The sequence below is a fragment of the Physcomitrium patens genome, chromosome 25 (genome assembly GCF_059467195.1).
Source record: "Physcomitrium patens ecotype Gransden chromosome 25, ASM5946719v1, whole genome shotgun sequence".
Taxonomy (NCBI): Eukaryota; Viridiplantae; Streptophyta; class Bryopsida; order Funariales; family Funariaceae; genus Physcomitrium; species Physcomitrium patens.
Genome location: NC_143434.1, coordinates 1,189,138 through 1,261,226, shown reverse-complemented (window position 1 = coordinate 1,261,226; position 72,089 = coordinate 1,189,138). Strand labels below are relative to the sequence as shown.

Here is a 72,089-nt window from a genome sequence, read left to right as displayed (position 1 = left end):
TTCATCAAGAATTATTCTCAAGTTGCTGCCCCCCTCACTCGGTTAACGTGTAAGGACAAGCTTGAATGGGGACCTATCGCAGAAAAAGCATTTCAAGATTTAAAGATGGTATTTACTACAACTCCAATCTTGGTACATTCGGACTTTACAAAGGCCTTTTATTTGGAGACAGATGCTTCGGATTTTACTTTGGGAGCTGTACTTTCACAGATGGGCATAGATGAGAAGCTCCATCCAGTTGCGTTCTATTCTCGAAAATTCTCTGCTGCTGAGATCAACTATGAGATCCACGATAAGGAATTCCTTGCTATAGTAGATTCTTTCCAAGAGTGGCACCACTTTCTCGAAGGAACTGCACATCCAGTGACCGTATATACGGATCACAAGAATTTGGAGTATTTTATGTCGGCTCGGGTTTTGAATCGACGTCAAGCTCGATGGAGTATGTCGCTATCCAGGTTCGACTTTGTTATTATTTATCGGCTTGGGAAGCAACAAGGGTTGTCCGATGCATTATCAAGGAGATCATATCTCGCACCAAAGGCTGGAGATGCAGCATTTGATCAACAGTGCACGACATTGTTGAAGCCACAGAAATTTCGGCTCAACGCAGCTATTGTACCAATTGATGCTGACTTCCTCGACCAGGTACGGGCCGCAACCATTGAAGATTCTCTAGCCCTTGATATCAAGCAACATGCTAGTGATGATAAATTCAAGATGGAAGGAGATCTAGTATATTTCGAAGAGCGGTTGTATATCCCAAAAGAGCCAACACGACTCCGAGTTCTTTAATCTCGTCATGACTTTTCAGCTGCAGGACATTTTGGATTCAGTAAGACCTTGGAACTTATTTCCCGCGATTTCTGGTGGCCTCAAATGTGGAAGGATGTGAAAGATTTTGTTGTATCTTGTGACATTTGTTCAAGATCCAAAAACCCTCGACATCGGCCTTATAGACTTCTATAGCCATTGCCTATTCCGCGCCGACCATGGTCTTCGGTTTCCATGGACTTTATTACGGATCTACCACCATCAAATTTATTTGATAGCATTTTTGTTGTCGTAGACCGGCTTACAAAGATGGCGCATTTTGTCCCTTGCAAGAAGACATCGTCAAGCAAAGACACAGCAAGACTCTTTCTTGATAATGTGTATCGATATCATGGTCTACCAGATGATATCGTATCGGATCGAGGAACCCAGTTTGTGTCAAAGTTTTGGAAATCTCTTTTTGAAATATTGAAGGTGGATATCAAGATTTCTTCGGCATTTCATCCTCAAACGGACGGCCAAACAGAACGGGTGAATCAAGTTTTAGAGCAATATTTACGTTGCACCATCAACTATCAACAAGATGATTGGGTCGCATATCTACCGCTAGCCGAGTTCGCATATAACAACACCCTTCATGCGTCAACTCAACAAATGCCATTCTTTTCCAATTATGGATACCATCCGAAGCTTGACTTATGGAGTTCGTCAACGATTAACAATCCGGCAGCTGAAGGATTGGTGAAGGAGCTTTCGCAGCTTCAAATTACATTGAAGCTTGAATTGTAAACTGCCCAAGAATCTTACAAGGCGTCCGTGGACAAATTTCAGAATCAGGCACCTAAATTCACGATTGGAGACAAAGTTTAGCTGCTTCGACGAAATATTAAGACCAAGCGGCCATGTGACAAATTGGGCTATCGGAGATTGGGACCATTTGTTATCCAGAAGCAGATCAATCCTGTAGCGTATCGTCTGGAGTTACCAGCTACTATGAAGGTACATCCTGTCTTTCATGTTTCTTTGTTGGAGCCTTATCGAGAATCGTCTTTTCCTGGAAGAGTACAATGTCCACCACCTAGCATAGAAATAGAGAATCACGAAGAATACGAGGTGGAAAAGGTCCTCGATTCACGGCAAAGACGAGGTAAATTAGAATACTTTGTGCATTGGAGCGGTTACGATATTAATGAACGAACATGGGAGCCGACCGAAAATCTCGCGAATGCATCGCAAAAGGTACAGGAGTTTCATCGACGATATCCTGAGAAACCCAAGCCGGTTTGACGATAGCTTCTTACTGAAGCTTGCTCATCCAGAAAACAGAAAAGATGAGAGAGCACCACCAAAATCCATAGTTGATGTAGTCATTCTCTCCAAGATAGCGTAGAACTTTGTTAGTAGCCCAAGTTTGTTCTTATTGTTTTAGCCTTTGAATATGGATAGCCAAGATACTACACTTGTCATGTCATCTCAAGCAACTAGCTCACGAAGACGATCGCGAGATGAAGAACCGCTTGCACCACGACGACGTCGAAGGATTTCGAGCAACAGATCGCTGGTGATTGTATTTGAGGTCGAGCCTGCCTACAATGGTCAGCCAGAAGGAGTGTTTGCAAGAAAATTTCACAATGAAGACACGGAGGTTCATGCTTGGTCAGAAGTTGAAGGCGTGGGCCACTACCATTGGCTTCAAGGACCATTGAATCACTTGCCTCGTGAACAACAATTGGAGTTCATAGCAGAGGTTATGCGACAGATCTTCATTTTCTTGCGTTGGTATTGACTGACGATAACATTGCTTCTCGGAGACCTCGAAGCTAAAGGAGGAGGTGATGTTAGGGACATAGTCCTTAGACCTTTCTAGAGACAAGTTTCTAGAACCTTCTAGAAAGAAGTCTCTAGAAACTTCCAGAAGATTCTTTGAATATTCTTTTAGAATATTCTTCAAAGATTTCCTAAAGATTCTTTGAAGATTCCCTAAAGTTTCTCTTAGAAGGCTCTAGAAGATTCTTAGAATATTCTAGTAGATTCTAGGAAGTTACTTGAGAAGCTTCCTAGCTCTTGGGTAGTTGCTCGAGAAGCTTCATAGTTCTTGGGAAGCTTCTTAATGCGCTTCCTTAGAACCATAGGCCAGTAGTATATATAGGAGTCGAGGCTGAAGAGTTCTTCAGTCTCGACAATACATCTCTTGAAGCTCTAGCTCAATTCTCTTGGCGTTGCTCTTGTACTCATCTGATAATCTAGTTCTTGTCATTTCTTCTTGAACTTCTTGTTTAGATTTCTTGTTTGTATTTTGGTCCGTGACAACAACCTTAAAAGAGACTTTTGATGTTTGGTGATTTTATTAGAAGTAGAAATGATTCTTAACAATGTTCCAAATGTTTTATTTGAAGGGAGTTATGAAGTTTTCAACAACAAATAAATACAGGGTGGTCTTCTCTCATTGGTATAAGATACTACTGATGGCTGAAAGGACCTATCAACCATCTTTGAAGAGAACAAGGATCAGAGTATGTGGCAAATATAATTTACTACATCTTGAATTTTTTCAACATAAGATGATTATTCCTTATAAAACCTATCCCTAGAATGAAGAAATAATGTTATGGATATACATATTTATTATAATTTTTACCTACATGATTAAGTAGAAGTAGATAAAAGTAGATTTATTTTATAATATTTTTTAAAAAAGCTTCTTAAAAACTTCTTGAATGTTGCTTTGACTTTACATGCATTTGTAGTTGATTGGTAGGTTAGAAACTTGATCAACAAACTAATCATATATTGGTAGCTTGTGGAACAAGCTTACTATATGGCTTACATATAAAAAATTTGCCTTGGAAGTTAAGATATGTATCTTGCAAAGTCTACATATTTTGGAGGTTATAGGATATCGCTTTGTAATTCCTAATTAAAAATATATATGGAGGCAAGAGTGAGCCCTTCTTCACTATTGTCAATGCCTTTCTAGTCCTTAGTCTTGTTTCAAGACTTTCTAATCTTCTCATTTTTGGCAATAGCCATTCTAGTTCTATACTATATCATCTTTGAGTGGCTTTCTTGTTTTTTTGAGTGACACAAGAATATATTGAGGATTTCTTTCTTTGAGATTCATGTCCTTGACAAGTATGCATGTTCTACATGGATTGTAGCGCCTTGGATGTATATAGGAAGATAAGACTATTGCCTTGTGAGCCTAGATGATGTTCAAATCTTTAATCTCTTAAAAAAATTATCCTTGATATAAAATATATTTATTTAATTTTTTTATTACTTATTTTTTATCTTTAAATTTTTATAAATCACTCATAGTAACTTGGATTTTATTTTTTATAAAAATAAAAAGATAAAAAATGATATGTCTAAATTTTTAAATTTTTCTTACTTTTTTTAATCCAATAAATTAATTTTAATTTATTTTAAAAAGTATAATTATTTAATTGTATTTCTTTTAATTATTTTTTATTTTTTCTTATTTCTATTTTATTTCTTTTTCTATATTAGACTATCAATTATAAGAAATTCTTAATTAATGTCATTTTATAATTTTGATATAGAAATAAATTTTATACTAATAAATATTTAAATTTTAGAATTTAGGACTTTGAATTCTAAACTAAGAATTAAGGCTTTAAAAATTTTAGGATTTAGGAATTTTAGAATTCGTAATTTGGAAGTTTAGAGATTTAGGATTAATGATTTAGGATTTAAAATATAAGATTATCAAAATGTTCCTATTTTTTTGATCTAATTTTTTTTTTAATTTTGACTTGATTTATCTTTCTATTTTTATTTTCTAAAATTCTAATGGTTTTAATAACTTATTCTATAAATTCTTAGTTTAGAAGATATATATACCTTGACTTAAACATTAGGATTTTGACTTTTAATTATATAAAGATTTTTTAAAATTTTGAAAATATAATAAGTATATTTATGGATTTTTATTCTAAATATATCATTGAATTATTCAAAAATTATTTAAATTTATGATATTGAAGATTTATTCATTTTAAAATTTAAATTAATGTTATAAATAGGTATAATTTAAAATTTTTTAATTTGATCTATTATCTTATTTTCGAATATTATAAATCTATTAGTAGACTTAAAATGCTTTATAAGTTTTTTAATTTTTAGATATAAGATCTTTGATTAGATACTTTATTCACTTGATTTTTTTTAAAAAAATAAAAATAATAATAAAAATAAAAATAAAAATAAACTTTAAAATAAAAATACAATCATCTATTTCCATGTTTGTTGTCCCTTCTAGTAGTAAAATTTCTTCCAATTGTCATTGTATTGCTTGATTTTTTTTATTCATATATCTTCATCTTGCTTCAAGTTTGGTTTTTAAACCTTACTTTCTTCATCAAGTATATCTAGCATGTATCTAATTATGCTAAAGTATAGTTTAAGTAGATCATATATGAAGAAGGCTAGTTTTTTTTTGCAAACTTGAAAATTTAGACCTACTTCTTAGTTTATAATTAAGTAAAAGTAGTATTGATAGTTAATATAATTTTTTTATTAGATCTAAGTCTTTAATAACTAATTAGCCTTATATTAGGAATTAGGTTAGGAGTTGCTTCAGAATCTACTTAAATCAAATTGAAGTAGAATTTTGATAAGTATTGTATACTAATACTACTATATGTTAGATTTCTTCAAGGTAGTTAAGTCAAATAAGATCTAGATGATTAAAGTAGTGACAACCAAATTATAATTTAAAGAAAAATCATTACTCAATTTGGATTAATATGTGACCTATGACTATAGCCTCAATTTCAATAGAATCTTTTGAACTTAGCCATGTTTATTATAGATATCAAGGTACTAAACAATGCAATGTACTATTGATATAAGACTCAAAAAAGATTGGTGAAAATTCTACAACCAAGGAAGAAATTGACTAATATTGATTGCAAGATCTTTGTTGAAGTACTTGTTACTTAATAAAGTGTCACTTTCCTTATATGACCTTTGGCAACAAGATGTGAAAAGTAAAAAAAAATTATCTTTCAAAAATTAGCAATTATTAAAGATTTTTCAAATTCCTATACAATTTGAGATGATTTCTATAAAAACAAAAAACCAAAATTAATTCAACTTGTATTTCAATATTTGGAGTCAATTAAAATATATATATATATATATATATATATATTAAAGAAAAAAATATAAACTTATGAAATAAGAATTTGATAAAATTATTAAAAATTGTAGATCAATACTTTTTAAAAAGATAATAAAACTTGATGTAAAAGTAGTTTTAAGAAAGATTAAATGTAGAAATCCATTAAACAAGAAAAAAAAATGCAATCTTGAAGAAATATTTGATAAGTATATATATATTAAAGAAAAAAATATAAACTTATGAAATAAGAATTTGATAAAATTATTAAAAATTGTAGATCAATACTTTTTAAAAAGATAATAAAACTTGATGTAAAAGTAGTTTTAAGAAAGATTAAATGTAGAAATCCATTAAACAAGAAAAAAAAAATGCAATCTTGAAGAAATATTTGATAAGTATTGAATGGAGGTTGTTGCTTGATTTCTTGTGGAATTTGTATGCTATTGAAATGACTTAATTACAGTCCTAGAAAAAAAAATGCACTTATAGTGCCAAAAATCACAATTTTGAATAAGTTGTTACAATAAATCTTAAATAAGTAGAAAAATTATATCCAATAGTAGGAATATAATTCTTTGTAGGAATTCTTATAAAAATTTCTATAGTAATTAAATTTTCTTAGTGTAGGACTATTTTTTTATTACTAATTATATTATTAATTAGTAAATTGGTGATCAATCAATTAAAGAAATAAAACTTGAAATTATTGAGAAATCATGTGTATTAAAAGATAAGTATTATTTTTATTTATTAATTGAAAAAAATAGTCCAAAAATTCAAATAGTAAAGTGTATTAATCAGCTCTTGAAATTTTGGCACTAATGTTGTTTAAGCAACCAAGAAGATGATAAGAAGATGCATATAATATCTTTGCAGAGATTGTAGTTAATTGACAAAAATGGCATCAAAGTAGGAAAGTAGATATAATTAATGATATAACAATTAACAAAATTCAATATATTATTTTCATTGAATTTTGTTAATTGATGATCATCTGACTTAAATGGAACTTCTGATTTTTTTTAGATTTTCTAGACTATTTTTATTTCTAAAAGAAATCTTTGGAGGTTAAGATTGGAAATGTAAAAAAGTAGTAGAGTTCTATATTTTTTTATCTTCAATTTTTTTTTCTTTTATAAAATAAAAAAAATTTATATCCTTCAAAAGCATAAAAACAACCACTTATCTTTTAATTCTTCAAAAAAAATGAACTGTTGTCTTAAATACTATCTTTAGCCCAAGCACATCTCTTTGATCTTAAACCTTTAAAATCTATATCTACAACCAAATCTAATTCTTTTTATTTATAGTTTTTTCTTGGTTTTGATTTTTGAGCTTAGCATTTTTGGATATCCTATAGTATTATTTCAATACCAATTTCTTATTTTGTTTGATTCTTTTTTATTATTGTTATTATTTTGTAGTAGCATTGCACATCATCTTATTTGTGTTGTGGTTGGATATTATAAAATTTATCTATTTTTTTTAAAAAAAATTGGCTCCTCATGTTTATGTTGTGGATTACAACAATATGCTTATATTATAGTGCTACTGTCATATTACATATTTTCTTGTTTGAGAATGGATTGGACACTTAATTATAGAAGATAATTTAAAATTATAACAATAAAGATCTTAACATCTCTAATAAAATATTATATAAATCATAATCAAATTTCTATAATTATTTTAAAATCTCAATAAATTTTAATTAAATTATTGATTTTGAGTACAATTATTTTTTATATTTTAGACTTTAAGTATAAAACAAACATAAAATTAAAAAAAAATTAAACTTAAAAATTAAAAAAAGAAATCCTAATACTCTTGGGTGTTTGATGTCATATTTTTCTAATTTAAATGTTGATCTACTAGTAGCAATTAATTCTTACTAAACTATTCAATTATTCTCTAAATGGACAAAATTGTAGCTATCTAAGTCCACTATGCTTTTACAAAATTTTCATGCAATAAAATCAATAGATATGTCATATTCACAAAAAATCTCACTGATCCTAAAATTTAAATATCTCAAATTCTAATCCAATCAAATTCTTATATTCTTAAATTTAACTATTTATATGATTTCAAATTTATAAAATATATTTAAATTAAGAATGCTGAAAAATCTATAAAATTTTATCTAATCATATTCTATAATATTTACAAATTTTTCAAATTTGTAAGCTTTTCTTTATTTGTAAACTCTTAAATCATTGAAAACATCTCTAACTTTGAAAAGATCTTTGAAACTCAATCTCCATCCAAATTACTTGAAATCAATGCTAAAAAAATCCTTTAAAGTCATCTCTTCAATTTTATTCTTCAATTTGCAAAAGAAGTCGAAAATTATGGTCAATGTATAAATTTGTGTCTTGGGATTTGATTTTGATCCTAGTTTATAATTGATCCTCTCTAAGTATCAATTTTTGATTTTTTAAGATAATTTCTATCACAAAATATTCTTAATTTTCTTCTAAAAATATCTATGTTATATAATTTTTTGATCTACTTTATGTTACTTTATTTATAGTCATAAAAAATAGATAAAAGTATTTTTTTAAATAAAAAGTAATATTAATATTTATTACAGACATGCATATTTATTTCTATAAGAAAAGCTAGGTAGAAGATAAATGTAGATAGATTTGATATTATCTTGTAGTAAAGCTTCCTAAAAGCTTAATAGATGTGTATTTGATTTTATACATGTTTATAGTTGATTTATAGGTTATAAATTTAGCCAACAAGTTAATCATATATCGCACATATTCATAGCTTGTGGTACATGTTAATAATGTAGTATGCATATAGAAAAGTTGTCTTCCAAGTTTAGACACATGTCTTGCAAATTGAACATGTATTTGAGGTTATATAGAATATTGCTACATAGCTCTTAGTTAGATAGTATATATGGAGGCAAGTGTGAAGCCTTCTTTATACTTGTCAATACTTTTTTAGTCTTTAGTCTTATTTTAAGATATTCTAATTATTTTTTTTAGAAATTTCCATTCTAATTTAATATTATACCATCTTTGAGTGATTTATTAATCATTTAAAAAACACGAGAATATATTAATTTTTTAATTTTCTAAGATTCACATCTTTAACAATATTAAAAGTTTTTTATTATCTTCTTATCTTTTACTTATGTTTTGATATTAAAAAAAATTTAATTAGATTTTTTTATAATAAAATCTATATATATATATATATATATATATATACATATTATCATATAATTATATTATAATATAACACTAATAATATTATTTTATCTATTTTTTATTTAAAGGTAGTCAATTATTGTTGGAGCTTTTATCAAAAATATTCTCTTATATGTTTTTTTTTTTTTTTTTTTTTTTTTTTTCCGCTTGTGGTTTCTCTCACTTGCATCTTTGCATTTAAAGTGATTTATTTCCATAATACACAAGGTGTGTGTATTAGAGGTATGAATTTCAAAAAAAATAAAAATTCAATATATTTATGTATTACTCAAAGAGAGTAGATATTCATTAAAAGTTAATATAATATTATAACTAAAATGGTTATTATTAAAGACAAAAAAATTAGAAAGTTTGAAAAATAAAATTAGGGACTAAAAAGGCATTGGCAAGAATAAAGAAGACTTCACTCTTGCCTCTATGTATACCATCAAAATAAGAGCTATGTGGTGATATTCTATAGAACTTTTAATACATGTTCAACTTCCAAAATACATGTTTAAACTTATAAGGCGAGTTTTTCTATGTATGTGTCATATAATTAGCTTGTATCATAAGCTACGAATATGTGCAATACATGACTAATTTATTGGCCAAGTTTCTAATCTATCAATCAATTATAAACATATATAAAGTCAAAGTTGTATCTATAAAGCTTCTAGAAAGCTTTTCTAAAAGGTATTATAAAATTAGTCTATTTTTACTTACTTATTTTTAATTATATAGATAATTATTGAAATAAATATGTATATTTGTGAAATTATCTCACTTTTTAAGAACAAGTTTTACAATGTCATATTACGTGTTGTCTTGCTCGGGAATGCATGAGGTACCTAGCTGTGGAAGGTGAGGATGTGTTTCACAAGTATTCAAAAAACCCTAATAGGTTTCATCTATACGAGAAGAATATAATCTGAATTTCAATTCAAAAGTACTAAAAATACTCTTCTTAGTAGCCTTAACCATACAAAAAACCCAATTACCTTGTTACTTTCATATTTAAGTAATTTAGATTTTTTTTTATAAGTCCCAATCCTAATTAGTAAGCTTTAACAAGTTGTAACATCCAATCTAACTATCTACTTGATGTAAAATCTTGCATACAATTGTCAATATAAGTCTTCTATATGCACAAGAATTTTTAGTCTAATCCAATTTATAAATTGTAAAAAAACCTCCAAAAATTGCACTGATGTCACTCGGCCACTAACTTGAAAAGTGAAGTAGAAATTCCAGTAGTGATTTCTCTGATTCCAACCATTAACTTAAACTCAAAATTGGTGTGCAGCTTGATCTTCAAGTCCTTTAATACCATGCCAAATTTCTCCTTGATCTGATTAATAAATCTTTAGATATCACAGAAATCCTATTCAACCTCAAACTGCCAACTTTCGCAACCCTCTTGTGCTAAAAACCAGATATCTCTAAACCACACTATTAGATTATTGAAAAAAAAATTAAATACTTAGCACACCCAATAATCCAAACAGTATTAAATTTTCAATTGTAGATGTTATACCAATTGTATGAACTAGTTAAAATTACTAGCCTTAATTATATTATATAAAATCCAAATCACCAATACAATCCCCAACTTTGAACAACAATTTCTAAGTCTTCAAAAACCTTTCAAAAACCACCTTTATGCCTCTAGAAAGAACTTCAAGCTAACTCTCAAATCCTAACCTCCGATCTTCAAAGAATCCCTATTTTGCCCTAGGTCGTCGTTTTAGTGGCCAAAGGTCTGATTTCGATCCTATCTCACAAATGGTTGACCCCTAGCTATCAATCTAACCTATATTAAGGATTTTTTAGCCCAATCCTACTCTCAACTTAATCCTAGTACTAACTATACTAATTATTTACCTCTTCTAACTTGATTTTATCAATTTATGGTCTTTCTAAGGTAGTAGAAGAGTCTCTACAACTTAGAAGGTAAAATTACTAACTAATCTTCAACCTATTAACTATTAAGATAAGAAAATAATCTAAGAGGCTTTTATTAAAGTCATATTTAGATACTTAAAATTCGAATTGAACTAAGATAATTAGATATTAATTAGAAATTCAATTTTGATTATAATTTCACTATATAGTCATATTACATCACGACAACGAGGAGCAGTGATCACATGCTAATAAAATCTAAGATGTAACAAATTATATTTGTTACATATTGTGATCTTTGTTTTCTTTTGAAGTTATTTGATAGATCTTCTTAGCCATTGATAATGTCTTATTCCAAGGCAAAATGACTATCCTATTATTTGATCATTTTTGAAGCCTTTATTACTTCTTTCAAACAAAATATTTGTAATACCATCACAAGTCGTACCTACCTCTATTAAAATCACCAAATATCAAGAGCTTCTTCCAAGGTAGTGATATCAAATATGTTGTTTCTTACCATTTATTCAAGAAAGAACATGTTGATGTTTAAAATCTTCATCTCTATTACATCATTTTGAAAGTTGTAACAATTGTGATGTCTAATAAGTAAATAAACAATAGCTCTTAAATTGAATCTATTGGTTATTAGTTTTTCATCTTCTTAGTACCAAAAATACACAAAAATTACAAACAAAGATAGGAGATAGAATGTAATCTTTCCTAAATAAGATTTCTTTTACAAAAAAAATTTGCAAAAAAATTTTTGATAGATGTCATTGATGAAAAGCATCAACTTTCTTTGCTGCATATGTAAGATTCTTAGTAGATTTCTATGTGTGTTCACTAATATCATATCTATACTAATGAATAAGATATTCTAATCTATTTCAATATTGCATTGAGTCTAAGACTTCTTCCATATTAAATTCTTAATTATTATTCACTTCTATAAAAAGAAGTAGTATTTATCTACTTCCTAAGATATTTGTTGTCTTATATGACTCAAAAATAGAGACATGGAACATAAGATGGATCTTCATAGATTTTGATAGATGTAATTGATAAGCAATTGGATATTTGTTCACAAATAGGAAATGATTAAAACATATAATAATTCAACTTGTTACAAGAGCGGCTAATCTTTATATTATAATAAATAATTATACCTTATCACCAATATAGAATTAAGATTATTCATTGCAATAGGCATCCAAGTTGGTCTTTTGTTATTTTTGAGCATCTTTTAATTATGCCTTTATTATTATACATAGCTGAAATAAATAATTTGTCAAATCTTCTGTTGCATGATTAGTAATTTTTGAAAAATCAAAATATCAAATTATAGATGATAATCATAATTAATAAATAAAAAAATAAATAATTATTGTATAAAAAATATACCATATTATTATAAGTAATTTTTATCAATGATAAAAGAGATATCCAATCATCTTGTTGGTGGTTGATGGTATACCTCAAATACTGCTCCAAAACTTGGTTTTCTTGCTCCATTTGTTCATTGATTTGAAGATAAAAAGTTGAAGAAAATTTTATATCTACCTTTAGAATCTTGAAAATAATTTTCTAAAAGCTTAATGCAAATTGAGTCCCTCTATTTGATATAATATCTTTGAGCAATCCATGATAACAGTAGATGTTGTCATTAAAAATCTTAGTTGTATTTTTTTACTTATAATAAATTTTTTATATGATACAAAATTTTCCATTTTAGTAAAATGATCTATTATTATAAACATAGAATCATAAGAACTTAAGATTGAAAGATCCATGATAAAATCCATAGAAATAAAAAAACCAAGATTTTTTTAGAATAGGTAATGGTTGAAGAAGTCTATAAGATTGATGATGAAAATTTTTTAATTTTAAAAAAATATCATATGGTTGTACAAAGTCTTTAATTGCATTCCACATTTGAAGCCACTAAAAATCTTTGAATATTAGGTTCAAAGCCTTGGTATATCAAAAATATCCAATTGTTGGAAAGTCATGACAAGCTTAAAGAATATATAATCATGTTTTGTCTTTTGAAATATATAATCTTATCCTTCAAAATATAATAGATTATTTTTAATATTAAATTCAAAAGTATCATCAAATTTAAAAGAATTATTCTTAATATTATAAATAAAAGAATGAAAAGATATATTTAATTAAATTTACTTTAAAAAAGATTGAATCAATAGTCAATGTTGATTTCATTGTTTAAAAATAAAAATTCTCCAACTTCAAAAATATATATATATATATATATATATATATTAATAAAAAGTTACATCTTGTTCTTAAAATTTAAGATAAGAATTTTTTAAAAAAGCATCTGATAAATCTTATTTTTTTAGGTTAATAAGTAATTTTGAAATCAAATCTTGATAAAGACATGTTCAATCAGACTTGGCAATAATTCAAAATATATGTTGCTATAAAATACTCAAGATTCTTCTTATTCATATATACAATGATAAGATTGAAAGCATCTTTTAGATAATGATGCCATTCTTGAAATAAATCCACAATTGTAGGAAGCTCTTTGATGTTGATCTTGTAGTTAATCTTAGGTACTAAACATTTCTTAGAATAGAAAGCTACCAAATAAAGCTTGTCATTTGCTCCCATTTATAACAACACCATACTCATAGTAAAATTTGATGCATCTATTTCTATGAAAAAATACCTTAAAAAAATTGATACAATACAAGATTGATGCAAAAATAAATGTTGTTTTTAAGGCTTTATAAAGATGCTTCACCTTTTTTACCTTGTTTAAGTTTTTCTTTACAAGTCAAATATGTAAAAAAAACCACAACTTGAAAAAAATTCTTAATGAAGATTTAGTAATAATTAAAAAATCTCAAAATACATTCTATATTTTTTATTATTTTTAAAATCTTTCAATCCATGATAGTCTGAATTTTTTCAAGATCCATCATAAAGACATTATTTGAAATGATATATTCTAAGAAGTTAACATGAATATACTTTTTTATCTTTAAATATTATCTTACATCTCTTAATTTTTGTAATATACAACAAACATAAAATTTATGTTCTTTTGCATTCTTAGAGTAGATTAAGATGTCATTTAAATAAAAAATAAAAAAAATCATTAAAAAATTTATAAAATATATTATTTATTAGATGTTAAAAAATAATTAATAGATTTGAGAATCTAAAAGGGATGATGTTATATTAAAAATGTCTATACTTATTTCAAAATATAGATTTTCATTCATCTCCTTATTTAATATATTTTAAATTATATACTTCTTATAGATCTATTTTTGTATAGATCTTTATTTGATTAAGTTAATCCAATAGTCTTGAAATTAAAGATAGAAGATATCTATTTTTAATAGTGATCTTCTTGAATCTTTGATAGTTTATATATATCCACAAAGATCTATCTTTTTTTCACGATTAAGATAGGAGCTCTTGTTGGATATTTAGAATGGTATAGGAAGTTTTAAGAAATTTTTTTTTCAATGTATTCCTTAAGTGCAGCCAACTCATTTTGTGATAAAATATAGATTGGTTCAAATGGTAATTAAGTTTTTTCTTGAAAATTAATAAAATAATCATAGAAATGATGCTTTAAAAGAATATCTATATTTTTCTTTCAAAAAATATCTTAATATTCTTAATAATAGCTTAAAATATTATTGAAAGTCTTTTCTATAAAAAATAGATATTGTGTATATAGTAAAAATTAACTTTTTTTTTGTAGCATGCATGCATGCATGATAGCTCTTGCACCTATCAATAAGGATTTGGTTATATTGAACTTATGTATTTCTACTTGATTAATAGAATCTTGGATTAAACTACAAGAAAAATCAAGATAATAAGAAATCCAATCTATTTGAATGTTATACTTCTTTAAACATGATAACATTTAAATAATTACATTGAAAGAAGATCTAATCATATTAAATATTACTAAACTATTATAATTATTAGTTTTTATATCTAAAGGAAAAATTTCATAGATAACATGCTTAAAAGATAACAAACAACTATCTATTCCTTCTACATGTACAGATTTGATTTTCTTGATAAAAAAATATTTCTTATTTTTTTATAAAGTCTTTATTTATAAAACATGCTGAGGCTCTTGAATCTAACAAGACAAAGACTATGATTTTTTGGTCTCAAAAAAACTTCTATTGTAAAACAAGGTAATAGATCTTAAGAGAGAATATGACTTTTACTAGATATTGTACAAGTTTCTAGCTGCTTAGTTCTTATCGTAGCTAGAAAATCTTATTTTTTGATACATTGTTTTCTTTGGCAATCATGCTATTTATTTTGTGGTTACATTGTTTCTTTGAATAAGATTGAGCAGTATACTTAGATTCTCCATAATATAAGCATAAATCTTTTTAATGGCATTGTCGTATTATATGAAGCCTTGCTTGAAAATGCACCAAGTATTTGGCTATGGAAGGTAGAAGGAGTATTATAACAATAAGATTCTAATTCTAATAGAATCTTAAATAACTCCAATTAAAAATTAAAAATGCTAATCAAGCTTTAATAAAATCCAAAAAATCTCAAAGAAATTACAAAAGAAACATGAAGAAATTCTAAAGAATTTTAAAAGAAGTATTAAAATAAAATCTAAAATATATTTTAAATAAATTTTTTTTAAAAAATAATTTAATCCTACTTAAATTCCTAATAGTTCTTATTTAAATCCTAATTCAAATCCTAATTAAATCCTAAATAAATCCCAAATTCTAACCAATTTCTAAATTCTAAATCAAATCTAATCAAATTAATCTAACCTTGGGGTAGTTTAGAACCTCAATATCTATTGATCATACCATTGATCTTACTTAAGATTTTATACACCTTTCAAAAACTAAGTTGGCAAAAAGTATACAAAATTTGAAGAAGATCGAACTTACCAAATAGAAGATCAAATCTCAATTCTGCTCACGTATTAGTTAGCCATTTATTCCAATCTAAATATTAAACTTCTAGTCTCAATGTCTTCTTCTACGACCATTGAATTACCTCCAAAATATATTTAAATTGTAGGCAATCAAGTCTAGTCTCTATACAAAAATAATTCACTTCAATTTAATCAACAGATTGCTAAAGATCTTAAAAATATTCACTAACCTTCAAATTCTAATATCTAAGACCTCAACTTGCAAAAACCTTCATACACTTTGATCTAATTATTTGATTGACCTCAAAATTTTTACACACTAATAATTAGAACACCAACACATTGCCCAAAATTTATCCGTATAAATACCACAAAACTCAAGAAACCTTCAATTTTTTAAACATAATTTTATTTTTCAAAATCTAATCCGACCAAAAATATCACTAATTTTGAAAATCTCCCAAAAATTGAATATTAACTTGATTGACATAAAACTAATACTCAAAAATATATTTCTACATTTTTTCTCAAATTCCACTCTTTGACCTTCCAAAAAAACCTTAGAATTGCCATAAGTATGCAATTTTGTGCCTCAAGATTTGATTTTGATCCTAATTGACAAGTAGTACTCTTCAAGTATCATTATTTGATAATTTGAGGTAATTTTTGCTTGAATCTATTAATAACTTCCTTTTAAACATATCTACATTAATTAATAATTTAACTTACTTTGATTTGAGGCATTTATACTCCTACAAAGCAAATAGAAGTCTCTTCTCTAAAAAGCAGCATTGAGACTAAAACATTTATTATCTTCCTATCATTTATCCTTGTTTTTCTACCACATCTTTGTACTAGGCTCTTCTATAACAACACCCATTTTTTTATTTTTTACTATATAGTTGTATTATTATACAATAGCATGAAGTCTTTTCTTACTCAATAAGAGATTTAAAATGTACTCTATCAATTTGCATAGGTTTTAGTCTTGATGAATAAGCTTGTGTAAACTTAGAAGCTATTACCATGACTTGATTTATACCTCTCCAATCAAATCTTTGTTCTTAACATCTTTCAAAGAGTCAATTATTGCATGCAATAATTTGAGTAATAAATTATTCCAATAAATCTACTCTTTGTATTATCAATAGTTTGATCTCTACTATCTTTTTTGATTATTTTCTCTAAAAATAGCTATAAATACTTCTAATAATGAATTTATATGATAAAAAAGATAAGAATCTTTTTCTATCAAAGATAAAATTAAGAAAAGTTACTCCTAGAAAGAAGTATACCTATGAATTGAACTTGAATAAATCTATTAGGATATTAAGAAAAACACAACTTTAGATAGAGCTTTATTTGTTATAGAAATCCTTGAAACTTTGATCTTATTCTATCAAACTTCTTCAGTATACTTATCCTTGCTTTTTTCATACTTGTAGTAATAAGACTTTTCAAAATTAATTCTGAACTTAATCTACTTGCTTCTCTCAATTGCACAATTTTTTAGTATAGACTTTAAATTTCATTATTGATCTCTTCCATAGGTGTTAAAATACTACTTCCATAGTTGACATTAGATATATATGAGATTTCCATCTTAAGAGTGTTAACAAGCTTATGAAGATTTGCAATAGTTCCAAATTTATTCTCCCTTCTCTCAAGAATAGCATCCATGATTTTTCCTTCTATAGACAACTCAAATAAATCTATAAATCAAATTAAAAGAAGATAATCTACAGCCTCTAATATCAAATAAAAATTTCTACAAAGAGAGGTAGTTCACTTTTTTTAACAAAAATAATTAGTATTATAAAATTAAAAGTTAGTTTAAAGGCAGATAGTTTGCAATCTTCAAAATACAACAATAAAAGTGAGATAATTCACTCACTTCTATAAAAAAAATAATAAATAAATAAATAAAAAATAAGATCAACAAGTTAAAAATCTTATCAAATTATCATAAATATGAATCTTAAACAGTTAAAAATTCAATACATTCTTATATTACTTAAAAAAATAGATATTCATTCAAAATTGATATAATATTATAAATAAAATAGCAATTATCAAAGACAAAAAGACTATAAAGTTTTAAAATAAGATTAAAGATTAAAAAAGAATTGATAAGAGTAAAGAAGGCTTTACTCTTGCTTTTATTCAAACTATCTAATTATAAGTTATGTAGTGATATTCTATAGGACCTCTGATACATATCCAACTTGCAAGATATATGTCTTAACTTGCAAGGCAAGTTTTTCTATATAAAAGCCATATAATTAGCTTATACCATAAGCTATAAATACATGTAATATGTAACTAATTTGTTAGTCAAATTTCTAACCTACCAAACAACTTAAAAAATGTATAAAATTAAATCTACATCTATGGAGCTTCTAAAAAGCTTTTCTATAAGATATAATCAAATTTATTTATTTTAATCTATTTATACCTATTCGACCTATCTAAATAATTATTGGAATAAATATGTATGTCCATGATAATGTGAAATTGTGTACAATCCAACTTAGATTCAATTGATCAATCCAAACTAATGGAGTTGGATCTATCAAAAATTCTTAATGTTTCAAGATAAGTGTAACTTTAGCTCCTAACTCTTGTTTGGTGTTAATTCTTTTTTAGTTCTTTTCTAAATCTTTTTTGATATTTTATATTTTTCTTGTAGTCTAATAAATGAATTTTAAAGAAATCCTAATCAAATCATTACCAAATCTTAAAGAAAATTGTAACTAAATTCTTATCAAATCCTAATAAATCCTATAAATATTACAATCAAATCCTAATTAAATTCTAAATAATTTCTAAATAAAGCATATAAAAATTCTATCTAAATTCTAAATAATTTTAAGTAAAGCCAATAAAAAATTTAAAATCCTTGTATTTTCTTAATAAACCATTTATTTTAAATAAATCTATGGTAATTTTTAAAACCATAATTAAAAACATAAAGAAGAAATTTGACAAGAATATCACTTACAAATTCAAAAAAAAGTCAAAAAAGTTGCTTAGAATTCAAGCAATATACTTTTTTTAATCATGATGTTGAATTTTTAGTCTTAAGATTTTTTTCTTAAACTATTGATTTATGCCTAAATTCTTATTGATATTTTTATTTAAATTAAAGATTAATTTATCAATTTTTACTTTAATTCAACTACTAAATTTTTATAAATAGTAGAAACCTTACGACTCCTCAAATCTCTAATTTTATATTTTTTTTTTATTTTGAATTCTAATAATTTTTAATCTAACCATCTAATTGAGACCAATGTCATAATAGACATCAAATACAATTATTTTTAGAAATATATAAATTTTATTTATAGATTTACTAAAAATATATATTATTTTTAAAAATATAAATTATCTTTATTTCTTAAAAATCAAAGTTATTTAAATCAAATCTTAATATTATATGAAATTATTACAAACTCAAAACTATGTAAAACTATGTAAACTATGGTTATAGAAACATCCTTAAGTTTTTATGTAATTCCATTGTTCAATCAAATAAAGAACTTTTCATCACTTGTAGGCATATACATTTGTGTCTTGGGATTTGGTTTTGACTACAGATCACAACTACTCTTCCTTGGATATTAATAAAATAAAATTTAAGTATATTTTTTAAAAAGCTACCCTTTACTTTTACCTTAAGATGCCAAAAGGATTATTTTTTAATCTATCTTATTTTTTCTTATTAATCATTCTACAAAATAAGTAGAATCTTTTTTAATAAAAAAAATAGAATATTCCAAAATTTCTACTATCTTTTTATCTTTACTAATGATTTCTATAATAATATTTTAATATATATTTAAAAAAATCTTTTTAGATTATTGATACTTATGTATTCTTACACCTAATAGTCATATTACAACATAAGAATGGCAACTATATGGAGTTCTATAATAGAATCTAAACTATTCTTTTAAATAACGTGATATAATGTCTAAACTTTGAGCCTTCAAAGAAGCTATGTTTAAATGGCTTACATCGTACAAAGGAATTGTATCTAATACATAGAGAGAAAAAAACTAGTTTATTCATATATATTTAGGGAGTTATTAAAGCCACACCAAAATATTATTAAAGCCACATCCTACATAACCATCTCATGATTAATTTCATCCATCTTTCATCTCAATCTCTTGTTCCATGTCTCCCATCACTTGTTCATTATTTCTTAAAATTAATCATCACATGGTTTGGAGGTGTAGCTTTAACAACTCTCTATATTTATTATATTATTTTTTTTCATCAAATATCAAAAATTATCTTATATTATTTTTAGGAGTGCCATCAAGCTCACAAATTTGAGATTGGAACATCTTAGTTTTATATAAATTGACCTCTAATCCATGGAATTAGGGATCGTGAAAAGAATTTATACAAAAACAAGCCATTATTACAAAATAATCCCTATTAAGTTTAAATTTTTTTACAAGATTTGATTACTATTAAGAAGCCTCAATCCATGGATTATTTGAATCCAAAGAAACAAGATGATTTTTGAATAAGAAGTATGGAGTGATCTCTATATTAAATGCATGATTTGTAAAGACTTAATAGAATATGGAAAAATTAGTTTAAAAGCCTTGAAGGAAAAAAAAATTAAAAAATCACCAACTTGAATCAAGTCTCTTTAAATAGTGGGATAAACCATAGATGGCACAATACTTAATTAGATATATAATCCATGAGATAATCAAATAGAACTTTAGAATACCATAAAGTAGACTAATAACACTTAAAATTATAGTTGAGTAGAGAGCTTAGCAATATCCAATACTGAATATTCTTAATTCTGCTTAATCAAGTATTAAGAATTAAGAGATTTTTCTACACCTTTACTCCCACTCAATCAATGCATTGGATATAGCATGTTTCCGTGTCAAAAAATAAAACCAAATCAAATCAACTTAAACCCTTACATTCTAGATAACACTTATTTTTTAAAAAACTCCTTCACACAAACATCCATGCTTGCATATGTTGGCTAAAACATAGAGCATATAGTAAAATATCTCTCAATTGTAGAAGACCATAGCTGTCCAAACCACATGGAAGAAACAAACAAAGAGCATTCCAAGGTTGACATCTTTTCACCCATGTGTAACAGCAAAGACTGTATTACATTTGTAGGGTACCTTCGCTTGTATTTTTGTGCAAATCATATTGGTGAGCAGTAGCATTTGAATTCACAAGGGGCACTGCAGTTTTCACATGCATAAATTGTTCATCTGATAGGTGAACATGTTACATGGTGAAGATAGTTCGTAGAGTGACAATTTGTCAGATTATAGTGCCTTGACGTATTGTAAGGGACATTCAAAATGAAGACGTGTTTACAGTTCATGGTAAGAAGAATTTCTCACACGTTCCAACAGCGTATTTTCAGTAAGTAAGAGAGTAGTCTCATGTCAATGATTTGAGATACTGTATGATAAATGAAGTACATTGTCCATTATCAAATAGATGATTCCAAGATGTGGGAGAGGATACATTCAAGTTATATAGCAAAATATTCAACCTCTGAATGAAGCGGAATCACGCCTCTTATTTACCAATTTTAATCAGGAAACACCCATAAGGATATACATGAAAGTTATACATTATCGGAAAGAGCGACACAGACAACAAGATATCGCGGCACAAGTACAAACTGTTTCATTCCTCTCAGCATGAGGCATTCTCGTCCCAGTAAAATGTACACAATGCCCATTCTACAGCTTGAGCCAAATTTGCTTGCCAACTCGAAATGCATTTACATTCCTAAGCCTTTGGCAACAATTTCGACAGATTCCGGAGCAGATCACACCTCCACACGCAACCATGTTACAAGGATTCTATCCTGTTCTGTAGCTCCTGCCTACACTCTAGTGGATCTTCAGGTTCGTCAGCACGTTGTTGTGCACGGGGTCCGCCAAGTGGTCCAGTAGGTTCTGGAACGGGCCCACGCCTGTGAAGATGGCCTGGGTGAAGTACCCCAACACCGCCATCATCGCCAACCGCCCGTTCTTGACCTCCTTCACCTTCAGCTCCTGCAACTCCTTCTCGTTCTTCCCGAATCCCAAGAAGTTGAAGATGGGCCCTCCTGGGTACGCCGGGTTGCCCGATCCTCCCAAAAACTTCTCCAGCCCCAAAAAGTACTGCTTGCCCATCGATCCGGGCTTGTAGTAGTCCTGCGCGCGTCGGTGCTCCGCGAATCCCATCAACGCCATCTCCAGCACGAACAGCGTATACGGGTCGGCCCAGTAGCTGTAGTTGCCCACGGGCGGGATCACGCCGCTCTGGAACCACGGGATGGCGGTCTCCTGCGGGATCAGCCCGATTCTCCCCAGCACCTCAGGTGCGATGGCACCGGCCGCTCCCAGCATGGCGAACCGCCCGTTGATGATCTCGGCGTATGGGAGCCACTGGGGGTCGATGAAGCCACCGGCACCCTCGGGGTCCATCAGGCCCAACGGATCAAACCCATAGTCGCCGGGCAAGCTGCATCGGAACCCACAGACGAGCACATTAGGGTGCTACTGGACGGTAATCAAGCACGCATGTAAGTTGAACAATCAGCTGGGATGTGCATGGGCTGGAAAATCCCCTGTAGGGCACTGAGTGGCAGATTTACTCACGTGCCATCAAGGTAAGACAGGCTTTGCTTGGAGGCAAAGATCAGGTTCCTCTGGCTCCCACCCTACATGAGATGAAAAATCCCACTGTGATTGAATAGTTGATAATCTGCAAAGGGGACCTTGCTGAATAAAGAGTTTCATGATAATAGTTACATTCAAGTTAAGCTGCGTAGACCTTACAGTGGGGCTAAGCTGGGCCTTGGTGACGACAGTCTTGGCAGAGGATGAGGCCTTCAACGTGACATTGAGAGTGCATGCCAAGTTGGTACCAAATACAGAGCTTCTCTTCCCCTCCTGCACAGACCAGGGTAATAATACATCGTCAGCGGGCAAGGAACATGTTTTGACTGACTAAACTTAACATCACCATCATCATACACGCTCCAGACAGAAGGACATTTGTGCTGATGATCAGGTGTAACAAGGAGTATCTGCTAGGGGAGACGTGGTGGAAACTGGCGTAATAAATCAGACAACAGCATTTATGGAACATTGCACTTAGGTGTATCATTAAGGTTGGGATTTCTATTGACCGTGTGTAGCTTTCATTGGAAAATTCTAACGATCTTAGAACAAGTCTACTCGAGTGTGAGTAAACCGTAAAAAAACTAGAAGTGGAAAAAGATTTAATGAATCGATTGTTAATCACAGCTCCATTGCTGTGGTAGTGTCTCCCACTCTCACAGTGTAATTTAAATTCGTAAAACGACCATTATCTTCCCGTGATGTGTACAAATTTCTTACCCCCTTTTACTAGTCACCACGCTTTGCAGCGCGAGTTGCGCTCTTTCCATGGACGGCAACGTGGACAATGCACTTAAATGGATTGCAGAATCCAAATTCCTGAACCAGAATTCTAAGGGAGACAGAAAGGTCACAATTTGCCTTGCAGCCAGTCCTCCATCCCCGCACAGGGATTCCGAAAGTTACCACACACTGTAAATATGTCTGCTAACCAATAATGGATCATCCAGTGCTGCCGCTGTAGGCCAGTGAGAATGAACAGAGACAAGCAAATGTGCGCAAAGCGAACCCTTACTGCGTTCCTAAGCATGGATACTCCCAGCATGCAGACCCCAAACCAAGGAACACATGACTGACGCACTCAGTTACTGAATCAAGCAAGAGGGTGAGAGAACGGGTGGGGCTTACGAGGGAACTGGAGGAAACTTTGGCAGCGAACGAGGACACGGCACTTCCTGCCGCCATTCTAGTCGCCATTGCAAAACACGCGCGCAGACTCCCACAGGCCTCGCGTTCACAGGCTTGGAAAATGAGTAGACTGCGCAGCTTCGGCTTTAGCGAGGAAACTAGCATGGGGGGATTTGAAGCTGCAGAGATGAAGTGGGAGAGCAACAGCAGATTGGGGGCGTGCCGGTCCCAGCCGGAGCGAGCCACGAGAGTGGCCACAGCCACACATACGCTTTGGCATCGGATATTGTAAGTTGCACGTCCAATCCCCGGCCTCGGGCCAGATCTCGCACCCGGCTGGGGATCGCCCTATGGGCACCCTTCCCGGGGAATGGTGCCACGCTGGACGCGGGAAGCATAGATGGATGAATCTCAATATTATCATTCTCTCATCCGTGTTAACTCACGGGTCGGGGATGAGAACTCCAACGACATAAATTTTCTGATAATAATTATTTAAAAAGTTATAAAAAAAATCTCTTTAATTAACTTCTAAATAATAATTAATTTTTATTTTTTTTTAAGAAAATTCATATTCTTTTACTTTTTTTTCAAAATTATGTAGAGTAAATTAGAAGGTTTAATATAGTCCTAAAATTCTATATTTATGTCATTTGTTCTTCTTTTTGAAATGAAATCCACAATAGGATAAAAGATTTTAAGTTTGAAATCTCTCTTTTTTTCTCTTTATATATATATATATATATATATATATATATATATATATATTTTAGTTTTTATTTTTTCATCAAACTTATTTTGCATACTAGACTTCAAAGAAATAATTATTTAAAATAAAAAAGCTAACAGTAAAAATATTCTATTTTATTTTATTGGCATAATTCTTGATGTTACAAAAATTGGAAACTCTGTATCTAAGCAATTTATTGAATTCTTGTATTATTTGTTGTCCACAAAGTATTAAAAATATATTTACCAAATATTAAAACACAAAACGCATTGTAACAGGTGTTAATTGTTTAAAATTAACAACTTTCTACAATGGAAAAAAGCAAATAATCATGTGTCCAATCTTTCAATAATAGTTATATGCAAACAATTATTGAGTAAATTAAAAAATCACTTTAATGCACAAGGTTAGACCAATCAAATATAGAAAGTATTTTTTGATTTTTATAATATTTGAAAAAGACAATAATTAGAAATATAATCTAAAATAAAATCATGAAATATCACATGACAGTAAAGATTGCAACTAATTAGATGTAAGGATGAATAAATCAATTTAACAAGCCATGGTGTTGGATAAGGCAAACTCTGAATAATATGCAACTTCATAACTAAGGGAAATTCACAGGAGAATTACGTCTTGAATCAGCAACACGATAATCCAAAAGCAATTAGCAAGCTCTCCAATAGTACCCTCTATTGCTGTGATGTTTACAAAAAGCCTCCCCAATGCCACGCACAAAATCCATGAAGTAGAATGTAGGGTATTGAATGTAAAAATGTTAGGGTAGGAAAATGTGGACTGTGTGCAGGGGAGCTGAAATGGAGGTAAAGAGTGACAACAAACGTGGACTAAATATATGAAGTAAGCTATGTGTTACTTGTGTGATACAATATAATACACTTGTGAATTGTCTTTAAAATGATTTTACACGTGCAGGCGGGTATAAGAGTCCAGCGAGAGAAATACATCGCTGACGTTGCAGTTCTGGAGTTGTCATATCAGGAGTTGTCCTCAAACTACCGTGCTTATTTTCTGAGGTAAACAAATTGAGGGCCAGCATCAGGTTTACAACCAACCCACTTGGTTCCGACTCTCCCATTCCTTAAAAATTTGTTGACATGCTAAAGATCAAGCAAAAAATGTGGTCACTTTGAGATCCCCAGTGCGAGAATCAAAATGTCCTGTTACTTCCACAACGCTGTTTACTGGTAGCTCATTCGAAGAGTCGGATGGTGAAAGGGTCGATTGTAGCTGGAGTCCTTTGACACCAACCTCGACAGGAGAGCGAAGAAGCTTCACTCCTTGCTTCCAATATGTCGGTCTTCCACCTGAAGTGGATATTCAGACCCCAGTCAAAAATCACCAAAGACCTTAAGACCGTGAATCTAAAACTATGCTTCGCTTAATACCGCATGGGGCAGCTAGTATGTATTTAATACAGCCAACATCGTATAAAGAGTATGATCACACTTCAACCTCAACTGTATCGTGCTGTGTGTGCAACAAACACAGTAGAGATTCTTAGGAAAACTTTTAAGGGTACGATATGCAGATTCAGGATCATACCTGCTGGTCCAGTGGATAGTACATAACTGCCTTCTGGATCTAGACTCCAATCCATCCACAAGACAATCCCATGGCACTGACCGGCTCTCTGTACTGCAGCCTGAATAGCCAAAATGTACAAACATAACCATGATCAATCTTAAAACTTCATCACTAGGTGACGCTGATTGACGAAATGAAATTTGGGGTCAAACAAATTTCAAATCAACACATGTTCTTAAATGTAATGTCTTCCACTAAATACTGATTGATATTACCAACATTACAAGGTCAAATACATTTTAGCTGGAACACTTATCACACCCCCAAGAACAAGGAAGACAACAGTACCTCTATGACGCCTTCCATAGTTCGTAGTGGATACGAGAAGTCGAATTCAATCACAGTGAATACATCTGTCAGCTCCTGTTAATCAAAGTTGTGTTATAATCACGTGAAAAAGAACATCGTACTCTTGACTGGTCAGAGTAGTTGCACAAGCTGCTCCTCTTGACTTGGCAGTGCATTCTGATTTGGTAAAAGCAAAACATACATGTTCTCTTAGGACATCCCTAGTAGGACAAACTTGCAAATGGGTACTACGGCCTTGTTATTCTTATTCCTCAAGAATTAAAGGTAAATTAAAGAAGATGGAATATACACACCTCATATCGTCCGCATTGCCACACAGCAAACGGAAGTATGGGGACCTCGTGTAATGATGGTAGCTCTCCACAGGCCCCAAAAACACTATTTACCAGCCTATGGTCAAATCCTTCCACATCTTTGATGAACCGGCGGCTTTTCCATAAGTCCTACTTGACAAACCAATACAGTGTATAACATGACCTGCTAAAAGGAGGCTACGATTATTAAGTTTTGAAAAAGTTATGAAGGTACAAATACTAGAGCCGAGTGACAATATGGTTGTTGCTTGATAACGTACTGGCATATGCACAGCAACGCCACGCAACGAAGCTCGGCATGGGACTAGCTTCACGTTGTCAGATAAGAGTGGTGACAGCTGGGTTCGCTCGTACCTAAAAGAATATCCAAAATGCAATTCATGAGGTCTTACAAGGATGTGTCTACAGAACAAAAATGAAGCAACCGATCACGTGGATGATATCTAAACTTGATACAAAAAACTGGCAGAGAAGATCAGAGGGGTAGAAGAAGATGCATCTGAAAGAGTACCAAAAACGTAGTAACCGCCACGGAAGCATCCTGCTGCATGAGGTGTAGTAAGGCTCCGCCATCAGCAAATCAATCTGACACAACAGATCCCAGACCATTTTAACTAAACATATACTTTTGTAAAGTACACAAACGTTACAATTTGGCCGATTCGCAGTCAGTAACAGGACTGACAAATTTGTGAAGTTACAAAATAAGATGAGGATTCATTCTGCCAGCAATAATTTCCAATCAGAGACTTCTAAGAGTATACCTTGCGGACCCCTAAAACTTCTAATGATAAGGGTGTTGCTATCTTGTTCATGACTTTGATGTTAGCCACGTTCTGTCCCAAGGTCCTACTGATGTCATCCACATATTCTTGACCAACAGCACTCCCAGGAAACATAGCAACCACTTGGACATTTGCACGAACAGAGGCCGCCATCATGGTCACGAGCAAACTATCGTCAACGACTACACACAATGAGGTCTTTAGACATCGGAGCTGCAACAAACACCAAACACCAGGCATTAACGTTGGACTACATGCGTTGAATATGCCTGTGTTAACTGATCAAAAGCAGATAAATTACATCTAACCAATGACGTCATTTAGCAATTGATTGACATATTTTTGAGCACCATGTATTATTGTTCTGAACTCTAGGCAGTTTTCAAGATGATGAAAGAAGACAGAAAAAATCTTACAGCAATTTCGACAGCTGATTTCACAGATCTTCGCCACGGCTCATGTCCGAGAATTCCAATTCTATCAGGTGACATAGACGCTTCAAATAACACTGGGCAGTCAACGTTATCTTTAGGGACTACATCCTTGTGCATATAGCTCCCTACAGGGTCCGTCACATTGTAACTAACACTAACAGCATCATGGCTGGCTGTAACCACAACTTCGTTCCCTGAGTACAACATCAAGCCCTTCCCTGGAAGGATCCACACCATCTGCTTCCAGTGCTCACACCATTCTGATATGCCCATACAAGCAACAAGTTCAAGAAAAGTTAGAAAAAGTAAGCAGAGCAATGAAGCAATTAAAGACAGGCCCTACATATTAATTAATTAATTGAAGGCTATTCTGAGGGCCTCAATTAGGGTGCTTCAAGCATACAATTTATAATAATACGCTTCCATATTGCTGTCTACCTGTTTGAGGAATAGTTTCAGCTTTCACATTTGCTGATGGATTTTTTATCCAATTGGGCGCTGTTGAATAAAATATCTCACCCTCAATGTCAAGCTGAAGTACCCACCTGCAAGACTTCCAAACTATTCAAATGCAATACATAGAAGTGACACGAACGAGTTTTGAGAACTACAAAACACACAGAAACAATAATCACAAGTGGGCATCAAATGCTTTCACAGGACTTTACCAAGATACAAGTGCGTGTGCCCTCCCAGAATTTGTGATGAGAACACTATGTTGACGTTGCCCAGACTCATCAGGAGCTTTGGAAAGCTCAAACGTGAAAACTTCAAATGGTTCTGAAAGCTGCCAAATTTAGACACACAATAAGGTCTCTCCTCAAGTTAGGATTACATAACTAAGGGACACCTAGTTCAAGTCGAAAACACAAAGAAACCAAAACATAATATATCGACAATCATCATTCATTCCAACCAAGGCACTACACGACCAACTAAAATCAGGTAACTAGGCTAGAGGCAAAGCTAGGGAGTGTACTCTCATGAAACTTGTACACTCTTCCGTGAGCAACAGCGCGAGAAGCAATTCTGTAATAAACTAGTCACGAGGATTTAGCAAACCTGCTTGCTGTAACTTCAGAACAATAAAGACGAAGTTCCTACATTAATACCAATCTAAGACACTAAATAAGGAATTCGGTCTACCAGCTGCATTTCGCTCGCTAAGGGATCCACATGCATGGCAGCAGCTCTACCCCGAAACTGGTTATAATCACGTGAAGCCAAAACCACGCCATCAACCAATTGAGACTCCACTCCTGGTAAGTCATGGCACTTCCACAAATGCTCACACTCCACAAGCTGCAACACAGAGAGCCACTAAATGTCTCAGTAGGTAAATATCTATGCTGTTTTTAGGATAACGACAATATCCCAACTAAGACGGAAAACTTTTCAAGATTTGTAAATGGACCTGTGCGTAGACGGTAGCTGTATGGGGCACACAGCGGGCATTTTTCGTGAGCAGATTTTGATGAGCATGACGCAGGGAGGGTATCAAACCCTCACCGAGAAGCTCTGAATCGAGAATTTCACTGATCTGCCATTCAGATACCATTCATTCAGATTAGTACTTATTTTTAATCTACTCTTACTAGCAGCATCTACAAGAATGCTGCATAACAGCTCGCTCAAATCATGTAGCTTCCACTAACCAGCAGACTCCTGGCTCTGCAACAAGAAAATAGACATCAAACACAATTCAGGCAACTCATGAAAGACCCTTCTCAAGTTCAATAACTAACCAGAACGTCTGCACGACAATGCATGTCAATGCCCACTTCCATTTCATCAGACCGTTTATGAATCAGACGCACACCTGCTCCGACTTTGTTAGCTCGCAAAACCTTTCGGGCAAGCTTGAACATGGGCAGGAAGGACTCACAGGCTGTGATTGATCCCATTTCTTCACTGATTCTGCCTTCTTCACACATGGAACGCCATGCCATCATAGAAAGAAGTCCTGTCCCCGCCCTTCCACAATTGACGTATGTACAAAGAATTAGTCAAGGTGAAAAGAAACAGGATAATTGGCACTACAGCGAAGTTCCTTGGCATTGAGAAGCCAGGAGCGCATCAAAATACAAGAATACCTTCAATCTCATTCTTTGCACGACAAGTTTGGAGTGGTTTGAAAGTAATGCATACCCAATGTCGAGAACGTGATGGGCGCCTTTCACAGCCTTCTGAATTGCCAAACGATATGCACGGTTACGCGGGGCGTCATTTAGCATGTCCAGAAAGGTAGTCATGGTGAGTGCCTCTGAAACCTCCTCAGCTGAACTTCCAAATAAGTGGTTCTGTCCTTCGCCATCTGCATAAAACCATACAACCGAGTGTGAGCATTTACTCCAAAAATGCACACGAGGACAACAATGAATACGTAATCCAAGAAAAACTGAAATTCGAGTCCTCGCATAACCCATATGGGCAAAGAAGGTATCGGAAGCGTGGGGAGTTTAGGGTTTTGATTAACATGTCAAAGCCCAAAAACTAAGTTCCCGGCAAGGATTCACTTCCCAATTATTAGTTACGGTCTAGGTCTTGTGCAAAGCTGTCGCTGAAAAACTATCAGCCAAAGAAAAAAGGAACATCTCGCACCCACAAGAATATTTCTCAAACGCAAGCTTCTGGCCAAGTTGGATTAATAAGACTGTAGACACATTCTAAACCCCCGAAATGCAAAATGAAATCCGAATGTAACCCCGGCATGAGCAAAATAAAAAGATAAAAGAAAACAGATAATAGAAATATAAATATAATACTACATGAAGACGAGTTAAGAGAATCCGCGGTACCCTCAGGATCGTCCTGACGCACAACAATCCATTCCACCTGGCCAGTGAGCTTGTTGAGCGATTGCTGCATCAAGACTGCAGACGATGGAGCCTGACTCTGAGACGTCCCCACATTCTTGAGCTGCTCCATTGCAATTACAATATTCCACAACTCTTCACTCAGATATCCGCTCCATTCCAATACATTACTGTGCAAAGCCGAAACAGTATGTAGTGTGACCATAACCCCCCCGCCCCTCCTTCGACACAGAGCCTCTGCAGGCACAGGTATGAAAGCTCGTGGATGAATAAGAGATGGTCTATATTTATGTCATTCCAACGAGGGAATCCTAGACCAAGAGAACCGTAAATTGATTTCAGTGCACGGTACCAGGTGGCTTTCTGGTTGTTCATCTGTATGGGATGCTGAGTGTATTGTGCAGGCCTACTGTGGACTTGTCTCTGTAGTGTTTTGCTCCTGTATACGGCAATTTCGTCTCTCTTACACATCTGAGACCGCCGGAGCTTTAGCTGAAGGCGTGCGCTGGTGGAGATTGTCGGGCTTTGTTAGGTAAGTGGGTTTATTCTTACCGTGATTGAGATTGTTGCGGGGGGGGGGGGGGGGGGGGGGGGGGGGATAGTCAGATTTGGTTGCAGGGTGCTGGCAGGCGTATTTGTGCTTGTGAAGGTTCGGCATAGGTTGTGAGAAAGGAAACGGTTGTGGTTTTTAGTATTTCACGCCACTTGAGGAGTTCAACGATTGGGCGACGTTCAATTCTTCATTTCTTGCGGGTTTGCGCTCTTTGAACAGACGAATATTTTGTCGAGATGGAAAAGATTGTGTTGGACGGTACAGCTATCTCTTTGATTTCTCTGTTGGGCTGGCTTGATCGGAGAACTCAATTTCCTATCAAGCCCCGTTGGATGCGTTGCAATATGAAGTGTCCATTATGCCAGCACATTTGTACATTACTCTGCTGGGATTCTCTCTAACACAGAGTGGTGACCTAGAGAGAATATTGTTTAGGAGGAGCTTGGTGCTGATTTTGAAGGAGTTCATTGACCTAACTTGAAGTAGCTATTCCAGTGTACAAAGCATTTTGGGATGTATGTCTGAGCGAAGGTCCAACTTAATATCAACAATCTTCTAGAGCGAAATTAGGAACTATCTTCTAAAAACTCAACGATAAATAGAGGAGATGATGTACATGCGCACAGTTGTGCAGTTGGACCGCTAACAAGTGTTACCTTGTTGTATTTATTAGGTGTCAAGGTTTGGCGATTATTCGAGAACAGGTTAAACATGGGACTCATTCAAAGTCAAGAACGGAGGGGACAGTTAACCAAGATTGAGAGGAGGATGGTCCAGGCCATGGCAGAGCGGGCACAGAAGGTCAATGTGACTCTTAAAACTTTTAACACTTTCATCCTCAAATTTCCGAAGATTGACGCCTCATTTGAAGCCGTCAGAGAAGTTTTCAATAAAGCAGGTTTGGAAACTGCCACATTACAAACACATCTTTTCAAATTTACTGCAATTGCGGTGATCATTCACTGTCTACGAGATTTACACTTGATTAGCACGTCCTCATTCAAGCCAAGTGAATACCCTCACAGCCCTTTGACCAGAAAAATGCACCTGAATGTAATAGCATCATAATCCAGACTATAACATCCAAAGGGATGCATATGCATTTCGAGACTGACCCATTAGGTTACATGAGCTGTGACAGAATCTCATTCTAGCTACGCTTGATACTCTTCTTAGACTATATTTCCCTCTGAAAAGACATTGGTCGTTCAAAGCTGGCTTTTATGCAACTCTGCAATTTCATGAGCCAGCATGCTCTAAGTAGTTTCGTGCTGGGTGTCAGCCCGGTATGGGTACCGATTTGAACGTGAAGGAGAATAGTTTAATTCATGTGCATGTTTTATGGCCTTGTCCCCAGATAAGAATGGGGATGGTTCCTTGGACATGGAGGAGTTGAAGCAGTGTCTACAGGAGTTGCAAGTGGAGTATTCAGATCAAGAAATTGAGGAATTTCATCACGAGAGTGACATGGATGCTAGTCACGGAATCCAGTTCAAGGAGTTTATTGTTGTACTAGCGCTTATCTACCTTCTAGGCAGACCTACTCACACAGGAGTTGTATCCTTTTTAGTCATAATTCTTCTATTTTATTTACGCTTGTTTTCTTTTCTTTTTTTTCTTAATACAGCCGAAATTTACATGTTCACGTCCTAGTTGAAATTTGTCGACGTTGCCAGTTTGTCTCGTGTGGATCTGGTGTAGTGATACGATTTAAGGAGTTGGACTTGACCGTATATAATCCCGATGAAGGAATCAGCGATTGGACTTCCAGACCTCGAAGCCACCTTCGATGAAATTGCTGAAGCTTTTGTGTTTTTCGACCGCAATAAAGACGGCTATGTCAGCAAGAAGGAAATGATCTGGGCTATTAACGAAGCATCGCCATCTGGTCGGCACGGACACAGAATTGGTGTTCAAAGATTTGGTCCGTTTCTCGTACTTTCATCATCCATTGAATTGCGTACACCACTCTATTCAAACTCGTGTGTTCTCTTGCAAGTGTGATACTGACGAAATGTACGTGAGTCGCAATCTGTTCAGAGGAAATGGACTGGGACAAAGACGGTATGATCACATTCAAGGAGTTTTTGTTCGCTTTCACCGACTGGGTAGGACTTGAGAACGACGAAGAAGAAACAGGGCACAACAACGTGTCTTTGCCGTTTTGACAACATTATCTCAGAGATTCTGCAGTCAGCATTTACAGCTTATTGATGTCAAACTACGGTTAATGAGTCCATCAGCGATGTAACCAACTTCGCTGGAGTATCACAGTCTCTGTGCAGTCTATACTGTATCTATATTCCATATCCGGTATATAAGAAGTTCAGAATTCAGAATCTTGAATCTAGGCTCTAGTTTTTTTATTGGTTGTCTTTGAGTAAATCAGTTTTTCAGAGCTTTTGTAGCCGAGCATGATCTATTCTCTTGAGCTGATCAAGCCAGAGTTGTAGCTGGTGTGCATCAATTCTAGGACATGTATTCTATGGGATACAGATTTCAGTGCCTGGCATTTGTGCAGGTTGGAGTCTTTAGTGTCCTTTCTGATAGCCAGGTTAGGTTATATGCTTTTTTGCTTTATGCCCAAAGCTACTGCTTGTCTTAATAATCGGCTTGAATCGTTGAACAAAGGTTTGAAGGTTTCAGTTATTTACACTTTTATTTTCTGGGTAGCGGGTCCAGTATTCACCTTGAGTGATGAGCCGTGAAAACCCAAGTTATCAGTCAAAATACTGTGCACTTGACTTACCAAGAGTGGATTGATTACAAACATTCTGCCATAGATATATTTTCTAGGAGCAGGCAAATTGTGTGTGTGAGTGAGTGTGAGTGAGAGAATGAATGAATGAGGGAGTGAGGGAGTGACACTGCGAAGTAATAGTCCTCACTTCACCTCCATGCGAGCAAACCATTGTCATGTTGCAGCCTCAGTCTCACCAAGTTACCACTACTCAAAAAGTATCAAAAATCTGGGACGGGTACTTTTCGAAGCAGCAAACGTTAACATGTTAACATTTCAGGCAAAGACTGGGCTTCTATGAGGCAACATCTAACTTTTGAAAATGCATGTTCCATTTAATAAATGAGCCTCGTTCTGCAAGCCTGATTCTTCTTTAAAAAAATGTTCCTATTCTCCTCATCTAGTTGAGAGCCATTTCTTTCTCTCTGCATGCCTGCCTGGTATCGATTTAGAGATACTGACCGACCAGCTGCCTCAGTTCTCCGCTGAAGAGGGGTGAGTGCAGTAACTAGCATCTTCGCATTGGGCCGTTCATGCGGTTCAAACTGCAAACACCGTGATGCCAGACAAACGACCTCTAAACCATCGTCGTTGGAGTACTCTCCTTCTAAGTAGGAGTCCATCAGCATGAGCCTGTGTTATTGTGCAAATTATATCCAACGCCTGCAATCCATTATTGAAGAGTCAGCATCGTTCAGCTAGAGTCTTAATTCGATAGGATCCCTCAGTTTTCGAAATCACCGGCTAGGTTGAGCCTTTGGATTAAAGGTTTGTATGAGTTGATTAGTTTCATTTCTGGATTCGAAGACGATACACAAAGGGATTTGTAGTAGTATCAAAGTAAAGATCAACCATTGTAAAAGAACCATACCAGTGCTGGATCCACGCTTTTGTGTATGTTTGAATAATATGAGTTTTTGCACGGTATGTAGCTGGGTATGTTCTAGGATCAAAACTCCCATCACACCTCTTTCTGCAGCTTTTGGAGTGAGTAATTCTTGCAGACCAGGTCAAACTTACTCGTGTCCTCAAGTTTGAAGTTACTTTGGAGGGTGACTTCTTTCACTTGTCATTCTTCCTCCTCTCGATCATGTCTCTTCTCTACGTTCGTTCTGGTGATTATTTCCAGTGGAAGCCTAGTACCTGTGCACGTTTAAATGCTCAAAGTCGATAGAATCTGGCGGGTTGTTTGATTGTCTTGAGAGAGACTCCTTGGTACTGCTGCACTCGTCCATGCTGTGCAAACGGGAGTTATTGGAACTTTTGTGAACTATTCAGAGTTCCGACATGGTGAGGTCTTCTGTGCCTTGGACATCGCGACGATGCACATCGTTCAGAGACTTAATTAACTCTAGCCTTTTTAGACCAGCTTGTATGAATGCATAATAGAACAAGAACTGAGCCAACTACTTATCTAGTAGCTACAAAATCAGTCAGATTATGTTAGAAACATATCTCTGGAAATACTCGGTTGGGTTTTTCTAGTTCGAAATCAGAAGTGGCAATGAAAGTGAAAACCGGTAGTTATGGCCAAGTGGTGTCCTCACTGCTATTCAGCAGAGGGAGCTGCCAATTAATATTAACGAGACAATGTCTACAAAATATATCAACATTTCATTAAAAAAATATATTTTTGCACATTTTTAGTGCAAAAAATATAGAAGAACTTCAGGACGTTTTTAGTTTTCTTTTTCAAAAATATTTTAATTTAATTTTCTTTTATTCCTTTTTTCAAATTGAATACTTAAAACATGATATATTCTATAAAACATTAAACATTAATTTTTTTCAAAAAACACTTAGTGAATTAATGGCTTTCTTACAAAACATGTAGCAAGATTTTATGCCTCAAATGTTATGCTTACAAATTTATACTACGAGGAAAAAAAAAAAAAAAAAAAAAAAAACATTCAATTGCATTTATCTGAAGGATATATTAACTAATGATATTAATCATAAAGCATAAATATAACCTGCATAGGTGTATATTGCAATTGGTTATTTTAAAGACGTTAATTTTTTTGGTAAATTTGTAAATCTGGTAATTGGGTACATAGTACTATAATTTTATAAACGTCAACCGTCAGTTTCATTACAATCAGATTAATATTTAAGTTTTTATAAATTAGACTTATAAAATATTATGACTATATCAATTTTTCTCAGAAACATATTTCACGTCAATTTTTGAACAAATAACCTCTGTTAATACTTTTAAAATGCTCTTTTGTTCAGTCGCAAAAAAGATTTGGATGTACTTGTTTTTAAGAAAGATGCTAAATTTGAAGGAAACTTTTTCTTTAAATGTAATGATAATATTTTACGAAATCAATTATAGTTTTAATTATCATTGGGTTTTTTTAAAAAAGAGAAAAAATATAACATGTGATCTGATGCAATGTTATTACAAGGGTGGATACTTTGTTTTTCTAACTTGTAAATTCTATTAAAAAATATTACAGAATTATTGCAAATTACCTTTTTCTTAAATTGGTTCAACTAGTTATCTTTTTAATGCTATTTATTATTTTTTCTGTTAAAAAATACAATATGTGTGTGTGTGTATATATATATATATATATATATATGTTTGTATGTAAACAAATTTTTATATTGATATGTTTAGAATTAGCCCCAATAAAATTTAAAAATACAACATTAAGTTCAGTAATTATTTCTTTGCCAACTATTATACTTAAAAAATATCTTAAATCTCTTACAAAGTTAGTTTATACTTGCTGGTTTTTCAATATTACCAAAAAATAGATAATTGAATTTTTTTAACAATTTGGAAGTGCAATCCTATAGTGCATTTTTTTTTTTTTTTTTTTTTTTTTTTTTCCCTCTTATATTCTCTTTTTTTCATGTGAAAGTATAAATTACTAATCCACTTATGTAAAAAATGAGAACACAAGAACTTGCTTTATTTTTTAAAAAACCAATGTATGCTATTGTTAATCTTTATTATTTTAGCTACTAAAATTATTAACTTTTCGATTTTTAAAAAAAATATACAATCCTCTTATTGAAAGGTCGTTATTTCTTTTTCTTTTTTTTTTTTTTTTTTAAATCTAAAAACATCTCTTAATAGTTTGATTTTTCTTAATAGTTTGTATTTTAATTTATGATATCAATTTTTTAAATGGATTGTTAAAATCCTTCAAAATTCTCTTATTGGATTCTTAAAAAAACTTAAATATTTAATTTCTAATAATCACATGAATTTTAAGCTAAAATTTATAAAAATAAATAAGTAATAGACTTTAATTAGTAATATAAATAATACATTTTTATATAGGATCTTAAAGTATTTCTAAATAGGTAAGCTCAAATATTTTTTTATATCCAATTAAATCATGTATATTTTTGAACTTTTTTAAAAAAATTTCTCATGTATTATTAAATCAAACAATGTTTTATTTTTAGATCGTTTATATACATTTTCTAATCTACTATTTTCAGTTTTTTTCTTCTTTTTTTTTTTTTTTTTTTTTTTTTTTTTGTCTCCCTCTTAAAACATCAATTCTAATAGTTTACTTATACCCAATGCTTGATTTTTTTTTATAGCAAATTCAATGCACTTAGAACAAGATAGATTTGTACTTGAAAGTGCTGGCATATTGTGTCTTCTTCAAACCTTTATATTCAGTTTTACTTAAGACTCAAAGTACCTTAAAGTAATACTTTTTATACATAAATATAGTTTTTTTTATATGTGTAGATAATTCTTCTACATTTGTAAGTGATACACCACATCAAATTATGTTTTGGTATATATATAACTTCTCAATTTCATAATTTTTTTAATTTTAATTTTAATTTTATTATTATCACCATAATTATATCAATAAGATAAATTCCTTGCATCTTCATGCACTATGCATTTTTTATATACTTAAATAATATTTTGTTGACAATTAACTAATCAATTCTTTTGATATTTTTAATGAATAGATCAATTTGAACCTATCTAATATCTTCCTAAATTAAAAAAATAGAAAAGAAATGATCTATAATAATAATGATAATAATAAACTCTTGTTCTAATCATCTATGTTTCTTTTTCTTATTATCACCCTATTGAAAAATAAACACATAGATTATTAGATTGGATTCATTTTAAGACTTGGTTACTTCCACATTCTTAGGTTGCTTGCATCCTCATTGCATCTAATTACATGCTATCACTGGCTATCACATGACTAAAATTATTTTTCAAAAGTTTTCTCAATGAGTTTCTTATCTTGAACATGTTAAGTTAAATGATTTAGTTGTCCCTAAATTTTGCCAAAGCTATCATCGTTTACATGTGTTTGGATATATATATATATATATATACAAGAATGTTAAATAGACACGCTTTTACTAAATAGACCCATCTTTGATGAAGAATATGGTAATCATGATGAATATGGTTGGTTTTTAATGATTGCAATCTAATAATGGAGAAATGAATCCAAAAATCATTATTTTTTTTCATGATGGTAATGATGGATGGATCAATTTCATAAAAACTTGGGGCTACTTAACATTCCCCTCTCTCTCTCTCTCTCTCTCTATATATATATATATATATATATTGACAATCACAAAATTCAAGATATTCACAACATGACAAGTATTTACACTTGGTACAACAGGAAATATTCCAAACATCCACTTCTACAGTATTGATTTGAGTGAATGCAACTAAAATGTTTGGTACTTATTAGACTATCGGACTATCAGCTTAGTATTAAAAGACATGCAACCGTTCATTTCTCCTGGTTTAATGCTTGATAATCTTAACACATTTTAGGACTCTCCTTGTGCATTACAACCACAGCGACCGCCTTTGTGCGGCGCTACCTGCTTCTAATCTGAAGAGGTTGCAATTGCCGCGGGGTGCCGCAGAGTGACGCGGTGTACCGCTATCGAGTGAACTAACTTGGATCAGTGCGATTATCTCACAGCTCTTCGAGACTCTTGTAGAGGGTTCCTCTAGCTTTGCTTACTGATCGGCAACTTGTGCGACCCATAAAACTGATATTGATTGTGACAGAATGTCGCTTCAACACTCTCAGATGCAAATACTGAAAGAAAACACTCTCACGGCACTGCAGCTGCAGTAGGAGCTTGAGAAGCTGTGACGTTATACGAGAAGTCTTTGCGAGGTTGGGAGACATGAAATGGCTCATGACAAGGGAATGGAAGTGGTAATGGAGGTGAAATTAGAATTTTAAAACAATTTTTAGGAGGAACAAAGGGAAAAAAAAAAGAAAAAAATTGATAGCTCATGTTCAGACCGGGGAGCTGGTCCCTCACAGCCTGCTGCTACTTCTAAGCCTTGAGAGCTGCAAGCTCGGCCTTGAGCCTGGAGTCGCCATACAGCATCTCCTCGAAGCGGATGATTTCGTCGCGGGATCCGTATGCGACCTGGGTCCTGTCGTCGGTGTTCACCACCTGCTTGTCGAGCACGGATTGCTTGCCGTCGCTGGAGTATCCTCCGGCATTCTCAATCAGCAATCCCAATGGCGCGACCTCGAACAGAAGCCTCAGCTTCGCCTTGGTGGATGGCGAGGTCACGTTTGTGAAGATGCCTCTCTCCTTCACGATGAGCTGGTTCACGTCCGGGACCATGCCTCCAGTGTACCGGAGAGTGTACTTCTCGCTCACGTAGTAGTTGATCAGCTTCTCGTAGTCGGCGTTGTCGAATGTAGCCCTCAAGTTTCCGGGGGAGAAGAGCTTGCCTTCCTTGATCTCAGTGGTCTCCTTCACGTGCTGCCACTTCCCGTCGTCCATGAGGAGAAACTCGTGAGTGCCGGGGAAGCCGTTGATTGCAATGACGTAGGTGGTGCGTGGTCCGTAAATACCCATGGCGGATGCAGCTTGGTCGCGGCCCGTGATTCCAGTGAGCTTGTCCCCAGGCCAGACGCCGAAGATGGTGCCCACGGTGAAGTTGGTGTCGACAATGCTGGAGCCGTCCAAGGGGTCGAACGCAACGCTGAAGCCCTCTCCTTCCATATCCTGGAGGACGGGCTCCTCCTCCGAGCATGCGTACTTGCAGACGTGGGAGTAGCGGAGCGCCTCAAAGAGAAGCTTGTCAGCGAGCATGTCGACAGCAAGCTGCTCATCTCCGAAGGTGTTAACGCAGGCGGTAGCGCCGCAGGATGCCGTGCGTACCTTGAAGGCGATGGTGCGGAGGGCCTCCCCCATGCACACCAACAACCTAGCCAGCTTCTTGTCAGGAGTTGCCTTAGCAAGAAATTCCTCTAAGCTATCGCCGAGCTCGGCGCGGATCAGAGCCTCCCTATTGGTGGATGAGGCCTTCTGGGCCACTGCATTGCGTGCGTTGATTACTTGCGCGCCATACAGAGAGCTGGATTTGCCTCCCTAATCAAGAAAGAAACATCGTCCTGTATCAGCCTCCAAACAACGATAAGGGTAACGAAATGCCACACAAAACAGGACTTGAACTCAAGCACCTCTACAGAGAACCTCCTCTCTCCAAAGTATTTAATTGGTGGTTCCACGTCAATGACATAATCATATCGCAAGAGTGTGCAATTGCTTTCATGCATGACCATCGATTGTTACAGGGATCACGGCGTTCAAACTTCAGGAAACAGCCGATTTACATGAAAGGCTCAAAAAAATTCTTCATTGCACAAATGATTGGTCCAGCCTCGGATGCTAAAAAGACCATGCAAATTACACTGATGGATCGGATGAATTGGGATCACAACAACATCTCTGTATTTAGTGATGAAACAATCGCTCCTTCTCAACAAGTCGTGAACCATGCGTCTCGGGGGCAATACAAATTCAATCTCAAGTTCCAGGAAGCGAGGAGCAATTATCATTAGAAATAAGACCAGCGCAATGTAAGAAAAAAATTGTAGTATAATAACACAGTCGAGCGAGGGACCCACGCAATTCGTGGGCTATGGCGATTGCCCAATCCAGACTACGACTTCTGTCCAAGAACCAATGCTAATGCAAACAAGTTTGTCACACATCCGAGGAAGACAATTACGCGCGGCAATCCACCCACTCACTCCCCAGCTTAGACATTCACAAACTCCTAAGCGGGCATTACTACAAGATCGACTCACAGCAGCAACACTACCATGCAATTAGAATCACGTAAACGAGTCAGCATCACCGAGGAATTGGCGACTTACGAGAGATGCACAGGCAACGGAGCGAAGGGGAGCGGCAGCCTGGGCGCCACGTCCAAGCACGGAGCTGGAGGACGACGCCTTCGCGAAGGTGGAGACGGTGCTCCCTGCAGCAACAGCGGCAGCCATGATCGTCGCCATTGTTCAAGCTTTCTCCACACTCAACGCCGCGGTCTCAAATCTCGATTACAACTTCCGCGAGGTGGGCTGCAACAGTTGTGACAATTGAGTTTGATGCAGAGCTCAATTGGGGCTGAATGCGAAGGCGATGATGGCATGAGGAGCCACAATCTGAGCCCACCAGAGCCACACAAATCGAGGATATTTGACTGCAATTCATGGCTTCAACAAAACGAAGGCGCAGAAACGACGGATAAGACGCAAGGATGGATGGGATCACCGGCTCCAGCACGTTTGGGGACCGGACGATCCGGTGACTCATGAGGATCAGAGGTTGCGTTTGTGGTGAGGGCGTGTGGAGGCAGGATAAGAATGTGAATGTGGGTGGCTTGATGATTTATCATGTCTATTTTGATAATTTCTCTAGTAAGACCTACTAATGAAATTTCGAGGACACAAAAAAAAAAATAAGAATAATAATAATAATAATAATAATCATATCATGTAAGTTGATATGCTATTAGAATATAAGAGTTTATAAAATAGCTTTTATTGTTTACATGGCTATTTTATTAAGTGAAGTTTATTGGCTTTTGAGGTCTATCTTGGGCTTATGTTGTTCATAATGGTTTTTATTTTTTATTTTTTATAGTAAAATTAATAGGTGATGATGATGATAATGATAATCTTTTCTTATAACCATTTTTTCTTTTTTCTTTTTGGTTCAAGTTGAGGAAGTGAAAATTCTCAACTTGACTTTTCAAAAAGTAGTAATCAAAATGAAGAGTGATAAGGAACATTTTATTAGAGCTATGAGCATCATGAAAACAAAATTTTGTTAAACATGATTCTGAAATACTGCATACATTCTTGTTATTTTATTGTGTAAAATATTTGAAAAGGAGTTTTTTTTACCTTCAATTGAAAGAAAAATAAAATAAAAAATCATTTAACTAATTATGATGAAGTGTATATATATATATATATATATATATATCAAACATATTACATTGCTTAGAGCCTCATAGAAAAATTATGAAAATGATTCCTAAATTTGAGTTGAGCAAGGTTGATACTTTGAATTTGTTTCTTGGTTCCTTCAATTTATGGTTTTTTTTTTTTATATTCTTTTGAAAATTCGTATTACTTTCTCCCCTCTATTCATATATACATGTGTATATAATTATTTACTTTTAAATTAAGTATTTTAATTTAGAATCTTTGGAAAACCAACCAATAATTTAGATTAAGTTTAAGTTGTTAAACAAGATTAATATTTTTGTTTTAATCCTTGTCAGCAGATACATATGCTTGGGGTAATGATTAAAATAATAAAATAAAACTTCTAATGTTTTATTTTTAGATAAATATGTAATTTAAAAAATAATATATATATATATATATATATACATCTGATTTTTTTTAAAAAATAAAACATAAAAAATAAACATTCTAATGTCTAATTAACATATTAAGAAATTATTAAATAAAATAAAAATCATCCTAAACTTAAATATTATTTTAAAACTTTTACTGATAATAATATATTTTTACATGTAATTTCAAACAATTAATAAAAATGAGTATATAAATAATGCTAAAAAACATACTAAATGAATTTTAAAAAGTTATGCTTCATACCACTTTAAGACTAGAATAAAATTTAGGCATAAGAACAAAGAAGAAAGAACATAAAAACTACCAATTTAAAGTTTTGTCCAACTTTAAATGCAAGGATATAGTGGAAATTATTAATTATTTTAATGAATTTAGTTATAAATAAATAAATCAAAATATTTTTTTAACACATTATAACTTTTATTTTTGAATAAAATTTTATATCAAAGATTATAAACTCTTCAACAAATTAAAGGCATAAAATCCATCTACTTTGCAAGTAAGAAACAAAAATTCAACCATCAACAACAATAATTTAAATTTGGCCTATTCTAAAATTCTAATAGCAATACATAGATAAAAGAGTGAATAGGCAATAAATTCTTAAATCATTCAATACATTAATGTAAAAGGCTTTATATCTATCTATTACCATTAAAAAAGAAAAAAAATATGCATATAATATAGAAAATACTAGAATTATTTATATATATAAAAAAAGTGCATATAATAAGAAATATATATGATACACTTTAAAAAAATTAGATAATAAACCTCAACAAATTAAAATTTCAGATTTTACAAAAAAATTCTTAAATAGAAAGCTTTAATAAAAATACAAAATTGGCATAATGAAACAACTTATTTAGGAAGAACATGATAACAAAATATATAATAAGATCAAAATTCATAAAATAAAGAAATGTTAATAGAAAAAAATATTTTCTCAAATAAACATACAATACAAATCTACACTTTAAATTAGTTATGACATATAATGATTTTTTTATAAGATATTATAAATAATATCTATACATAGAAAATAATACTATTTTTTTGGCTAATATGAAGTTAGATAATAAAAAAAGTAATATTGACAATATAACTTTAAACTTGTTGTGAGTCATTAAATCTTCTAGCTTTAGAATTTTAAATGCACTTATAATGCCAAAAAACACAAGTATTAAGTAAAATTAGTATAGAAAATTTTAGATTAAAAAATATTAGTATTAATAGTAATAAAATAATTTCGTGTAGAAATTTTTGTGTATGATTTCAACTTCAAAGGACATCTTTTTGGCATCCATATGAAAGAAGAGAATTTAAGAGACTAATTTAGATTTTTAAGATGGATTGATAGTAAAAAAAAATCTTATTGGATAATAACGTTGTTCTTTTTCAGTAATCTTATGAAGTTGAATCTTTAAGTAAAGTAACATTGAATTAAAGAATTGCGATTAAAAATGTAAGAACCTCAATTTTTGAAGAGCTCCAAGTTTTTGAAGGAGCCTAACTTAGGAAGAAGAGTTATTAAAAAGAATATGGATTTGGACTTTATTTTACTTTCTTATTTTGTTTTTATTTTTGTGACTAGAAAAAATGAGTTTCAATTTTTTCTTGTTTTGATACTATTACAATGTATTTTTGGTCTTCTTCTTCTTTGCCAATTTATATAATATGATAGTATTATACTTATGTTACCTGTTGTGGTTTTATATTATTTATTTATTTATTTATTTATATTTGGAACAAAAATTTACTAAAATCATTACAATCTTTGTTAGGCAATGAAAAAACTTCCTTGTTGCTATTGGCATTTGTTCTGATTGATTAGCAAGTACTATCTTTGAGTTACTAATCTCTACTAAGTCAAATTTTCTTACCCCACTATTAGCATCATGAAGCATTTGGAGTTGCTTCAAATAAAAGAGCAATTTACTTTGTTTTTTTGGCCCTCGATTTTTATTGTGCTATATTATCAACTGTAATGTGAGATTGGTGTAGTTTACATTGGTGGTGCCATGTCACAGATATACATACTTACTCACATATTTACATATATGATTAAGTAGAAGTAGATAAAAATATATTTATTTCATGATATTTTTTAATAAAGCTTTCTAGAAGCTTCATAGATGTTGCTTTGACTTTATATGTATTTATAATTGATTGATAGATTAGAAACTTTTTTAAAAACTTAACGATATGTTGACAACTTATGAAACTAGCTAATTATATAGCACACATATAGAAAACTTGCCTTACAAGTTAAGATATGTGTCTTGCAAAGTCAACATGTTTTGGAGGTCCTTTAGGATATTGCTACGTAGTTTGTAGTTAAGAGTATATATAGAGATAAGAAAGAAAAATTCTTCACTCTTGTCAACACCTTTCTAGTACTTAATCTTATTTTAAGTCTTTTTAGTCTTCTTATCGTTGGCAATAGCCACTTGAATTTAATATTATATGATCTTTAAGTGATTTTTTAGTCTTTTTAAGTGATAAAAGAGTGTATTAAGGTTTTCTTTTTTTGAGATTTATGTTATTGATAATTTGATAAGAGTGTTAATTTATTATTATCATTATTTTTTAAAATAAGTAGATCATCTCATTTCTATTATTATATTATAAAATTTACAAACTACCTATCTTTAAACAAATAATCTTATTTTCTAACACTAATTTTTTCCTCAAAAAAAGTGGATTATTCTTCTTCATAGAATTTTTTATTTAATATTAATGGTTGGAGATTATCCTCCTCTAATTTAATTTTTTAAATTTATTTGAATTCTCTATGGAAGAAAAGATTATGGATGCTACTCTCATTAGAAGTGAGGATAGATTTGCAACTATTGTAGATCTTTACAAGCTTATCAATACTTTAAGAATCAAAATTTTATACATTTTTAATATGAATCATAGAGATACTATTTCTACGCCTATTGAAGTAGTTCAAAGTCTATGTCAAGAAGTTGTGCAATTGAAGAAAGCAAGAAGATCAATCTTACAACCAAATCTAGGAAGTTTTGCTTCTACAAGTATGATAAGAACAAGGATTAATATGATTAAAATGCCTAAGAAGTTTGATGGAATAAGATCGAAATTTTAAAGATTTTTGCAACAAGTCAAGTTCTATTTAAGATTCCATCCCTTCCAATACTGTGATGGATTTATTCAAGTTGGATTTATAGGCGCTCTTCTATCTAGAAGTATTCTTTCTTAATTTATACCTTTGATGGAAAATGATTCATATCTCTTATATGATTTGAATTCATTTCTAGAAGTGTTTGCAGTTATATTTGGAAAAAGTGATTGAGAATGAGTAGTAGAGACCAAACTCTTATCTTTACAATAAGATTCATGGTTAGCCACCATATATGTTACTAAATTCCAAAATCTTGCTCGCAACATGGACTAGAATGACAAAGTCCATATCAATCAATTTTAATATGGATTGAAAGGTAATGTCAAAGATTTATTATTAATAATGAAAAAAATTAAATCTTTAAAATAATTTATTACTCAAATCATTGCATGCACCTATCAGTTATTTGAAAGGCATTAAGAACAAAGACTTGATTAAAAAAGAACAAGTAATAATGGTAGCTTTTAAGTTTTTCAAAACTTATTCATCAAGGTCAAAACCAATGCAAATTGATATAGTGCATTTAAAATCTCTCATAGAGTAAGAAAAGACTCGACATTGACAAGAGAGTTTGTATTCTTATATTATAGAGAAGCTAAGCACACTGTTCAATACTATTCAAAGAAACAATGTAATTATAAAATGATAAGCATGATTTCTAAAGAAAATAATATATTAGAAAATAATTTTTTTTAATTACAATAAGAACTATGCGATTGAAATCATATGTAGCACTAAGTAAAGGTCTTATTTTCTCCTTAAATCCATCATCTTACAAAGTCTTTGTATTATTAGATTTAAGAGCCTCAATCTATTTTATAAATGAAGCCTTTGTCAAAAAATAAGAAATAACTTTAATTAAAAAAATTAAATCTATACATGTAGAAATTATAGATGGTTGTTTGTTGTCTTCTCAAAATATTATCCATGAGATTATTCATTTAGATGTAGCAATTATAGATCATAATAACATAATAATATTTAATGTGATAAGATCTTCTTTCAATCTAGTTATTTTAGGATTATCTTAATCAAAAAAATATAACTTTTAAATAAATTTGATTTCTTATAATATTAATTTTTTTAGTAGTTTAATCCAAAATCTTGTTAGTCAAGTAAAAATACATAAGTCTAATATATTCAAATCCTTATTTATAGAAGTGAGAGTTTTTATGCATGTGACAAAAAAAAAGCATCTTTTGCTATATATGTCATATTCATTTTTAATGGTGAGAAGAAGTCAAGTAGTATTCTTAATTAATATTAAGATTTTTAAGATGTTTTTTTTAAAAAAAATACAAATATTCTTCCAAAGCATCAATCTTATGATTCATCAACTAATCTGCAAGAAGGAACTCAACCACCATTTGGACCAATCTATAGTTTATTACAAAATGAATTGGCAGTATTAAAAGAATTTCTTGATGAAAATTTGGCTAAAATTTCATATGCCATTCAAAATCTCTAGTAGGAGCTCCTATCTTATTTGTAAAGAAAAAAGATGGATCTCTACAAATGTATATAGATTATTAAGGACTTAACAAGATCACTATTAAGAATATGTATCCTCTACCTTTGATTTCAAGACTTTTTGATCAACTAAATCAAGCAAATATCTATACAAAAATAGATCTACAAGGAGCTTATAATTTGATATGTATTAAAAAAAAGAGATGAATGAAAAATGATATTTTAAACTAGGTATAGGCATTTTGAATAGAATGTCATGCCTTTTAGAGTCATCAGTGTATTAGCTGCTTTTCAACATCTAATGAATGATGTCTTTTGTGAATTTTTTAACAATTTTGTTGTCTGTTATTTGGATGACATCTAAATCTACTCTAAAAATATAAAAGAACATGAAATTTATGTTTGTTGTATATGACAAAAACTTAGAGATATAAGATTATATATCAAATTAAAAAAGTATGTATTCTATATTCCTCAAGTTGGCTTCCTAGAATGTATTATTTCTAACAAAGGATTAATGATAGATCCAAAGAAAGTCCAAACTAACATAGATTAGAAGATTCCAAAAATAATAAGAAATGTGCATTGCTTTTTGGACTTTGCCAATTACTATTGAATATTTATAAAAAAAAAATAAAGATAAATGATAGGAATGTAATAAAAGATTTAATTTTAATACCGTTTTTTAAAGAAGAGGCTTTTATTTGCATTATAGGAACATAAATGCCTCAAATTAAAGTAAATGAGATAATTAATTGATATAGACATATTTAGAAGGAAGCTATCAATAGGTTCAAGTAAAAATCACCTCAAATTATCAAATATTGATACCTAGAGAGGATTAGTTGTCAACCTAGGTCAAAATCAGACCTCTAGGTACAAAACTATGCACCTACAGTGACTCCAAGGTTCTTTGGTAGATCAAAGACTGGAATTTGATAGTAGACTTGTAAAGAGATTTTTGAAAATTATATAAATGAAGTTAATATTTAGTTTTTGGAGAATTTTAAAAGTTAGTAATGTTCTTAATTGGATTAGATTTTAAAATATAAAGTTATGTTTACAAAATTGAGGATTTCTTGTGTTTTGTAGAATATGTACAAATAAATTTTGGATAGAGTATTAATGTACTATTTGTAAATGTGTGCAAATTTTGAAATCAATTAAATAGTTAGATCAAAGTATGTAAAGGTTTTTGTGGATTGATATCTTAGAAATTAGAGTTTGAAGGTCAATGAATATTCTTAAGATCTTTAGCAATTTTTGAATTGTATTGAAGTGAATTTTTTTATATGGATACAAGATTTGATTTTCAATAATTTAGGAAAAATTTAGAAGCAATATAAGAATTGAAGAAGGAGATATTGGTGTTGGAAGTTCAACATTTAGATTAGAATAGGAGGCCAATCAACACAAGAGCGGAATTTAAGATTGAACTTCTATTTGGTAAGTTTGATTTTCTTCCAATTTTGTGTACTTATTGGTAACTTAATTTTTGATAAGTATGTAAAATCTTAAGCAAAATCAACACTATAATCGATGAATATTGAGGTTCTAAATTGCCTTAGAATTAGGTTAATTTGTCTAAGGTTTGGTTTAGGATTTAGAGTTTGTCTAGGATTGATTTAAGATTTGACTACAATTTGACTTAGGATTTAAACAAAGTCTATTAAGATTTCAATTAGTACTAAAGTAAGATTTGGTTAGGATTTATTTAAGATTTATTTAAGGTTTCAATATTTTTTTAGGATTTCTTGTAGATTTTTATTGAATTTCTTTAGGATTTTTTAAAGGTCTATTTATTATTTCTTTATAATTTCTTTATAATTTCTTTAAAAATTCTTAAGGATTTCTTCATGTTTCTTTTGTAATTTCTTTAAGTTTTTGGATTTAATTAAAGCTTGATTAGCATTATTTAGGTTTAATTAGAGTTTATTTAAGATTCTATTAGAATCGTTAGAATCTTGTTGTTGTAATTTTTCTTCTACCTTCTATAGCCAAGTATCCAATGCATTTTCAAGCAAGACTTTACGTAATATGATAACGTATCTTGAATTTTTTCCAAACTTGTTAAAGCATGTTTTTCTCAAGATTTGATTTCAAGATTACTTATTGATCCAAAAATAAAAAGGTTTATTAGACATCTTTTCTAAATATTCTTATCTTACACCAAAAGAAAGAGATGTATCTTTTGATCAATAAAGAATAATTTTCTTCAAGCCTAAGCATTTTTATCTTTGAGTAATAAACTCAATATTAATTGTTGATTCAAACATTGTCAAACAAATTAAATCAAGTATATCCTTGTCATGGATATATACATTTATTCCAATAGTTATTTATATGATTAGGTAGAAATAGATAAATATAGATTAATTTCATAAAGTCTTCTAGAATAGCTTCTTAGAAGCTTCATAGACATGGTTTTGACTATAGATGTGTTTGTAGGTTAGAAACTTGGCCAACAACTTAATCATATATTGATAGCTTGTGGAATAAGCTAACTATGTGGCACATACATAAATAACTTGTCATGTAAGTTAAGACATGTAGCTAGCAAAGTCAACATGTTTTAGAGGTCCTATAGGACATCGCCACATAGTTCCTAGTTAAGAATATATATGGAGGTAAGAGTGAGGCCTTCTTCACTCTAGTCAATGCCTTTCTAGTCCTTAGACTTATTTCAAGTCTTTCTAATCTTCTTGCTTTTTGCAATAGCTATTACAATTCAATATTATATCATCTTTGAGTGACTTTCTAATTCCTTTTAGTAACACAAGAATGTATTGAGGATTTTCTTCCCTTGAGACTCATATCCTTGATAGTTTGACAAGAGTGCTAACATAATATTTTTATCTTTTTTTAGAAGTAAGTGGATTACTCCACTTCTATTATTGTATTTTGAAGGTTACAAATTATCTACCTATAAACAAAAAATCATATTTTCTAATAGTGATCTTTTTCTTAAAGAGAGTGGATTATCCTTCTTTATCAAAAATTTTATTAGAAGATACAGATTACCTTCCTCTAATTTAATTTTTTGGATTTATTTGAGTTATTTATGGAAGAAAAGATTATGGATACTACTCCTAGCGGAAGTGAGAATAGATTTAGAACTGTTGCAGAACTTCATAAGCTTATCAACACTCTTAAGACAAAAATTTCATGCATCACTAATATCAACCATGGAAGTACTACTTCTGTATCTATAGAAAAAGTTTAGAATCTTCATCAAGAAGTTATGCAGTTGAAGGAAACAAGTCAATCAGCCTCACAACTAAATTCAGAAGGTCTTACTTCTATAAGCTCAAGAGACATAAGAATTAATATATCCTAGAAGTTTGATGGAACAAGATCAAGCTCTACTTAAGATTACATTCTTTTTAATATACAGATGGATTTACTCAAGTCCGCTTCATAAGTACATTTCTATCTGAAATTACTTTTTTATAGTTTGAACCTTTGATGGAAAAAGATTCATAATTTTTTTATGATTTAAATTCATTCTCAGAAGTATTTACAACCACATTCAAAGAAAGTGATTGAGAACAAGTAATACAAACAAAATTCTTAACTTTACAACAAAGATTACAATTAGCCACCACATATACTGTTGAATTCCAAAACCTCATTTGCAATGTAGATTAGAATGAAAAAGCACTTATCAATCAATTTTGATATGGATTGAAGGATAGTATCTCAGATTTGTTATTAATAATGTTAAAAAAAAATGAATCTTTGAAAAAATTTATTGCTGAAGCCATCATATGCAACAATTCATTATTTGAAAGATATCAAGTACAAAGACTTAGCTGGATAGGAATAAGTCAAGTACTAGCAACGAATCTCAAGTTTTTTGAAACGTCATCATATTACGTGTTGTTTTGCTCAGGAATGCACCGGTACTTAACTGTGGAAGATGAGATTATGTTTCACAAGTAGCCAAGAAACCTTAATAGGTTTCACCCATGTGAGAAGAATATAATCTGAATTTCAATTCAAAAGTGCTTAAAACACTCTTCTTAGTAGTCTTAACCATACATAAATTCCAATTACCTTGTTACTTTTATATTTAAGCAATTTAGATTTTTCTTGTAAATCCCAATTCTAATCAGTGAGCTTTAACAAGTTGTAACATCCAATCCGATCATCTACTTGATGTGGAATTTGCATGAAATTTTCAATACAAGTCTTCTAAATGCTCAAGAATTTTTAGCCCAATCCAACTTACAGATTGTGAGAAAACCTCCAAAAATTGCACCAATGTTACTTAGCTGCCAACTTAAAAAGTGAAGCAGAAATCCCAACAATGATTTCTCCCATTCCAACCGTTAATTTTGTCTCAAAATTGGTATGTAGCTGGATCTTTAAGTCTTCCATTACCATGCCAATTTTCACCTTAATATGACCGATAGATCTTTAGATATCATAGAAACCCTACCCAACCTCAAATTGCCACCTTTTAAAACCCTTTTGTGCTAAAAACTAGATATTTCTAAACCACACCATTAGATTATCATAAAATTTTGTATACACTTAGAAGACCTAATAATCCAAATAATATCAAATTTTAAACTATAGATGTCATGCCAATTGCATGAACTAGCCAAAATTGCTAGCCCTAATTATATTATATAAAATCCAAATCACTAATACAAATCCTGACTTTGAATAACAATTTCTAAGTCCTTCAAAATCCTTTCAAAAAAATTCTTATGTCTTTGGAATGAACTTCAAGCTAGCTCTCAAATCCTAACCTCTGATCTTCAAATGAAACCCTATTTTGCCCTAGGCTGTCATTTTAGTGGCCAGAGGTGTGATTTCGACCCTATCTCACAAACGATCGAACCCCAAGTATAAATCTATCCTATCCTAAGGATTTCTTAGCCCAAACCTACTTCCAACTTAATCCTAGTACCAACTATACTAATTATTTATCTCTTTTAACCTGATTTCATTAATTAATGGTCTTTCTAAAGTAGTAGAAGAGTCTCTACAATCTAGAAGGTAAAATTACTAACTAACCTTCAACCTACTATATATTAAGATAACAAAATAACCTAAGAGGCTTTTATAAAAGCCATATTTAGATACCTCAAATTATAATTAAACTAAGATAATTAGATATTAATTAGAAATTCAATTTTGATTATAATTTCACTATATATTTGCCTAAAGATATTATATTGGATAGGAAAAATCAATTTATATCAAGATTTTAGAAAAGAATTTTTAAGATTTTAAAGGTAAATATAAAGCTTTCTTTGGCTTTCTATCTTCAAACTAATGAGCAAAAAAAATGGATGAATTAAGTTTTAGAGGAGTATATAAGGTATATCATCAATTATTATCAAGATGATTGAATAATTTTTTTTCTATTGGCAAAGTTTGCATATAATAATTTGGTACATTTTTCTATTAAAAAAACAATTTTTTTTGTTAATTATGATTATCATCCACAACTTGATACTTTTGATTTTTCAAAAGTTGATAATTTTAAAGCAAAAGATTTAAAAAATTATTTATCCAAGCTACATGCAACAATGAAGGTATAGTTAAAAGAAGTTCAAGAACAAAAAAAGATCAATACAGATGCCTATTATATATAACATTGGACTATCATAGGCTTGGATTTTTTTTTATATATTCAAAGCCCAAACTATTATATCTGCTTCAATAAATATAATAGATGTATCCACTCAAAGCAATGATCTGATAACAATAATAGCAAAAGAATCAAGGATCAACTCAAGAACAACAAAAGTAAGTCAAGAACAACAAAGAAACGACTACAATTCAATGTAGATGACAATGTATGGCTGCATTGTCACAATATCAAGTCTACTTGTCTTTGTGACAAATTGGACTATCATAGGTTTGGATTTTTTTTTATTTGTGAATAAGAAACTTTTATTGCTTATCAATTACATCTATTAGAGTCTATAAAGATCCATCCCATATTCCTTGTGTCTCTTCTTAAGCCATATAAGACAATGAATATCTTGAGAAGAACACAAATGCTACCTCCTCCAATAAAAATAGATAATAATAAAAAAATTGAGGTAGAAGTCTTAGATTTAAGGTGGCAGCAAAATTAGTTGAAATATCTTATTCATTGATATGGATATGATATTAGTGAATGCACATGAGAGGTAGCAAAGAATCTTGCAAATGCATCAAAGAAGATTGAAGCTTTTTATTGATGACATCTATTAAAACCAAGATGAAGAATTATAAGATCTATAAAAGATGATGACTACTCCTCATAGAACTTATTCCTAGGAAAGAAGTTAATATCATGGACATATATACTTATTCAAATATTTATCTAAATGATTAAGTAGAAGTAGATAAAAATAAATTTATTTTATGATATTTCTGAAAAAAGCTTCCTAGAAGATTCATAGATACTACTTTGATTTTATATGTATTTATAGTTGATTGATGGTTTAGAAACTTGGTCAACAAATTAAAGACATGTTGATAGCTTGCAAAACACACTAATTATGTGGCACACATATAAAAAACTTGCCTTGCAAGTTAAGATACATGTCTTGCAAAGTCAATATGTTTTGAAGATCCTATAAGACATTGCCACGTAATTCCTAATAAAGAGTATATATGGAAATAAGAATAAAGCCTTCTTCACTCTTGTCAATATCTTTTGAGTATTTAGTCTTATTTTAAGACTTTTTAGTTATCTTATATTTGGCAGTAGCCATTTGAATTTAATATTATATTATCTTTGAGTGATTTTTTAATCTTTTTCACTACTACAAGAGAATATTGATGTTTTTTTTTTTTTTTTTTTTTTTTTTTTTGAGATTCATGTCTTTGATATGTTATATAGCCAAGTACTCTCTCTTTGTTTTTTTCTTCGGCCTAGTTCCTAAAAAAGAAAGAATTAGATCTAGATGTAGTTGAAGCAACAAAATCATCCCATGTAGTGGTGCCAAGGTGGTGTTATAAAAGAGCTCCTATTTTTTTTTATTAATGGTAGTATTGTAGTTCAATGTTAATTTTTTTCTAATTAAGTTTCATTTTGGTGTATTATTGGAAGATAGTAAGTTTCCTTCGAGCTAATATTATTTATAGTATGTCATACTATAGAATATGTAAATAAATTTTGTGGTAAGTTACTAGTTGGTTATTGACAACCTTGAGAATTAGACTTATGGTTAGGCAGTTTAGTTAGTCATAGTAGGTTGTTAATGGAACAAATGGTTAAGAATTCAAAAGGTTCACAACCTTTGGAATCTGCTGGCCGATGATCCATCTTTTGGTAGGATAAAGAGGTTGAAAAAAGGGAGATTGCGACCAGATTGTGAGAGTCATAAGCCGGAGTAAGCTTGGTGCTACCTCTTTATTTTCTTTGTTTTTATTATTTGCTTATGAAGAATTGTAATTGAAAGAAGTATTGTTGAAACTATGATTAGAATATTATCAAATATAACTTTGGAATGACCGTTTTGGAAAAAATCTGTGACATTAAAAATTGAGATTATCGAATTGTGTTGTGTTAAGTGAAGATATTGAATTTTGTGTGATGAATTGAGAAACTAAATATAATAAGTAAGCTGGAGATTAGTAATTGAATATATATATATATATATAAACCTCAAAAAGAGTAAGTGAGAAATGAACTAATAAGAATATGGAAGTATTATTGAATTGATAGTCATAGAATGGATTATGTATTGAATTAAGATGGAAGTAGTAAGCCTTGGTGTTTTGTAGTTTGATAATTGATTTCAGATAACTAGAATATAGTCAATTGAGACACTAACAAACCCAATTGATATAACTAGTCTTTCCCTGTGTTTGAATCCACCTCTATTAGTTCAATGGCTTTGGTATATTGAAGCTTGAACACAACGAGAACAACATTTTGGTGCCGCTACCGGAGAAATGATAACAATATGAAATGTTAGAAATTGATTGTATGGGAGATGGAATTATATGTTGAATGAGAATGTGAGAAGAATCAATTTTAGGATTACAAATATGTAAGTTATAATTCAAGGAAGTATTGATTTTGTAAAGAAGAATGAAAGGTTATGAGTGATAATCATGAAGGGGAGGATTATCAAAGAATTAATTGACAAGCAAAAGAAAGACAGGAGCAATTACGCATAAGAAATCTCCTATGGGAACGACAAAAAAAAAGAATTGTAGGTCCAAGTAAAACCAAAGGAAGAAAAATTCAAATTCAAATAGCAAGGAGACCAGTGATAATACCAATGGCCGCGGGAGTACCAGAAGTACCAAATGCAGTACAAATAGGAGTAGTAGGAGACCGCACTACAAGTAGGGCACCTTTACCTACTTTTAGTGGTTGGTCGGACTTTGATCCTGATGATCATATATCTCAATTCTTGACAGCCTGCATGGCTAATAATGGTAGAACTGAAGACATTTGATTAAGATGGTTGCCAATAACTTTAAAAGATATAGCTTTTGAATGATATAATTGGCAACCACTGGATAGATTTTCCAATTGGAAGGCCTTGAGGAATGCCTTCATAATCCATTTTAGACCAATTGGATTTGAAGATCGACTTAGAGAAAGTTTTATGAATAGCAGGATGTTTGCATGAGAATCAGTAGAGTCCTATTATCGCCGGATCGTAGATATACTTCGTAAATGAGTAAATAATCAAATGCCAGATGCGTTTATATTATCGATATTAATCAATGGTTTGTATCTATCAGGATTAAAAAAATTTGTAAAAGAGGCTTGACCAGCTATGGTAGTGGCATCGTTGGCATGAACAAAGGTATGGAAAGAATGTCATTATGACCAATTATTAACAATAGAGGCCACGATGATTCCAAGTTCAAGCAGCCAACAAATACAATCGAGAAATGTGTCGATGGGTAACATCACCAACCTGTCAATAATCGGAGTTGTTCACAAATGTGACAGTTAAAGATCCAAATGAAGCCTTATTATTAAATCTAATAAAGGAGATGGAAGAATTGGCCGTAAATTTAGCTAAAGTTAAGAAAAAATGACATAAGCCTTCTAATACAAGACCTAATGTATGGTGTAATAATTGTAAGGGACAAGGTCATTTTGATATGGAATGTCCATCACCCAGACAAACGGGTGTTCAATGTACATTTTGTGGAAAAAAACATCCTATCCAAAACTATTGGCATTTACAAAAGCAACAACACTTCAATAACTAGATGTTAATATAGCCAACTCAATGGAAAGTTAATCAAGTACACACTGGAAATATGGATGGTTGGAATAATAATCACTGAAATCAAGCTAATCGTGGCTTTGGGAATTTTCAAAATACTAATTACAATCTGGTTAATGCAACAAATATGCAGAATGGTGGAAATAATCAAGGGGGTAATCTCCAAACTGTACCAATTTAGCAATCCTATTCTCCACGAGTAGCAACTAGTCAGCCATGATCATTTACTATGGCTACCTGGAATCGGCCTAGTAGATATATTCCAATAAAAACTCCAAATGTACTTGACAGTATGGGCCAAAAACCACTACGTTGCTATCGGTGTCGAAAAATTGATTATTATGCCAATGAATATTCTAATCCAAGGTTTATAGACAAATATGCTCCAATATGTGGAAATTACAAGCAATCGGGTCATTTTCATTATCAATGCAATATTCCATTTAATCCTAATAATCATGATCAAAAGATACAATCGACTATAAAAATTGTAGAAGAAAAATATAACGAGACATAGGAATCACCAGTTCATTGGGTAGAAGTAGTCCAAGCTGTCCTTACAAGAAGTTAACAAAAAGAGAAATGACTAATTCAATATTTGGATGATCCTAAAGCAAAGGGCCAATTGGATCCAATTACAAGGCCATCCAATCTAGGTTCTGACATGGGTCTCTTACTTAGTATAAGACCTGAATCAGTAGTGCACCCTAATGAGGTATCGATTATAGAGGCTTGGTTCCATTTCAAGCTATTCTGTTCTCTACACAGTTTTGGGAAACATCCTTTTCGTTGAAATATCTTCTTAGAGGTGTGAATTCCAAGGAACCAATATCAGCCCAATTGGAAGAACAATCTTATCCATTGAAAGAACCGATTTTAGAAGCTTCGTCAAATTTAGTTCTAGTAGCTTTACCAATTTCTAATATAGAGAAAACCAATTTATCTGCGTCAGTGTCTAGGACTGGGAAGAAGAAATGGATATTGGAAATTATCACTAATATAGAACCATATGATATTCTAAAAGATTTGGGCACCATACAGCCCACGATCTCTATGAAGCAACTATTGGCGGTAGCACCTGAGTGCCAAACTATCTTGAATTCCTCATTAATTCATCACAGATTTCAAAATAAAGAAATCCGAGAAATAAGTTTGAATCTCGATGTGAGTACACCAACAATTGATGTCTCAACTGATGGAGTGTTAATATCGGGAGTACAAGTAGACACAGGATTTAGTGTAAATCTTATGAATGCTGCTACAATGGAGGAGTTGGGTTTGGATTACTTATTGCCTACTATAGTAGTTTTGAGAATGGCTGACTCCAATTGAGTTAAACCTATGGGTATTTTACGAAGTATTGATACAGTAATTGTGGAGATTATCTATAAAATTGATTATATTATTTTTTAATTACAAAACTCTATATTGTTATATCCAATTTTATTGGGATATTCATGGTTGTATCAAGCTAAAGCTCGAAATGACTGGGGCCGTGGTACATTGAGAAAGGTCATGATAAAATTGTGCTTCAAATGTACCCTGTCCAATATCACGAAGAAACTCAATTTACGAGTTCAAAATTCACGTCGAATTATAAAGATGAGTCTATAGAAGAAAAAATTGGTGCATCTGATCCAATTTATGCTGATACAAGGTAAGTTGTCGAATACACTAGAATGAAATACCAATGCACGAGACCGAAAGAGTACTTAGTTCCTCCAGATGTTATTGACGATTCTGATCATATGATTGTATATTGGATGAATAGATAGGATGTTAATCACGTTAATGCTATGGAATTGGAGTTGAAAAGTTTTAATTTGTTGGATTTCATGAAAGATTCTAGAATTGAGCAGAATATTATTTCAGAGACTCCTGAATTCCACAATGACAACCAATTAATTTAGGTACAGGGGGGGCTTTCCAAATCATTCAGATTTATGATGATATAAAAGGCAAAGAGAAAGAAATTTGGGTGGATTACTTTTTAATGCATAAAACTACCTTTGCATGGTCGTATGTGGATTTGAAAGGAATTCTAGCTGAAGTTTGTGAGCATCAAATTATATTGGAGGAGAACGCTATACCAGTGCACCAAAGACAACATCAACTTAATCTAAAATACTCACTTATGGTAAAAGAAGAACTAGATAAACTCTTGGAGGTTGGATTTATCTATCCAGTTCCTTTCAGTGCATGGGTTTCACCAATTGTTATGGTACCAAAAAATAATAGAATAGTTTACATCTGTCAAGATTTCCGTAAATTAAATGTGCCTACCAAGAAGGATTATTTTTCTTTACCATTCACGGATAGTATATTTGATGCTATCGATGGACATGAATGTTATTCATTTCTTGATGGATTCTCAGATTATAATCAAGTTAAAATTGCAAAAGAAGACCAGTTAAGAACTACTTTTACTACGGATTGAAGGACCTTTGCCTATAAGGTTATGCCATTTGGACTTTGTAATACACCAGCTATATTTCAAAGGATAATAACATAAGCATTCCAAGATTATCTACGAATTTTAATGGAAATATTTCTAGATGATTTTTATACATTTAGTATGAGAGTCATGCATTTAGAATGTCTAGATCAATGTTTGAATCAATGTGCCAAATATAGAATTTCTTTAAATTCAAAAAAGTACCAATTTGGTGTATCTTTTGGTAAACTATTGGATCATATAGTTTCGATGGTAGGCATTGCTATAGATCCGGATAAAATAAAGATTATAATAGAATTAAAGCAACTAGACACTGTTATAAGTGTTCGAGTATTTGTCGACAATATCAATTATTATCAACGATTTATTTATCTATTTGTACTTATATACCTTCTCTTGATAAATCTCTTGAAGAAACCACCAACCAATGGAACCAGTCCAATTTGGACAAAGGAATGTACAATTGCATTCGAAATATTGAAATAGAAATTGGTTTCAGCACCAATATTGGTGGTACCTTGTTAGACAAAACCATTCCAAGTTTATGTGGATGCATCTAATGTCACGATTGGTTCTGTGTAAAGCTAAAAAAATGAGCCAGGTTTTGATCACCCTAATTATTATGCAAGTCGTCAATTGATAGTAGCTGAAAGAAATTATACAACAACCAAAAGAGAAGCATTGGGGATGATTTATTCAGTACAAAAGTTTTGATATTATCTTCTTGGTTATAAATTTGTTTTCCATGTCGAGTATGGTGCTTTAAAATATATGATTAATAAGCCTCAATTGAGTGGTCATATTGTACGATGGATTTTACTATTGCACGAATTTGACTTTATTATTCAGGTAAGACCAAAAAAATCACATTCCAATGCAGATCATTTATCTCGATTATCCTATATATTAGGTAATGAACCTATTAGCGATGCACTACCCGATGTGAAACTATTTGCGATAGATATAATTACTCCGGAGTATAGTGAAATAATTCAATACTTGACATTTCAAACCTTCCCCCTCAATTTTAATGAAAAGCTTAAATGATGCTTAATATTAAAATGTGCATCTTATACGATGATTGGTGAAGCTTTATATAAATAAGGCAAGGATGGAGTTTTGCAACGCTGTATTTATCAGACTGAAGTGCGTACTATATTGGAAGGTTGCTACTTGGACAATTATGGTGGATATTTTGTGAGGACAGCATGACTCGTAAAGCTTTACACACTGATTATTAGTAGCCAATAATATTTGCACATGCCCACCAATTTGTTCGTCATTGTGATCCATGTCAAAGAATGAGTCGACCTATTAGAACTTCAACAATGCTATTAGTACCAATTCTAGCTCAAGTGTCTTTTGAAAAATAGAAAATTGATTTTGTGGGACCAATTGCACCAGCCTCGAGAAATGGACAAAAACGATATATACTGGTAGTAACGGATTACGTAACAAAATGGGTTGAAGTCGTAGCTACGAAAATTAATAGTACAAGTACAGTAGCAAACTTTTTGTATGAAAATATTATTATAGAGTTTGGTTGTCCATAAAAATTAGTTAGTGATCGGGGAACTCATTTTATAAATAGTACAATCGAAGCACTCACGACTAAATACGAGATAAAATATCAAAAGACTACACCGTATCACCTTAGAAGTAATGGACAAATGGAAAAAACTAATGGAATTTTATGTAAAATCTTAAGAAAAACAGTTTCAAGAGTGGAAATAGATTGGGACACTAAGTTGTTCACAACTTTATGGGCATACTGTCAAGGACAAAGACTCGATGAGGAAAAATATATACCAAAAGGCTATCTCGATATAATAAGTCAAAATATAAACAAGTAGGTATAATAAAAGGAAACTGGAATGGCTATTGCCACAAGACAAGAAACTAAAGACTCTTGAACCTGGACTAGAAGCAAGAAAGGAGTTGACAAGAGTGAAGAAGCCTTCACTCTTGTCTCTATATATACTATCTAACTAGGGGCTACGTGGCAACGTTCTATAGGACCTTCAATATGTGTTGACTTTGTAGGACACATGCCTTGACTTACAAGGCAAGTTTTTCTACGTGTGGGCCACATAGTTAGCTTGATCTTCAAGCTAACAACATGTGTGGCACATGGCCAACTTGTTGACCACGTTTCTAATCCAAAAAGTCAATTAAAGACACCTATGAAGTCAAAGCAGCATCTAGGAAGTTTCTAGGAAGCTTTTATATTAAATATTATATAATTAACTTACTTTTATCTACTTTTACTTACTTCTACCTATTTCTATATGTAATTATTAGCTTACATGATTATGGCCGTGACATTACCCCCCTTTCTAGAGACGAGTTCCACGAGGAGCGGTCATCATATGTTGAGGAAATCTATGATGCGACGAATTGTATTCGCCACATACTCTGATCTCTGTTCTCTTCGAAGATGATTGATAGGGCCTCTCAATCATCGGTAGTGTCCCATACCAGGGCGGGAAGACCACCCAGTTATTTGATCATTATTGAGGCCTTCATAACTTCCTTCGAATAGAATATTCGGAACACCATCAGGAGTTGTTCCTACCTCTAGCAAAATCACCAAACATCGGGAGTCCCTTCCCAAATCATGATACCAAACGCGTTGTATCTCACCATCTGTTCGAGGAAGAACATGTCGTTCTTGAAGATCTTCATCTCGATTGCGTCGTCTCGAAGGTTGTGACAATCGTAATGTCTCGTCCGGTAGGTCAGCAAACGAAGGTTCTTGAGTTGAATCCGCTGGTTGTTGGCTCTCCATCTAATTAGCATCACAAATGTAAAGAAGTTACAAACAAGGATAGGAAATTGAATGTTATCTTGCCTCAATCTTGTCTCTTTTATAAGAGAGATTTTCATCTTGGTTTTGATGGATGTCGTTGATGAAAAACTTTGACTTTAGCTGATGCATTTGCTAGATTCCTGGATGGCTCCCATGTGCGTTCACTAATATCATATCCGCGCCAATGAACAAGATATTCCAGCTTATTTCGGCGCCGCCTTGAGTCTAATATCTCTTCCACCTCAAATTCTTCATTATTATCTACTTCTATAGGAGGCGATGGCATTTGTCTTCTTCCTTGTATATCCACTGTCTTATATGGTTCAAGAAGAGATACGTGGAATACATGATGGATCTTCATTGACTCCGGTAGATGTAACCGATATGCAACTGGGTTGATCTGTTCAGAAACAGAAAAGGGGCCAAGCCTACGATAGTCCAACTTGTCACAAGGTCGAGTAGTCTTGATATTGCGACGAAGTAGCCATACCTTATCACCCACGTTGATTTGTGGTTGCTCCTTACGATATAGATCTGCGTTTATTTTTTGTCGTTCTTGAGCTTCCTTCAATTGTGTCTTCATTATTGCATGTAACTCTGACAACCGATTTGCCATATCTTCTACTGCAGGATTATCAACTTTTGAAAAATCAAAAGTATCAAGTCGTGGATGATAGCCATAATTGGCAAAGAAAGGTGTTTGTTGCGTGGAAGAATGTACCGTATTATTATAAGCAAACTCTGCCAATGGCAGAAGGATTGTCCAATCATCTTGTTGGTAGTTGATAGTACACCTTAAATATTGCTCCAAGACTTGGTTTACACGCTTTGTTTGTCCATCAGTTTGAGGATGGAAAGCCGAAGATAGCTTTATGTCCACTTTTAAAATCTTGAAAAGGGTCCTCCAAAATCTTGACACAAATTGAGTTCCCCTATCCGATATGATATCTTTAGGTAATCCATGATAGCGATAGATATTATCAATGAAAAGCTTAGCTGTTTCTTCACCTGTGATAGATTTTGTACATGGCACAAAATGTGCCATCTTGGTGAAACGATCTACTATCACAAATATAGAATCATAAGATCTTGAGCTTAGAAGATCTGTGATGAAATCCATAGAAACAGAAGACCATGGTTGTTCTGGTATAGGTAATGGCTCAAGAAGTCCGTAAGGTCGATGACGAGGAATTTTTGATCTTGAACAAATATCACATGATTGTACAAAGTCTTTGACTGACTTCCACATTTGTGGCCACCAAAAATCTCTTGATATGAGTTCCAAAGTCTTATTATATCCAAAGTGCCCTACTGCTGGAAAGTCATGACGTGCTTGAAGAACACGTAAACGTGCTTCTCCTTCTGGAACATATAGGCGTCCTTCAAAATATAATAGATTATTCTTGAACTCAAACTTAGAAGGATCATGAGACTTGGAAGAATTATTCTCGATACCATAAACAAGAAGGTCTGAGGACATACTGGATTGGATTTGCTTGAGAAAAGTTGAATCAACAGTCAATGTTGATTTCATTGCTCGGAGATGAAATTGCTCCGGTTTCAAGAGGACCGTTCTTTGTTGCTCAAAAGCTGCATCTCCTTCTTTTGGTGCAAAATAAGAACGTCTAGATAGGGCATCGGATAAACCTTGTTGTTTTCCTGGCCGATAAGTGATAATGAACTCGAATCTTGACAAAGACATACTCCAACAAGCTTGACGACGATTCAACACGCGTGCTGACATGAAATACTCGAGGTTCTTGTGATCTGTATACACAGTGACTGGACTAGAAGCGCCTTCTATATAATGATGCCATTCTTGAAAGGAATCCATGATCGCAAGAAGTTCTTTATCGTGGATCTCATAATTGATCTCGGCTGCTGAGAATTTTCTTGAATGAAAAGCTATCGGATGGAGTTTGTCATCTGTTCCCATTTGTGATAAAACTGCACCCAAGGCAAAATCTGATGCATCTGTTTCCATAAAAAATGCCTTGGAAAAGTCAACACGATATAAGACTGGTGCAGAGACAAACGATGTCTTCAAGGCTTCAAATGCTGCTTCCGCTTCTTGATTCCATTGAAATTTATCTTTATTAGTCAAGCGTGTAAGTGGAGCTGCAACTCGTGAGAAATCTTTGATGAAGATCCGATAGTAATTGGCAAATCCCAAGAAACATTGGACATCTCTTACCGTCCTTGGAATCTTCCAATCCACGATTGTTTGGACTTTCTTAGAATCCATCATGAGACCATCATTTGAAATGATGTATCCTAAAAAGTCAACTTGAGTAGTGTGAAATACACACTTTTCCATCTTGGCGTACAATCCTGCATCTCTAAGTTTTTGTAATACTTGACGAACATGTATTTGATGTTCTTCGATGTTCTTAGAATAGATGAAGATATCGTCTAGATAGCAAACGACAAAATTGTCTAAGAATTCACGAAATACATCATTCATGAGATGTTGAAAAGCAGCTGGTGCATTCGTGAGTCCAAAGGGCATGACATTATATTTGAAATGTCCATACCTGGTTCGAAACGCAGTCTTCCATTCATCTCCTTCTTTGATCCGTACTAGATTATATGCTCCTCTTAGATCTATTTTTGTATAGATCTTAGCTTGATTCAACTGGTCAAGGAGTCCTGATATCAAAGGTAATGGATACCTGTTCTTGATTGTGATCTTGTTGAGTCCTCGACAATCAACACACATTCGTAAAGATCCATCTTTTTTCTTTACGAATAGAATTGGAGCTCCTGCTGGAGATTTTGAATGGCGTATGAAATTCTTCGCTAAATTCTCGTCAATATATGTCTTGAGTTCAGCCATCTCATCTTGCGATAAACTGTAAATTGGTCCAAATGGTGGCTGAGTTCCTTCCTTGAGGTCGATTGAACAATCATATGGGCGATGCTCAGGAAGAATATCTGCATTCTTTTTCTCAAAAACGTCTTGATACTCCTCATATTCACTTGGAATGCCACTTGAAGTCTTTACGATTTCAAAAATAGGTGCAGCATAAATAGCAAAAGTTGATCCTTCTTTTGCTGCGTGTATAAATGCTTTTGCACCTATCAGTACGGGTTTTACTATACTAGACTTATAATTTTTTACTTGGTTCGTAGAACTATTAATAACGCTTTTGGAAAAGTCAAGTTTACGCGAATTCCAATCTATTCGAGGGTTATATTTTTCTAGCCAGGATAAACCTAAAATAACTGGATTAGACGGGGATTTAATTATGTTAAAAGCTATGTAGCTATCATGACCGTCTATTGTTACTTTTATAAGATGAGTTTCATGAATGACATCTCCAGAAGACAAGGGACGACCATCTATGACTTCTACATGTACTGGTTTAGGTTTCTGTACAAAGGGTATTTTATGACTTTTAACAAATTGTTCATCTAAAAAACATGCTGAGGCTCCCGAATCTAATAAAGCAGAGGCTTTGTAATTCTTAGGTCCTAAATATAAGTCTATTATAAAACAAGGAGAGGGTTCTGAGGAGAGGATAGGACCTTCATTAGGAATTGTACAAGGTTCCAACTGCACGGTCCCTATTGTAGCTGGACGAATCCGTTTTCTGACATGTTGTCTTCTTTGACCGTCGTATCCCTCATTTTATAGTTGCGTCGTTTCTTTGGACAATGTTGAGCAGTGTGTTTAGGTTCTCCGCAATATAAACATAATCCTTCTTGACGACGACGAATCTTTCCTTGCTCAGTTAGGGGTTTAAAACGTACCGCGTCAATTTGCATGTCTTCTACTTCCGAATGTACGTTTGGCAAAGATGTTGATGTTGCCATTGAGTAATAACGTTGAGGTTCCCGTGAATGTTTTTCAGATCAAAATTCAAAAAGTCGATTATCACATTTTACCGCAAAATCGATTGCTTGACTCAAAGTTTGAGGATCAGATAAGTTGAGCATCAATTTCTTTACTTCGTATTGCAATCCATAAAGAAATTGACTGATGAGTGCAGCATCATCCCACTTGATGTCAATTGCAAGTTGTCGAAATTGTGAAGCATATACTGTTACTGAGCGATTTCCTTGTTGCAGAATTCGGATCTTATTTGTTGCAACACGAGTTGCATCGTGTTCACCATACATAGTTCGAAACTCTACCAAAAAAGCTTCCAAATTGTCCAATATTAGATTTCGTTGTTCAAGAAAAGACGAAAACCACGATAATGCAGAACCAAAAAGTAGAGTGCCAATAAACCTGACTTGTGATCCTGGAGTTGGATAGCTTTGCGGTTGAAGTTCAATTGCCAATTGTACTTGATTGATGAACCCTCGAAACTTTGTTCTCGTACCATCAAATTTCTCAGGTAAGGCAATTCTTGGTTCTCTAGTGCTTATAGGGTGTTGTACAATTGGAGAAGGAACGTGATTTGTTGTAGATATTGAAGCAGCTTCGATCATCTCTATATCTCCACTTTCTGCTATTCTTGTTCTTTCATGTGTTGGTGAATTGAGTTGATGCATCGCAAGCATTAACTCCCTCATTTGCTCTTGCATTTGTGCCATTGCACTCTTCATTTCAACAAGTTCTGCCATAATGACACTAAGAAAAAAAATTTGTTTGATATTGCTCAAGACAAAAGAAAAGAAAGACTTGATAACAAAGAAGATACTAAGAACAATATCAGTTTAGAAGTGGGTAATCCGCAAACTTCTAATACGCTTATGTCTTGTCAAGAGAAAGGGGTAATCCACTCTTACTCAAGAAAAAACAAAGCTCTGATATTGTAAGTGTACTCTTGTCAATCTGTCAAGGACAAAGACTCGATAAGGAAAAATATACACCAAAAGGCTATCTCGATATAATAAGTCAAAATATAAACAAGTAGGTATATTAAAAGGAAACTGGAATGGCTATTGCCACAAGACAAGAAACTAAAGACTCTTGAACCTGGACTAGAAGCAAGAAAGGAGTTGACAAGAGTGAAGAAGCCTTCACTCTTGTCTCTATATATACTATCTAACTAGGGGCTACGTGGCGACGTTCTATAGGACCTCCAATATGTGTTGACTTTGTAGGACACATGCCTTGACTTACAAGGCAAGTTTTTCTACGTGTGGGCCACATAGTTAGCTTGATCTTCAAGCTAACAACATGTGTGGCACATGGCCAACTTGTTGACCACGTTTCTAATCCAAAAAGTCAATTAAAGACACCTATGAAGTCAAAGCAGCATCTAGGAAGTTTCTAGGAAGCTTCTATATTAAATATTATATAATTAATTTACTTTTATCTACTTTTACTTACTTCTACCTATTCCTATATGTAATTATTAGCTTACATGATTATGGCCGTGACACATACCATACTGCGTATAAAGTTATTACCAATGCTACTCCTTTTCAATTGGTTTATGGCCAAGAAGTAATATTACCTATTGAATTAGAAGTCCAAATTTTATGAATTGCTATAGATAATAGATTGGGAGATCATGATTCATTACGGCACCGTTTAGAAGAATTGGAAAAATTGGATGAAACTAGAGCCAATACATTAATGATAATAGAAACTACACAAAAACAAAGGAAGACTTATTATGATAGTAAGCTTAGACCAAAGGATTTTATGCCAAATGATTTGATACTTCTTTATGATAGTCGATTTGAAAATTTATTAAGAAAATTTCAAGTTCGATGGCATGGGCCATATCGAGTTATTGATGGATTTCCAAATGGTTCAGTGTAATTGAAAGATTTTATGGATACTAAATTTATGACATGGATCAATGGAAATCGGCTTAAACTTTACTATACATAAACCCAGGATGGATTTTTTGTTAAAAAAGAGGAGGAGGTCACCAATTCAAAGAGTGGTAAGCCAACGCCATTGACTGAAGAAGCCAACGCTGCTACGTCTTTATAAGTTGAGGCTAAATAATATTTGCGAGGATGCTGCATAGATAAGAGTGGGACTATATAGATTATGTAAATAAATTTTGTGATAAGTTACTGGTTGGTTATTGACAACCTTAAAATTTAGACTTATGGTTAGGCAGTTTTGTTGGTCACAGTAGGTTGTTAGTAGAACAAATGGTTAAGAATTCAAAGGTTCATAACCTTTGGAATCTGTTGGCCGACGGTGTCGTGTTTTAACATGAGTATACTGTAAAAATATAAAGAAAGGGGACTTTTATTAATGTTTAGTTACCTCCAATATTGGGAGCAACGACCGATTCCAATGCCAATATTCAGGGGCCACTTTCAGACACCCTGTCACAATCGGTCAGGGCATACTTACCAGTAACGAAATGCTCCGTTCGAGTCCAATAGTGGAAGTCAATAGAATCAAAAGGACTAAATCGATGACTAAGCGAGCTTGACGCGAAAGACCAATTTGACCTAATTACGGGAATATCTAGGTCTTACTATAGGCTTCTTAGCCAATATGAGACCTGATTTGGTCGGGCAACTCAATGTGGTCCCGATTACAAGGGTTTTGATTCCGTTTCAGGCTGTCTTGTTCTCTGTGCCATTTCAGGGAACGTTGTTTTCAGAAAAAGAACCTTTTGAAAGGTAAAAAAATGGAGGAGAAAGCTCAGACGACAGAGCCAATTCTGGATCCAAGACAAAAGATTGAAAAAATTCAGAGGCTAGGGTTTGAGAGGGGAGGGAAAAAAAAACATTCGGAAATGGTTAGGGTCGAGGAGAAGATTCGGAGATTCAGGAATTAAGGAGGTTAAGAAAAAGAGAAGATACAAGGTTTTTGGGTAGGGGTCAGAAAAGGAACTTCTGGCGATCAATGCTGAAAGGTCGATGTGTTGTACTGGTGAATTGGGATTTTAATGAAGTGAGTGTGATAACTCTTGACTGTTTTGTGAAATCGAAGTTACGTTTGTGATTGAAGAATTACAAGGGTGTCTATAGGATTGAGTATGCGGAGTGAATGAAAAATTTTGGGTTAATCTAAGAAGACAGTCAGTGGATACAAGGTTGTGAATATAAAGCGATATTGAAGATTAGCAGATTGGGTTATTCGGGGTTCTTTGTAACGTCTAGAGACCTACCAACTGGGACAAAAGAGATTTCAGCAAGCAGTCGAAGGACATCAGTATAGATTTACGATATATTCTTGCAATCATTTATATTCTAATAGTCAAAAATCAATAGACTGCTTGAATATTAGTGAATCTCCATACTATCTCTTACAGGCAGACGTCCGGTGCGTTCTCGAGCAAGAAAGCACGTAATACGACATAAGTGGTGAACCCGATGTGAAAGCTTGAGGTGGAAGGTATTGAATTTTGTTTGATTTTATTTTTATTTTTATGGAGAACAAAAATAAAAATTTTGAAGGATCTTTGGGAGGAGTTTCTGGTGGGGATTCTTCTAAAGGACAAGGTATGCACACGGATCCATCTAATGCTAGTATGTTTCAAGCCTTTTCATTATCAATGTAACAAAAGCAAAGCAATGATCGAAAGGAAGCTTTGGCAACCAAAGCATTGCAAGCAGTAGTCAATAAAATTGATCAATTTGATGGAAGGAATATTTCAAGGTATTTAAGATGTTATGTATGTGAAATGGAATTAAATCGGGTTTCTGAGAAGAAAATGGTTGAATTATTTGGACTTGCCACGATACCGGAGATAAGAGACCATATTACATTAATTATGGATCATTATAGAAATTCATGGAAAGTTTTTTTACATGCATTGAAAGATGAATATTTTTTGGAAGATGCTGATCGCGTTACTAAGAAGCTGTTTCTGGAATGGATTGAACGGCCTAATAAGAATTTGCAAGCAATAGAGCTACTAAGGGAATTTGAGAGACAGTACTCTCAATTATCAAAGGTAGAAAATTTGACATTCGAGCCAAACAAAGTTGATCTATTTCTTCAAGCTCTTGATGGAGAATTGCAAGAAAAATTGGAACTCCTTCTTGAAGACAAAGAAGAAGATGAAGGATTGACAACAAAGTGGAAGAATGTTGAAGATGCGATGGGATTGCTTACAAAAAGAGAAAGAAGGAAGGATAGGAGTAATATTTAGAAAACAATACAAGCACCCAAAGCTCCAGGACATACAACACCACCATCAATACCTACAGTTCAACCTTCGACATCCTTATCAAAGAAAGCAGATATGGGGATGGAAGAAATTATACAAGGAATGCGAGATCTTCAAATCAAATTGGCAAGACTTGAAGAGAATACTTCTACAAATAATTTGAAGAATGTTTCAAAACAAGGATATATACAAAGATGCATTTGGTGTGATGATGCTTCACACACTGGGAAAGATTGCAATGAATTTAATAATATGATACGGCAAAGAATTATTTGCTGGAAAGATAGGAAGATAGCATTAAAAGATAGAGAGGATCTTCTTCAAACCAATTTTGGCAAGGGAAGAATGAGAGCATTGGTTCAAGATTACTTAAAGGAGCATGAAACAGCAGCACGAGAAAGTGCAAGTTATGGTGCTAGAGTAGATGATGACCTTGGTGGAAGTACGGAAACTAGTGAGTTTTGGGCTTCTGCCATTTCTACAATGCAAGAACAGAAATTACCTTGAGAAGCGTCATTGAGGAGTGCACCTACAATACGAGGTGCAACAGGTTGAGAGGATCCTGTTGAGTCTCTTTCAGTTCATGCATATATTGCTAAGAGCCAACATGAAACTTTGATGGAAGAAAAGAGACGAGAAAATTTTGATGATACAAGAGAAGGAAATTCTTCTAGGAGGCAAACGCGAGGAGACAAGGCTCGGGAGGCAGCTTCACAAGAATTGCCTGTAAAGGATACCTCAGCATTATTGGAAGAAAAAACAAGGGAGATAAAAGATAAAGGCAAATCAATTGCTTATAAGCTACTTTCTGACATTGAAGCGGCAACAAATTTGAAAGGGGTGTTGGAAGAACGTATATTAAACGCTAAAGTGGAATTCACATTGAAAGAAATTTTAGAAATTGTAAAGAAGGAGTTTTATGATGTTATCATTGACAGCATTAAGCGAAAGAGGCAATTAATGGACGAAACTGGAATGAGTCATGCTATTGATGCAAGAATATATAAAGATGAAGAAGAGGTTGATATTGGTTACAAGTAACTAATAAATGAAAAGAATGGGTATAATCAACGAATATGTTTCGAAGATTATAGTGATAAGGAAATGGAAACTTTGAGCCATTATACTCGAAAGCATTGGGCAAGGGCAACTACTAAGGTATTGGTGAAAGTAGGAGATATAGAAGAACCAATTGTTGCTTTAGTCAACCATGGTTTTGAAATAAATCTTATGTCTAAAGATCTTTATAAGAAGCAAAAATGGCCAATTGATATGGAACATAGATGGGCAATACGAGCAGCTAATAACACACGGGGTGAATTATATGGAACTTGTCCAGATGTCAAAATTCGGATTGGGGATGTTGCGATGGAGCAACATTTCTTTGTTCAAGATACAACGTCTTATCCGTTGATTTTAGGACAACCTTATATCACGGCAACACGGATGGAAACAAAAGTACTTGACGATGGTTCTGCCTATGCAAAGATACGTAGCGAAGATGGAAGGAAAGTTGTATAATTTCTAACAGTACCTCCTAACCATGAACGGAATCGAGATAGGTTGAGGGAGAAACCATTGCCAAAGATTGTTGAAGGATTTAAGGATTTTGGGGAGGTACCACTATAAAGCAAGATTATGGAGGTACAAAAGAGGAGGTACTCTCGTGAGATGAAGGTACCTTTGATGCGAGTTTTATTGATATTTTGGAGAATAGAAATATTATGTATAAAAAAGTTGATGATTTTAAAAGAAAAGAAAGAAAAAGATTATATAATATTGAAGGAGAATTACGCAAGTTAGGTACATTGTAAGATGATGAGAGGATTTTAGGTGTTTATGAAGAAAATAGACTGGAAGATTCATTGGAATTGATTACATCTATTGGGTTAGGGGATAAAGATAAGATTATTGAGATTCATTCAAGAGAGGTTTATACCATACTTGAATCTTTTCAAGCACCAGAAGTCATTGTAGAGACAAGATATAAAACGGTAGATAAGAAGGTAAAGCCTGTTGTCGGACCATTACCAGAAGATTTTAAGGAACAAATAGGAGAAGCATCAAAAGAAGCAAGTTTAAGAGATCCTATGAGAATTGGACATCAGTTTACTAAAGAGACTTTTAAAGAATTGAAGATTGGTTCTGATGGTTCTTTATTACCGGAGGAAATTATTTGTTTCAAAAAGATGTTGGCTAAACAAGGTAGATCATTTGTCTTCGAATCTTATG

At 32.6% G+C, this 72,089-nt stretch overlaps 4 protein-coding genes across 7 annotated transcripts; 1 reads left to right on the top strand and 3 right to left on the bottom strand.

The window, feature by feature from the left end:
• Positions 1–21,617: 21,617 nt before the first annotated feature.
• LOC112283685 (photosystem I chlorophyll a/b-binding protein 3-1, chloroplastic) lies at positions 21,618–23,924 on the bottom strand. Its single transcript, XM_024522733.3, has 4 exons — positions 23,755–23,924; positions 22,783–22,896; positions 22,603–22,664; positions 21,618–22,465 (listed from the first exon to the last, which is right to left on the bottom strand). Exons 1-4 carry the CDS (start codon positions 23,917–23,919, stop codon positions 21,850–21,852), a joined length of 957 nt encoding a protein of 318 aa, XP_024378501.1. The 5' UTR covers positions 23,920–23,924; the 3' UTR covers positions 21,618–21,849.
• A 1,418-nt stretch (positions 23,925–25,342) lies between these two features.
• On the bottom strand, positions 25,343–30,958 carry LOC112283608 (protein arginine N-methyltransferase 7). The gene is made up of 15 exons (XM_024522529.3): positions 30,736–30,958; positions 30,086–30,251; positions 29,683–29,911; positions 29,352–29,477; positions 29,084–29,239; positions 28,606–28,724; positions 28,376–28,482; positions 27,920–28,197; positions 27,483–27,716; positions 27,230–27,303; positions 26,979–27,072; positions 26,698–26,847; positions 26,384–26,458; positions 26,054–26,153; positions 25,343–25,815 (listed from the first exon to the last, which is right to left on the bottom strand). Exons 1-15 carry the CDS (start codon positions 30,956–30,958, stop codon positions 25,616–25,618), a joined length of 2,331 nt encoding a protein of 776 aa, XP_024378297.1. The 3' UTR covers positions 25,343–25,615.
• LOC112283609 (putative calcium-binding protein CML21) lies at positions 30,862–33,955 on the top strand. Of its 4 annotated transcripts, XM_024522532.3 has the most exons (6): positions 30,862–31,002; positions 31,158–31,285; positions 31,980–32,204; positions 32,664–32,863; positions 33,056–33,230; positions 33,347–33,955. In XM_024522532.3, the coding sequence occupies exons 3-6, from the start codon at positions 32,018–32,020 to the stop codon at positions 33,472–33,474; spliced, it is 690 nt and encodes a 229-aa protein (XP_024378300.1). In that variant the 5' UTR covers positions 30,862–31,002; positions 31,158–31,285; positions 31,980–32,017; the 3' UTR covers positions 33,475–33,955. The 4 variants fall into 4 exon arrangements, with proteins under 4 accessions (XP_024378300.1, XP_024378299.1, XP_024378298.1 ...); XM_024522531.2 differs by lacking the exon at positions 30,862–31,002 and having other exon boundaries at positions 31,123–31,285; XM_024522530.3 differs by lacking the exons at positions 30,862–31,002; positions 31,158–31,285 and adding an exon at positions 31,343–31,564.
• Positions 33,956–39,235: 5,280 nt separating this feature from the next.
• Positions 39,236–41,439, bottom strand: LOC112284004 (sedoheptulose-1,7-bisphosphatase, chloroplastic). The gene is made up of 2 exons (XM_024523449.3): positions 41,210–41,439; positions 39,236–40,418 (listed from the first exon to the last, which is right to left on the bottom strand). The coding sequence occupies exons 1-2, from the start codon at positions 41,345–41,347 to the stop codon at positions 39,366–39,368; spliced, it is 1,191 nt and encodes a 396-aa protein (XP_024379217.1). The 5' UTR covers positions 41,348–41,439; the 3' UTR covers positions 39,236–39,365.
• Positions 41,440–72,089: the final 30,650 nt, after the last annotated feature.

What these genes read in the sequence shown, in the direction of transcription:
- LOC112283608 (XM_024522529.3), bottom strand. Translation starts at nt 30,958, where the DNA reads ATGGTCACACTACATACTGTTTCGGCTTTGCACAGTAATGTATTGGAA. An exon ending in GCGTCAGGACGATCCTGAGG is followed by an intron (nt 30,252 to 30,735) that starts GTACCGCGGATT and finishes GGTTTTATGCAG; the next exon opens with ATGGCGAAGGACAGAACCAC. An exon ending in AAGTTTTAGGGGTCCGCAAG is followed by an intron (nt 27,304 to 27,482) that starts GTATACTCTTAG and finishes CTGTTGTGTCAG; the next exon opens with ATTGATTTGCTGATGGCGGA.
- LOC112283685 (XM_024522733.3), bottom strand. Translation starts at nt 23,919, where the DNA reads ATGCTAGTTTCCTCGCTAAAGCCGAAGCTGCGCAGTCTACTCATTTTC. An exon ending in AAGTTTCCTCCAGTTCCCTC is followed by an intron (nt 22,897 to 23,754) that starts GTAAGCCCCACC and finishes TGGTCTGTGCAG; the next exon opens with GAGGGGAAGAGAAGCTCTGT. An exon ending in CTGTCTTACCTTGATGGCAC is followed by an intron (nt 22,466 to 22,602) that starts GTGAGTAAATCT and finishes GTTCCGATGCAG; the next exon opens with CTTGCCCGGCGACTATGGGT.
- LOC112283609 (XM_024522530.3), top strand. Translation starts at nt 31,543, where the DNA reads ATGGAAAAGATTGTGTTGGACG. An exon ending in AGAAGTTTTCAATAAAGCAG is followed by an intron (nt 32,205 to 32,663) that starts GTTTGGAAACTG and finishes CCTTGTCCCCAG; the next exon opens with ATAAGAATGGGGATGGTTCC. An exon ending in AATTGGTGTTCAAAGATTTG is followed by an intron (nt 33,231 to 33,346) that starts GTCCGTTTCTCG and finishes CAATCTGTTCAG; the next exon opens with AGGAAATGGACTGGGACAAA.
- LOC112284004 (XM_024523449.3), bottom strand. Translation starts at nt 41,347, where the DNA reads ATGGCGACGATCATGGCTGCCGCTGTTGCTGCAGGGAGCACCGTCTCC. An exon ending in CCGTTGCCTGTGCATCTCTC is followed by an intron (nt 40,419 to 41,209) that starts GTAAGTCGCCAA and finishes TTTCTTGATTAG; the next exon opens with GGAGGCAAATCCAGCTCTCT.